Source organism: Magnolia sinica, chromosome 16 (genome assembly GCF_029962835.1).
Source record: "Magnolia sinica isolate HGM2019 chromosome 16, MsV1, whole genome shotgun sequence".
NCBI classification, from domain to species: Eukaryota; Viridiplantae; Streptophyta; class Magnoliopsida; order Magnoliales; family Magnoliaceae; genus Magnolia; species Magnolia sinica.
In genome coordinates, this window is record NC_080588.1 from 19,048,695 (window position 1) to 19,119,275 (window position 70,581).

The window sequence follows — 70,581 nt, forward strand, 5'->3', positions numbered from 1 at the left end:
TTTCAAGAAAACAAGTGGCAGAACCACCATCAGGCGAGCGCGGCGGCACTACCCGCGGTCCAGTGGACCGCGACGCACTGCGGTGGACCGAAAATCGGTGGACCCTTGCTGCAAAATTTTACAGTTTTTGACCGAATTCAAAAAGTCATATCTCCCTCATTATAACTCCGATTTAGGTGATTCAAAAGCCAGATTAAATCTTGATAAGTCTAGTTTCATATAAAAATAAGTAAAAAAATATAATAAAAATTTTAATATAGTTAAATATAGGTCATTGTCACAACTGTCCGAAAATTATTAGTTTGGACAACTGCTGCTTCTAGAATTTTTAGAATTTTTCTACCATAAGGAACCTAATGAAATTTGGTAGAGATGAAGTAGACTTGATAACCAACTGCTAAAAGAATAATTAAAATCATATACTAACTAAAGGTGCCAAAAAGGGGTATAGAACTACCCTAGGACCTTATTCTGTCATAATTATGGCGGAATTTGGTTAAGTACTAAACTAAACAATCAATGAATTTGGCTTGGACCACTTTCTATACAAGCTACACGACCCAAAACCATTAAAATCACTAACCCAACATTACTTAAAAACCTAGGAGAAATCTGAAAACCCAGTTGCCCTCGGGAGCACATCGAAACTCCGTATCGGACCTATACCGCGCATCGAAAGTCCAATTACCGCAAAACTATATGTTTATGACTGCCTTACTAGGCTTGACAACCATCTCAGAAATTAAATCCAGATAGTATCCAGAAATGTACAACTTGAGCCCCAGGTGAAGTATGTGAGAAATGCGAATATCTTTAGAAAATGAACTTAAACTTAAGTGATTTGAGCCATTTGCTTGCAAGTAAATTTAAGGTTTCAGACCATCAGATTCTGACCCAACTAAACCCTCGGATCAAGAAAAATTTTCAACACATGTCAGTGTACTTGTGGCCCTGATCGAGTGTCGATGACCGTTGAACTGAAACAGGTCCTCCGCGGTCGATCCATTAATCCAATCGAACCGAAATCTTAACCTGACCTACATCCGATGTCAAGAAACTTTCCCTAGCCCGTATGCAAGAAATGGGCCTCCAGATGAGCCTTGTTGGACCGAAACAGCCACTCTTTGACTATAACCTAAGTATACCATGGCCCCGAGGCCATTACCATCAGTTCTGGGCCTATATAAGGGCCTAAACCCACCCCATTTCTATTTCATACGATTTTCTCCAAACCCTAGAAGAGAGAAGGGAGAAAAGGGGAGAATGGAGTGAAGATCGAAGGGAGGTCCTTAGAGTTTGCTGTCGTGATTCCTTCCTGCTACTCCACGAGTTGAATCGCCTCTACATCTAGCTACACCATCAAATCCAACCTCGATTTTGGTAAGAAATCCTAACCCTAATCTTGTTTTAGGAATCCAAATAGATGAATCGAGAAAATAGCTAACCTATTCCGTGATTCAGGTAGTCGTTATGTCGTAGACAAAGACGTAGTGTTCAAACCGAGCTCAATATGGGTTTACCGGTAAAAGGTACGGACTATAAATGTTTAGGTTATGGTTTTTAAGGCTTTCAATGTCAGTAATAGTTTATGACTGACTTGCTTGCTATCACATGTGCCTAGATACGACATTTTCAACGTCTTACACATCTATATGAATTATGTAGAATATAATGCATTCCATGTGTTTGTTGAAATGTCTAAATGAATATGGAATGATGATTTGTGCTTCTAATGCTTGTTAATTAAAAATACATGATCGTTGTATGTGTGGCAACTCCTTTGTGAAAGGATTTACCATAATATAGGTTATAACTAATATATTACATGTATGTTGTAGTGTGTAGTCTAGGTGTTTAATAAAATGCCTGAATGAGTAATTGTTCGATGAAATGTATTTATTAAAGGTGTTGGGATGAGATCCTCAATTACCTTAGTGATTCGAATAGATTTCTCCATGTAATTTACATTAGGCTTAATGATTTATGTATGAAATGTACATGTGTGATGTCATGTTCACTATGTGTTTATAAAATGCTCAAATGATTGAAATGCATGAGTTGGTTGCTAAATCCTGTTATGACTACTATATAGGAATGCTATTACTTGGAGTGTGATTGGGGCTACGATGTAGTCCAGGTAATCGGTAATGGTTTACGATCGGTGGCCGAACTGTTTTAGCCACAATGGATACGTTCGAGGAATCCGAGTCGTATGCTGAGTATTAACAGTGGCTAGGCCACAAGGAGTGCATATGCGCTCCATGTCGATTAATTCAACGTATGCTCATACCAGTCGAGCTTATCAAGTAACCCGATTGACCCAATGTATGTTCACCATGTATGGACGGTACTGCTTGAACCTAAGGTACCAAACTTACCAATGAAAAGCCCGTTTAACCTTGGTACCTTGATCCACTAAGACTTATGAGCTGGGTATGGTGGTATGGGATACCGTGGTTGAGCTGTCAGCCTATGCTGGGGCGACGAGCCTCTCCGTAGTGACCAGTGAGCAACCCAAACTTATGAGCCGAATACGGTAGTATGGGACACTGTATTCGAGCTGTCGGCTTACGCTAAGGTGACGAGCCTTTCCCGTAGTGACCTCGAGTATTCACTAGGACTACGCTAAGGTGATGAGCCTTACCGTAGTGACCTTGAGTATAAAATAGGCCAACGATCAAGTGACGAGCCTCTTGTAGTGACCTCGAGTGTGAATTAAGCTTACGCTGAGGTGACGACCCTCCCGTAGCAACCACTAGTATAAACTCGCAAACTTGCCTATCGTATGTGACTAACTAGGATTAACGACCATAGATAGATCATTTTTTGGGTAGTAATATAAAAGGAGGTGCCGTAGCTTCCTGAACCTGTTGTATGAATAGACCTAATTAAGAACTTGGCTAACACGACCATGCATCGCATTACACAATGCTTTGGCGAGGAAGTGCACGTGTCCGGAGTGGTGCATGCCATGATCGTGAGATGATGCCGCTGAGAGTATGCATCATTATGGCATGTCATTCCTACATTAACAAGAATACTTAGGACTTGATTGTTGTACTGCTTTATCATTAATGCTTGATTGAATTGATAACATGTTAACATTTGCTTTATAGTTCCACTGAATTAGATACTCATTCCCACCTGGGACGGTGTTTTAAAACACCACCCAAACTCTGTTGTAAATATAGGTAATGGCAGAGTCTACGTAGTAGAAATGGACTTCATAGACGAGGAGGAAGAATTCTCCTATGTTTAGCTATCAGGTGGGTCCTCGTTGACCTTGTTCTGATTCGACGGGATAACAGGGATTATATCAATTAGTTGGATATTTATAATTTTTGTATTTTGTATATTGTGAATCAACACATGTATATATATTTAGCCCGGTTTCATACGCATACTCCGAACTTTGTGAAACGTTTTCATAATTAAATGAATATATTTCGGTCCTCCGCTTGCCAAATTACATTAACTCTGGAGTATGATATACTGTTTTAGTATAATCTCACTCATGTTCGAATGTACTCATAATAATCATCATAATCTATGTTGCATAAGTGATGCGTTGGAACTCGGGAGTTGAGCTTTGCTCGACCCCCGATTTTCAGGGCGTTATAAGATGGTATCAGAGCATGATTTAAATTAAATTAGACCTTGGTTATGGTAACACGACACACTCTGACGCACTCTGACTTAGGAAGGGGGCGATGGAAGTTAGAGACGACATTAGGATCCTAAGGTTTCGCCGACAGGCTAGACCGAATATTGTAACTTAGTCTACAACGTGTCTTCGATCACGTGAATCGACCTAGGTCGCCTCTAGGCCGTCAGTCGATGGGTTTGGGTCATTAGTTGATGAATTCCAAACCTGAAACGGGTCCAAATGGCGCAAGTACGGGCGCGTTGGACCACAAAAATGGACCCAAACCAAGAATTTCAGAGTAAAGTAATGAGATAACTAGGATCTTGGGAACGAGGATTATATAAAATCTGACAGCATAGGAAACCCAATAAATTAATAACGTGAAGCCTAGGACCTCCTTAGCTAGTATAGGCATATGTGAAGTGCTTGAGCGAAGTTAAATTCAAGTCCGGGCAACTAAATTCTAATCAGACAACTTTTGACCCTAAGCGATAAAATAATTTTTTGTATTAGAAATGGTACGAAATCATCTAGCTTATGAGCATAGACTTTGGATTACAACTTTTGGATTACCGCTACTCCTAAATTAAGACTAGGCTACTGGTTATAGTAAGGAATGTAAAAGACTAATTATGCTAAGATAATTAAGTGATAGACTTAGTGAGTCAGCTTGATTAGGTTGGAGTGAGACCTCATTCTTTCGTTGGATTCCCTTGATACTTATAGGCTTCTTTAACAACTCTTAGGAAAGTTGTTTTGACTTAGAAATTGGTCACGTTCAAAGAAAACTTATATATCCCTTGGATTGAACGTTAGGTCAAGTTAACACACCCCCTTAGAATTGCCTTCCCAAGGACTTATTACAATCGGGAACACGGAGTAGAGAAACTATATATAAGCGAAGTATTCGCGGTTTGAATCGAATTCTCAATCCTGGTAGTTACCAATGAACTCAATGCTCTGATCAAGCAAAAAATTGAGATCAACTAGGATTAAAAACTGATATGACAAATTTTTTGTCCTAGCTAGGCAGAAGGTCTATGTATCTAACTTAGACCTACTACACAACTTTCCTTCCGTGTTGGCCCGACCACTTACAACCAAAAGTTAATTACTTTGCCTTTGAGAAGTGTTAAGAACATATAGCCAATAGGGATATTTTTTTCTATAGGCCCCACAAATTCCTCAAATGGGCAACAAACAGTTAGGAATTAGGTCCCGAATCATAGACCATTCTGGCATACATATTGTGCATATGAACTTAGAATGATAGTCTGCCCCTTAACCTGTTTTGTCCAACTTTCTAATGTACTAATAATGTATAGATTATCTTACAGTGTTAAACTAGACATGATTAAAGAGGGTAAGTCGGGACCATGGTAAAACTCCTTCTTTGGTAGAATTAGGCATCTTCTCACAAACTCACACCTGTCCCTGGAATTAACCACAACACCCATCATTGTAGCTCCTTTCTATAACTATAGGTACCAATGCCATAGCACATATCATTGATGGAAGGAAAACCAATGTATTGGGAGATCGTATCCCATTTCATGTCAAGGATAGGTCCTAAATTACACCTTATTCCGACATACGGGTCGGGACAGATTCTTGAGTCTTAAGAGTAGAAATAATTTTTAAAGGGGGTAGAACATTATGAGCCCAATCTAGTTAGGTCGGTTTATACATCTACTTGATCAAAGTAGTGCAATGGAAGTGTGGTTGGCCCCATGCCCTACTGGCCCAGGATCGAAGGAAATTGATCCAAGATACACGTAAGGTTAGGTCACTAAATAGGATCTGAATCTTCATTAGAATGTCAATAATGAAGTCATTAAGGGAAAGAAATTAGGGTTTAAGTGTTAAACCAATTCATATTAAATCATAGGCCTAACAATGGGAACGAGCAGAGGTCAGTATATCCCTAAATGTGCTCATTAAATACGAACGTAATAGGAGCCTTAGCCAATTTCAGGGCGAAACAGTTTTAAGGAGGGTAGACTAAAGTGAGCCAGACTAGCATAATATACACCTTACCATGCATATAAACTTGAAATCAATAAAACTTAAGCAAATGAAATAATAAAATCTTTACTTATTACCCTTAGCCAATTTCGAGGACGAAATTATTTTTAAGGGGGGTAGATTGTAACATTCCGAATTTTTGCCAACTTGGAGTTAGACATCCTTAAGCAATGGGTCGATCCTAACACCTTATTAACTTCTCAGAACTCAATTCCAAAGTCTAAAATCCCTTTTTAACCCATTTCCTTCAAAATTTCACATTTCACCACCTTATTCTTCTATTTTTCTACATACTTTCACATTAGACACTAATCCTGAAGTTTAAATGATGAAGAATATTACTTAAACTAAAATTTATCATAAATAGTAAATTTATAAATAAAATAGATTTTTTACCATTAAAATTATGGAATATTACAAAATAAATAGGTTATTTGGATAGATCAGCTTCTCCTACCCTAAATTCATATATGGCACGTCGCATAACTCATTCCAGAGTGAAAGATACGACCGTTTCAAGAAAATGAGTGGCAGAACCACCACCAAGCGAGCGCGGCGGCATCACCCAGACCAGAACCGCCCGCGGTCCAGCGGACCGCAGCGCACAATGGTGTACCGAAAATTGGTGGACCCTCGCTACAAAATTTTATAGTTTTCAACTAACTTCAAAGAGTCATATCTCCCTCGTTATAACACTGATTTATGTGATTTAAAAGCTAGATTGAAGCTTGATAAGTCTAGTTTCATATAAAAAAAACTAAAACATATAATAAAAATTTTAATATAATTAAATATATGTCATTGTCACAACTATCCAAAAATTATTAGTTTGGACAGCTACTGCTTCTAGAATTTTTAGAATTTTTCTACCTCGCGGAATCTAATGAAATTTGGTAGAGATAAAGTAGACTTGATGAAGAACTAGTAAAAAAATAATTAAAATAATATACTAACTAAATGTGCCAAAAGGGGGCATAGAACTACCCTAGGACCTTATTCTGTCGTAATTAGGGCGGAATTTGGTTAAGTACTAAACTAAACAATTGATGGATTTGGCTTGGACCACTTTCTATATAAGCTACAAGACCCAAAACTATTAAAATTACTAACCCAACTTTACTTAAAAACCTAGGAGCAATCTCAAAACTCAGTTGCCCTTGGGAGCACTTTGAAACTTCGTATTGGACCTGGACCGCACGTCAAAAGTCCGATTACCACAAAACTATACGGTTATGACCGCCTTACTGGGCTTGACAACCATATCAAACATCAAATCTAGATAGTGCCTAGAAACGCACAACTTGAGCCCCAAGTGAAGTGTTTGAGAAACACGAATATCTTTAGAAAATAAACTTAAACTTAAGTGATTTTAGCCATTCACTTGTAGGGACTACGTTAAGGTAGTGAGCCTTTCTTTAGTGACCTCGAGTACAAACCAGGCCTGCGCTGAGGTGACGAGCTTCTCCGTAGCGACCTGGAACTATCTATCGTATATGACTAAGTAGGATTGACGACCCTAGATGGATCATTGTTTGGGTAAGTGATAAAAAAAAGGAAGTACGTTAGCTTCCTGAACCTGCTGTATGAGTAGACCTAATTAAGAACTTAACTAACACGACTACGCATCGCATTGCACAGTGCTTTGGCGAGGAAGTGCACGTGTTCGGAGTAGTGCATGCCGCTCTCGTGAGATGATGTCGCTGAGGGAGTGTAGGCGAGGGCATGCATCATTATATCATATCATTCTTACATTAACAAGAATACTTAGGACTTGATTGTTGTACTACTTTATCATTAATGCTTGACTGAATTGATAACATGTTAACCTTTTTTCTTTATAGTTTCACTGAATTAGCTACTCATTCCCACCTGGGACGGTGTTTTAAAATACCACCCAGACTCTGGTTTAGATGCAGATGATGGTGAGGTCTATATAGCCGTATTGGACTTCATAGGCGAGGAGGAAGAATTCTCCTATGTTCAGCTATCAGGCGGGTCCTCGTTGACCTTGTTCTGATTCGACGGGATTACTAGGATTATATCAATTAGTTAGACATTTACAATTTTTGTATTTTATATATTGTGGATCAACACATGTATATATATTTAGCCCGGTTTCATACTCATACTCCGAACTTTGTGAAATGCTTTCATAATTAAATGCATATATTTCAGTCTTCCAATAACTTTGGAGTATGATATATTGTTTTAGTATAATTCCACTCATGTTTGAATGCACTCATAATAATCATCATAATCTATGTTGCATAAGTGATGTGTTGGAACTCGGGAGTTGAGCTTTGCTCCCGATTTTCAGGGCGTTACACGAGGTGTTTAAGCTGTTACCTACTGGTAATGGGGTCCTGATTCTAGCTCCCGAACTTGGAAGGATGAACGGCTGCAAAAGGCCCAGTAGTGTTGCGCCAAGGATTCCACGGTCGATCTTTAGTTGATCCGGTCTGGCCAGCTGAGTACGTCAACGAACATCCAGCCATTGATTACACCGTCTCTGCTCGACGTGGGACTAAGCTTTAGTGAGATCGAGTCAGGCCCCTCAACAAGAATCAGCTCTCGAGTTTCAAAACATCACTTATGCAACATATTGAATGATGGATGTATGTTGTCTGTATGAGTGCATAAAATATGGAATAGATTAAGCTAAACTGCAAACATAATTTACGGATAAGTGAAGAACGCAAGCGGAAGACTTAAAAAAATATAAGTGTACATGTGCAAATCCTTGAAATACATATACATACCAGGTCGTATTACAAGTGTTGCTATCAAAATTACAAGTATCAAATTACATCATTTAATCCCAAAAGAAATCTCAAAATCCCGCGCATCAGAACAAGGCTCACTAGAACCCGCCTGAAAACTGCATGAAAGAAAATGCAGCCTCATCATCCTCGATCTCCTGCTCTGCCTCAGAGGTCTCATCAACATCTGCAACTAAGACAGAGTCTGGTGGGTGTTTAACACCGCCCCAGAACGTGGGAGTGAGTGATCAACTCAGTGGAACAATAAAGCAAAGGTTAACATGTTATCAATTCAATCAAGCAGTAATGATAAAGTAGAACAATCAAACATGTCCTAAGTACTCTTGTTAATGCAAGGATGCATGTAGAATGATGCGTGCCCTCACGCGTACACCCTCAGCGTCTTCATCTTACGTTACGCATGACATCGCCTCAAAGTGCGCCACCTCTTCCAGGCACATGCAAATGCGGTGCATGAACATGATTACCAAGTTGTTATTAGTCCTTTTCATACAGCAGGATTGGGAAGCTAAGGTACCTTCCTCATATCACCATCCAAACAGTGATCCATTCTAGGGTCGTCAGTCCTAGACATCTCATACGATCATATGGTTTTAGGTCGTTGCAAAGGGCTCATCACCAATCAATGCACGCCTATCATACCTTCGTTACTACAATAAGGCTCGTCACCTCAATGCGGTATCCAGGCATGCTCGAGGTCACTACAAAGGGCTCGTCACCAATCAATGTAGGCCGACAGCACGAATATAGTGTCCCATACCACCATAATCGGCTCACGAGTTTGGTTGCTCACTGGTCACTACGGGGAGGCTCGTCACCCCAGCGTAGGCCGACAGCTTGACCACGGTGTCCTATACCACCATGTCCGGCTCATGGGTCTTAGCGGATCAAGGTATAATGGTTAACAGGATTTGCACTGGTAAGTTTGGTACCCCAGATTCAAGCAATAGTGTCCATACATGGTGAACATACATAGGACAATCGGGTTACTTGACGAACTCGACTAGCACGAGCGCACGTTGGGTTGAACGACATAGAGTGCGCAAACACTCTGTGTGGCCAAACCACTGCCGACAACTCTAATACGACTCGGGTTCGTCTAATCACGTCCTATGTGGTGAAAGCAACCTCAGCCACGATCTCAAGGCCGATTACCGATTTCCTGGACTGTTCATAGTCCCAACCACAATCCACTACAATAGGTATGCATATACAACTTAGAATAGTAATGGAACAACAATTTCAACCATGTAACATATGAGCATTTGAAGAATATCAACTTAACATGGATTTTCACATAAGTAATACTTGAACTTAAACAATAAGGAATATGACTAGCATGTGGTAAAACATACACATCAATTAGGAGTGTTGAGAATCACTTCTCAACGCCCGCATTTAGGTTAATATACCACCCTTTAGATCATTTAGTCATTTCTACAAACACTTAGAATACATAATACAACATACATGACGTATGTTGAAATACACTCATTTGGACAATTCCTTTTGCCAAGGAGTTAACACACATACATCTACCATAAATACATGACAGTTAATCATGGCAATCACATGTTCATATTTTATACGCATACGGTACTTCCTACATATGCATAGATACACAAATCTCAATGTAACACATGCATATCATGAACGCAAAATAAACATAACATTTGGCATGTGAAATCTCATCCATAACAAGAATAAACCATTCACTAGCATTGAAAGCCTTGAAAACCATAACCTATACGATTAAAGTCCGCACCTTAAACTAGAAATAGAGCACCGAACTGATTCAGACGATATGTCTTCGTCAACAGCGACAGGACAACTTAAGACAAGAGTAGAAATGAGCTACAACAATACAAAAACTATTCTAAGCTCTAAAACAGATTAGGGTTAGGTTAACTTACCCAAAGATGAACTCAGAATCGCCGGAATAACGATTCAAAAGTGAAGGTTTAAGGATGAAGAAGAATAGGAAAGAATCTAAGATGATTCACCAACTTCTCTCTCTCTCTTTTCCCCTCTCTTTCTTAGCTAGGGTTAGGAAATTCATATGGAAATGAGAGTTAGGGTTTTAAGGTCTATATATAGGCCTAACATGGATGAAAATAACCCCAAGGCCAAGGTATACTTAGGTTATAACCAAAACAGGCCTCTCTCAATTCAACGGAGCACTTCCGGTGGGCCTATTTCCACGAGAGGTCGAACTTAAGCTCACTGTCCATGGATCTATGTCAAGCTGAGTTTTCGTACCAATCGGATCTTCATATCAGCCGTGGCGGACCACACTTAAAACAACGGTCACCAAATCTCGATCAGGTCCACAAGTACAAGGACATGCCTGGGCCACCTTCCTAATTAGAGGGTGAAATTGGGTCGAAATCCAACGGTCCGATTGCTTAAAATCGTCGCACAAGCAACATGACTCGATTTCATAAAATCTTATTTAATTTCTCACCGTTCTCACACTCTTCACTCCAGGACTCAATCAAATCGACCCGGAAGTTCATCCTGGACTTGATTTTTGAGGTGATGGACAAGTCTAACATGGTGACCAATACAGTCATGCAGATCCAATTTAAAGTGATTGATACAAATTTCACACGCAATCGAGTTTAGCGCTAATTACCCCAATAAGCATCTAAGGAAAATAGAGGTAGTACTCGGGTCTTGGCACAAAATTTTTCGGGTCATTACAATCTACCCCCCTTAAAGAAAATTTCGTCCTCGAAATTCATACCTTCTCATATTCCTCAAGGATCTGAGGGTAGCTCTTTCTGACCTCAGCTTTAGACTCCCAAGTAGCCTCTTCTTCACTATGATGCGTCCATAGTACCTTCACAAGAGGGATGACCTTGCAACACAATACCTGTTCCTTCCTATCTAGGATACGTGTCGGTCGCAGTACATATGCGGCATCCTCGCTGAACTGCACCTGCTCCCAACCAATAATATGCGAAGGATCAGGAACGTACTTCTTCAGCATAGAAACATGAAATACGTTATGCACGCCCGCAAGAGGTGTGGGCAAAGCAAGGCGGTATGCTACCGCTCCCACTCGATCTAGAATTTGAAATGGACCAATAAATCTCGGCGTAAGCTTTCCCTTCTTACCGAACCGCAGAACTCCCTTCATAGGAGAGACCTTAAGAAATACATGGTCTCCAACCTCAAACTCAAGCGGTCGCCGCCTCGTATCAGCGTAACTCTTCTGCCTACTCTGAGCTGTCAGAAGTCGACGTCGAATAATGTCAACTTTCTCTGAAGTCGCCTGCACCAACTCCGGGCCAATCAAACTACGCTCGCCTACTTCTGCCCAACAATACGGTGCTTTGCACGGGCGACCATACAACGCCTTATAGGGAGCCATGTCGATACTCACCTAGAAATTGTTATTATACGCGAACTCTGCATACTGGAGACAATCATCCCAACCATCTTTGAAATCTAAAACACAAGCTCGCAACATGTCTTCCAGGATCTGATTCACACGTTCCGTCTGCCCATCAGTCTGCGGATGAAACACGGTGCTGAACTTTAATTTCACACCCATCACTTCCTGGATACGAGTCCAGAAGATAGATGTGAAACGTGTGTCTCTGTCAGACACAATCTCCAAGGGAACTCCAAGCAGACATACAATCTCCTTGATATACAACCTAGCCAACTCGTCTGCAGAGTTTGTGACTCTGATAGGTAAGAAGTGAGCCGACTTCGTCAATCGGTCGATGATCACCCAAATAGAGTCATATCCCTTCCTCGTTCTCGGCAACCCAGAAATAAAGTCCATAGAGATGAAGTCCCACTTCCATTCTGCTATGGGCATGGGCTGCAGCAACCCAGGAGGTCGGCGATGCTCTGCCTTGACCTGCTGGCACGTGAGACAACGAGAGACAAACTCAGCAATATGGACCTTCATGTTGTCCCACCAATAAGATCTTCTCATATCCTGATACATCTTCGTGCTACCTGGATGCATCGCAAGCTTAGAACTATGGGCTAACTCGAGAACCTCCCGTCTCAAGTCAGGGATGTCAGGAACACATAACCGGCCACGAAATCGTAGGCCCCCATCAGAACTAACACTCCAGTCGGAGTTCTCATCTGTACCAACCCGCTTCCTCATCTTCACCAAAAGCTCATCATCTGCCTGAGCTGCAACGATCTTCTCGTCGATAAGGGGCTGTACACGAATGTGTGCGATAACCTCATACGGCTCTTCCACCGTAAGTTTCTGCTCAAAGTCTCGCACAAACTCCAACATATCCCATTCTGCTATCATTAGCGGAGCCACAAACTCTATAGCCTTCTTGTGGCTCAACGCGTCTGCCACAAGGTTCGCCTTGCCCGGATGGTAAGAAACATCGAACTTAAAGTCTTTTAATGTTTCCATCCATCGGCGCTGCCTCATATTCAAGTCACGCTGCGTGAAAATATACTTAAGGCTCTTGTGGTCGCAAAAGAGCTCGAACTCCTCTCCATAGAGGTAATGTCTCCAGAGCTTTAATGCGAAAATGACGGCCACTAACTCTAGGTCATGTGTAGGATAGTTTTCCTCGTGTTTCCTCAACTGTCACGATGCATGGGCAATAACCTTGTCCTTCTGCATCTGAACACAACTCAAACGCACACGAGAGGCGTCAGTATATATAATATACTTAACCCCTTGCTCTGACAATACTAGTATAGGGGCGGATGTCAACTTGTCCTTCAGCTCCTGAAAAGCTTCCTCCGCCCTCTCATTCCATGTAAACTTCAAATCTTTCCGTGTCAACTGCAACAACGGTCTGGCAATCTTCGAGAAGTCTTGAATGAAGCATCGATAATAGCCTACAAGACCCAGAAAACTCCTTACCTCAGTAACTGAACCAGGCTGCTTCCAATCCTGCACTCCAGCTACCTTATCAAGATCGATGACTATCCCTTCCTTAGACACCACATGTTTCAGGAACTTGACTTCTTCTTTTCAAAAATCACACTTCTTGAACTGCGCAAAGAGTTGATTCTTCCTAAGAGTATCTAAAACCGCTCTTAAGTGCTCCTCGTGCTCTTCTCGACTCACAGAATATATCAAGATGTCATCGATAAAGACAATGACGAATCGGAACAAGAATGGCCGAAACACCCTGTTCATCAGATCCATGAACACGGCCGGTGCGTTCGTAAGACCGAACGACATCACAAGGAACTCATAGTGACCGAAGCTAGTCCTGAAAGCGGTCTTCTGCACGTCCTCACTCTTGACGCGCAACTGATGATACCCTGACTACAGATCAACCTTTGAAAAGTACCGTGCCCCCTTCAATTGATCAAACAGATCATCAATCCTAGGCAAAGGGTACTTATTCTTCACAGTTACCAGATTCAACCTGCGATAATCAATACATAATCGCAAGGAACCATCTTTCTTCTTCACAAACAAGACAGGTGCTCCCCAAGGAGACACACTAGGCCGAATAAAGCCCAAATTCAACAAACCATCTATCTGCTTCCTCAATTCCTCCATTTCACTCGGAGGCATACGATAGGTGGGCAAAGAAATGGGCGCCACACCAGGCATGAGATCGATAGTAAAATCAATCTCGCGCTGAGGAGGTAATCCAGGAATCGACTCAAACACATCTTCAAACTCCTGAACCACAGGTGTTCTTTCAAACGCCGATTCAGCCATACTCTCCAATAGAGAAGTATAATAATCAAGACGAAAAGGGTAACTGACCTTAACTGGGAAAGTAACTGTCTCGCTCTCAGCTCCATAAATTGTCACCGACCTTGCTTCACAATCAATCTCTGCTCGCATCCTCGTGAGCCAATCCATACCCATAATAATATCGTAATGAAAAAAGGTGCAACAAAAAAATCAACACGAATCGATCCACTTTCTAGATCAATCAAACAATCCAAATAACGCTTGTTCATAGCAGAGGAGATTCCAGTAGCGGTAGTGAGCGTTACTCCCTTTATAGAAACAGTGCTCAAACTCAGACACCTAACTGCCGCATACGATATAAGAGAGGTAGTAGACCCTGTATCCATTAACATAGAAACAGGACTACCTTCAATATGCGCTGTAACCTCGAAGGATCTCGGCACCAAGTCAGACATAGGCGCTTCAGCTGGGAGCGCATGAACTCGAGCCTGCTGCTGACGATTCGGCGGAGGAGCCATGGGCCGCTGAGGTGGCCTGAAGTTAAGTACAGTAGGTCAGAAGGATCGATGAGCTGGCGCTGAACGAAGAGGTGGAGGTGAAATAACCTGAGGCATTGGACGAATGATCCTCTGTGGTGGAGTAAAACCACTGGCCCGCATATACGAAAAGTAAAAACGATACAAATGCCCCATCTTCTCACAGTACGAACAGAGATCGCACTGCTGAGCGGGCGGCGCTAAATGCCTAGGAGGAGAATCGCCGCGGCCCTTGCCGAGGAACAGCCTGCTCGGTAACTCGAGTCATGGCCTAGGAACCATAGGTGCTTGCATACGGGACGACTTGTCCCCTCCTACTTCGCTCGCAAGGACATGCTCACCAACTCCGTATAGGAAGAAATGCTAGCACAACAGAAATCTTCGATCGGATCTCGGGCCTCAATCCCTCAGAAAAGCGTCGCATCCTCATCGGTGATCGCCTGAATCAAAGGAACATACCGACCTAGCTCGGTGAACCGGTTCTCATACTGTCACCGACAACCCTCCCTAGCAAAGGTGAAGGAACTCACTCTCCTTCTCATGTCGATACATGAGAGAAAAATACTTCTCGTGGAAGCGTACCTCAAACGCCCGCCACGACCACTCATATCCTTCCTCGACAGTGAGAAGAACACTATCCCACCATAGACTGGCCTCCTTCTCAAACATGAAGGAGGCAAGCTTGACCTGCTCAACCTCAGAGCAGTGCAGCGGTCTCAGCATCTTAGAGATACGATCGATCCAATACTCGGCCTCCTCGGGTCTATGAGAACCCCGCAAATGTAGGAGGTCGTAAGAGTTGGAATCGCTCAAAAGTGCTGCTCGCACTAGCGCTCCCAGATGGGGGCATAGGTGAAGCAGGAGGAGTCGCCCCTACTGACTGAGCAAAGATGCTAGCCATGGAAGATAGAAACTGCTGCTGCTGCTGCCGAATCTACTGCTGCTGCATCAATAGCATCATCTGCTCAAACCTATCAGAAGGCGGAGTAGACGAAGATGCACGACTCAGCTCAGGAACCGAAGGCGTGACTGGAGGAGCCATAGGTGTTGGCCTAACACCAGCATGAGACGGGCCCGACTGTGAATCCGTCTGGCTATCGCTCAGGGGAGGAACCCCAACAAGCGACTCAACCAAAAAGAGACGAGCCGAAGTCTTCGAACCCTTAGGAGGCAAACCCTACATTCAACAAAGGATGCATCCTGTCAGATTCTACGTCCACATAAGCCATCCACACAGCATTCACAGCACAACTTTAGAAATAAACAACATGCATTCCATTTAACAAAATTTATCGCAATACAAGTAGTGCAGCATCACATGAATCACAACAGGGAAAGCATGTAGACAACCACATCTAAAACTTCAAACAACAACAAACAACTCCAAGCAACTCCAACTACAAATCCAACAATGGCTACACACAAAAAGAAACAACAACGCAAAGCAAAGGACGACAACAACGACTACTACTCGTCGGAATCAGGAGATGGAGGCGGGGCACCCTTATCCTGCAAGCAACACAGGATAGACTTCAGAGTTCGAGTCACCTTCTTGAACTTATGCCTCACAAGGCCTCGAAGATTCATGATATCCTGGCATAGAACAGCCTGCCCTTCCTCAAGCCGAGTGATACGGGCATCCCTGGCAGCCTGATCTGCGCTCTGCTCTGGTGCCACAGGAGGAGAGCTCTCACTCGTATCCTGTGCCTCTACCTCTTCCTCGTCTTACTCTGTTTCTTCTTCAATCTCAGCTCCACCTTCAGCATAACTCTCATCCTCATCACTCTCTAAGGCCTGTCGACGAGGACCAATTTCCATCTGCTTAAGGGTCGTCAGATTAATGTGATGAACAGGAACCGGCTTCTCTGCCCCAAGCCTGTAGCCAAATTCATGAGCAAGCTTACAGATAAGTCGGCCAAATGGGAGCGATTCGGTCCTCCTAGTCGAACGAGAGATGAGAATAATCGGACGCAAGATGTACGTCGGCACACATAACTTTCCTCCTTGCCCCACCTGATACAGAAAATCTATCATCAGGCACGTACACTCGCTGCGGTTGCTCTACCTTGGATACACATTGAACGTACACATGTGGTGAAGCAAGCAAAAGTCGTCCGTCATGTTGGTAGCTAGAAGACTTCTATTAGGCTGCCACTTGACCAGACGACCACATAGGAATTGGGTGCGACGATCCCTCTCGTGCATACTATTCAAATTCTTCTCACCGGCATGCACCTCACCAAGTGGCACATTGAGGAGTCGGGATATCAAAGCGATGCTGACCGTGGCCTCCCGACTACTACCACAAGGAATCTTGAACTGCAGAGGCTCCAGCGATGGATCACGAATATTGGCATAAAAAGCTTGAACAGTACTTGTATTCGCGCGATACTCGCCCTCAAACAAGGGACACCAACCAACCCCTTCCAGGTGCTCCAACAACAAAAACTCGTCATACAGCCACGGATCAACATGAGCCTCAAAAAGGACCCTACGGCCTTCATAGACTCCATGCGATAGCTCCGCCAACAAGGTTCTTCCAATGGGAGCTCGAGGATCAAGGTCCCGCTTGGTCTGAAACTCACGGGCGGCGGTCGTGCTCGCGGCGGCACCTCTCGGCCTCCGTGCACGGGTTGGGCAGCTAGGCCCGGCTTCATCCACGGGCGCTCTCTTCTTCCCCATCAAAGAAAGAAGGGTGGAGATGGAAAAGATGGCCGTGATAAACTCAAAGAGGGCCATGAGAAATGAGAGAAAGAGAGAAATAGGAAGAATGGTGAAGCTTCCACACACTTGAGATCCCAAAGGAGGATTTGAGAGCCCAAATGAGAAGAAAAGGAGATGTAAACAACAATGGGGGTGAGGTTTTGAGATGGGTTGATTGGGTGTGCACGAAAATGGCAGAAGAAGAAGATTTGGAAGAGATTTGGTGGAGTTTTGAGAGGAACTTGAAGGAAAGGAGAGCTTGGGAGGGTGTTTTGTGAAGGAGATAGGGCTTAGAAAGGGTTTTAATCAGCAAACCGTGGAGGGGTGGGCCACACTAAGCCACAAACTCGTCGGCCCGAGCTGGCCTGCTGATCGGCGAGGGCTCGCCGAACCGACGAGGACATCACCGGTCTCTGGACCGTCCGGCGATGGCTCGCCGTTTGGGCGAGGTCCTCCTGGCCCCTAAGCTCTAAATGAGGTGGGTCCCCCTGGGTCCCCCTGGAAATGCCCTGATCGGCCCCTTTGCTTGATTCGACGCCTATCGGGCCATTCGGGCAGAAATCTGATACAAACAGAGATTTCTAGACAATTGAAGGGTTGATATGGGAAGATAAACCATCTAGATTCATTAATAGATGGTCTATAAAAGATTTCGGGTCACTGTGTGTGATCAGGAGAGAGCACAGACTCGATCTCGGCGATCGTTTTCAGTAAACTTTCACCAATAGAAGCAACATAATACAAACACACAATTTACGATAAACTCGCACCCCAATACACTAAAGTGGCTACAGCGTGCGGTGTGTGACCATAACCCAGGTCTAATTTAATCCAATTCATGCTTTGATACTAACTTTTAACGCCGTGAAATTCGGGGGTCGAGCATAACTCAGCTCCCGAGTTTCAAAACATCACTTATGCAACATATTGAATGATGGATGTATGTTGTCTGTATGAGTGCATAAAACATGGAATAGATTAAGCCAAACTGCAAACATAATTCAGGGATAAGTGAAGAACGCAAGCGGAAGACTTAAAGAAATAAATGTGAACATGTGCAAATCCCTGAAATACATACACATACCAGGTCGTAATACAAGTGTTGCTATCAAAATTATAAGTATCAAATTACATCATTTAATCCCAAAAGTAATCCCAGAATCCCGCGCATCAGAACAAGGCTCACTAGAACCCGCCTGAAAACTGCATGAAAGAAAATGCAGCCTCATCATCCTCGATCTCCTGCTCTGCCTCAGAGGTCTCATCAACATCTGCAACTAAGACAGAGTCTGGTGGGTGTTTAACACCGCCCCAGAACGTGGGAGTGAGTGATCAACTCAGTGGAACAATAAAGCAAAGGTTAACATGTTATCAGTTCAATCAAGCAGTAATGATAAAGCAGAACAATCAAACATGTCCTAAGTACTCTTGTTAATGCAAGGATGTATGAAGAATGATGCGTGCCCTCACGCGTACACCCTCAGCGTCTTCATCTTACGTTACGCATGACATCGCCTCAAAGTGTGTCACATCTTCTAGGCACATGCAAATGCGGTGCATGAACATGATTACCAAGTTGTTATTAGTCCTTTTCATACAGCAGGATTGGGAAGCTAAGGTACCTTCCTCATATCACCATCCAAACAGTGATCCATTCTAGGGTCGTCAGTCCTAGACATCTCATACGATCATATGGTTTTAGGTCGTTGCAAAGGGCTCGTCACCAATCAATGCACGCCTATCATACCTTCATTACCACAATAAGGCTCGTCACCTCAATGCGGTATCCAGGCATGCTCGAGGTCACTACAAAGGGCTCGTCACCAATCAATGTAGGCCGACAGCACGAATATAGTGTCCCATACCACCATAATAGGCATCTCATACGATCATATGGTTTTAGGTCGTTGCATAGGGCTCGTCACCAATCAATACATGCCTAAAACTACCATATTCGGCTCATGAGTCTTAGCGGATCAAGGTACAATGGTTAATAGGATTTCATCGGTAAGTTTGGTACCCTAGATTCAAACAATAGCGTCCATACATGGTGAACATACATCGGACAATCGGGTTACTTGACGAACTCGACTAGCACGAGCGCACGTTGGGTTGAACGACATAGAGTGCGCAAACACTCCGCGTGGCCAAACCACTGCCGACAACTCTAATACGACTCGGGTTCGTCTAATCACGTCCTTCGTGGCGAAAGCAACCTCAGCCACGAACTTAAGGCCGATTACCGATTTCCTAGACTATTCATAGTCCCAAACACATTCCACTAAAACAGGCATGCATATACAACTTAGAATAGTAATGGAACAACAACTCAAACCATGTAGTACGTAAGCATTTGAAGCATATCAACTTAACATGGATTTTCACATAAGTAAGACTTGAAATTAAACAACAAGGAATATGACTAGCATGTGGTAAAACATACACATCAATTAGGAGTGTTGAGAATCGTTTCTCAACGCCCGCAATTAGGTTAATATATCACCCTATAGATCATTCAGACATTTCTACAAACACTTAGAATACATAAAACAATATACATGACGTATGTTGAAATACATGCATTTGGACAATTCCTTTTGCCAAGGAGTTGACACACATACATCTAGCATAAATACACGACAATTAATCATGGCAATCACATGTTCATATTTTATACGCATATGGTACTTTATACATACACATAGAATACACAAATCTCAATGTAACACATGCATATCAGGAATGCATAATAAACATAACATTAGGCATGTGAAATCTCATACATTACAAGAACAAACCATTAGCTGGCATCGAAAGCCTTGAAAACCATAACCTATACAATCAAAGTCCACACCTTAACCAAAAATAGAGCACCGAACTGATTCAGACGATATGTCTTCGTCAACGGCGACTAGATAACCTAAAGCAAGAATAGAAATGAGCTACAACAACACAAAGACTCTTCGAAGCTCTAAAACAGATTAGGGTTAGGTTAACTTACCCAAAGAAGGAACTTAGAATCACCGGAATAACGATTCAAAAGTGAAGGTTTAAGGATGAAGAAGAATAGGAAAGAATCTAAGATGATTCACCAACTTCTCTCTCACTTTCTCTCTCTTTTCCTCTCTCTTTCTTAGCTAGGGTTAGGAAATTCGTATGGAAAAGAGAGCTAGGGTTTTAAGGTCTATATATAGGCCTAACATTGATGAAAACAACCCCAGGGCCAAGGTATACTTAGGTTATAACCAAAACCGGCTTCTCTCGATCCAACGGAACACTTTCGGTGGCCCTTTTACCACAAAAGGTTAGACTTAAGCTCACTGACCATGGATCTAGGTCGAGCAGAGTTTTTATACCAACCGGATCTTCAGATCAGCCGTGGCGGACCACACTCAATTCAACGGTCACCGAAACTCGATCAGGTCCACAGGCACAAGGACATGCCCGGGCCATCTTTCCTGATCAGAGGATGAAATTGGGTTAGAATCCAACGGTCAGATTGCTTAAAATCGTTGCGCAAGCGACACGACTCAGATTTCATAAAGTCTCATTAATTTCTCACCGTTCTCACACTCTTCACTCCGGACTCAATCAAATCGACCCAGAACATCATCTGGACTTGATTTTTGAGGTGATGGCCAAGTCCAACATGGTGACCAATACAGCCTAAGATCATCGCTATCGGACTTACGACGCGCGGTCCAGGTCCGATCCAAAGCTTCCAAAAATTCCCAAGAGCAACTGGATTTAGCGATGAATCCCAGATTTCAGAGTAACCTAGCGCTAACTATTCTACAGATTTTGAGTCATGCAGATCCAATTTAAAGTGATTGATGCAAATTTCACAAGCAATCGAGTTTAGCGCTAATTACCCCAATAAGCTTCTAAGGAAAATAGAGGTAGTACTCGGGTCTTGGCACAAAATTTTTCGGGTCATTACATTTGTAGACCGAATCAGCTTGGCATCTGAGTCACCACCGTGACTCGGCAAAGCCCACAGCACTCGAGCTTACACTCCCTTCTTTCTCTTTTTCACTCGTTCTCCCTCCTTTCTTTCCTTTTCTTCCTCTTTTTTGGGTGCAAATCCCAAGATGAACGCCCTCTCTTTATAGCCGAGGGAGTTGCTTGCATGGCCCATCCAATGAATGAGATAAATGGCAGAATTCTCGCACATATCTCCATTTCCCATATGCATAGGGTCCATCCATCACGTGGGATGTGATCTAGTTGTCACAGCCTTCCAAAAAAGCACTTTTTTACTCGTCGTGGTGGGTCAGACGAGTTATCGGGGAAGATGAGATGGTTGTTAATGGCCAATCCTCATCTACGGTATTTTAACAAGATCTGGTCTGTTTGAACAGACCAGATGGGTCTGTTGATCACCATGGGGCTCACTTTTTGGGCCATTCATCCGCGTTTCAGAATTTCTCATGAGATGAGATGGCCTTCTGCTTTCCGATCGTGTTGACCTAGAAGGGACGGTCGTTACTCGTCCACCTGGCCCAGGGAGGGCTCGGATCGAGCCAGCTGCGCTTACTATAAGTGGTAATGTCTCCTTTCTCTTTTCTTAGTGCAAGCGGCTGCCTACCCAGTTTTAGCAACCAAGAGAGCACGATTTGAATGGATGAACAGACGGCTGGGATGCACGATCAGGACGATCGTGGATTGACCACGTGGCAATGGGTTGGCCCCCCATCTTCGAACTTAGCCAAACACTTAGCCTTGATCGATGCCATCCCGAATCCGAATGGCATTGCATGGGTCCGGATAGACCACTAGGGTGTGGTCGTCCAGGCCCATACGTCCGATGGACGGTTTGGATTGGTCAGATAGTGGCCAAGGTGGGCCACCATGGGATCGGACAATCCTCTGTTTGAAAGGGCGTTTTGGGGGGAGGTTTTTCGCTTTTTCAAGTGAGGCTCGGGTCAGCGCTGGTCAAACAAGCTTGTATACACTGTGTGGGGTCCATTGTGATGCTTGTGATAAATCTACTTTGTCCTTTCTACTTCTGGGTTCCTAATTAGGGCCCTTGATTGACAGATCTAAGGCCTAGGTGGGGCCATACTCGGTCAATTCGAGTCATTTTATCGATCCGAGTTGATTCGACGTTTAGATTGACCTCGAATTTGATTATGAATGGTTCCTAGCCCAGTTTAGATGATCCTCGATGGCACCTCTATTGATCAGGCGATCTAAGTGTAGTAGTCAAGTGTTAGATCGCTTAATATAATCGTAGATTAGATGGGTGGTGAATCCATCAATCCAGGGTCTAGTATCGATGATTTCAGCTAATCTATTCCTTCCATATGTTTTGTCAACACTAATTGGGACCAACCCAAAAGATGAGGTAGATCCAAGGCCTAAGTGGGCCACACTTAGTGAAACTTGGGTTATATTGTGTATTTTTGTCGATTGGATGGTCAGATCATTCCCAGATCTGATATTTAGGCTTCCCATAGATTCCTAGTCCATCTTAGATGGAACTTAACGGCCAATTAGGTGATGATTAGTTAGCTTACGTGTTTTAGGTGTGGTTTGATTCGCATATTAGAGTGATTGATGCTAATAAACAATGGATCTCATGGTCACGGCCCCTAGTCTAAGGTGTGGAGTTAGATCCTATCTATTCAAGGAGAATGAACTCTTAAAGATATGCTAGTTAATTGATGTGAATGTCTGTTTTGAAAATAGATGGTTGGATGGCTTGATCTATCGTTAAAGGTTACTTCCAACAGTCTTAAAGGTCATAAGGTTTGTCTAGATGAAGATCTATAGTTGGATTGGTGGTCCGATGATTTGATTGTGATGACCATGTCGCAGACCTTTAAGTCAGACGTTGTGGATCCAACGAATGGTGCATTTGACGACCTAAGGCCTATGATTGGTAATATATGGCTTGATCTGTCTAATAAGGTACGGTTAGACTTCTGTCGTCATTGGGATCTTAGCAACACAGTGGGTTCCTAAAGATCAATGTCTCTTTTGGGATGGGATGATTGTTTGTTCTCGAGAATCAACGGTTAGATGACTCGATATATGACTGAAGATTGTAGTAAATGGCCTAGATTGATGAATTGAGGACAACTGGGTGATGATGTGTAAGGTGAGTCACACGTATGATTAATTTAGATCTTCAAGGTAACACCCGAGTACTGAAAAGTACGGGGTGTTATAATAACCCTTGGTTTCCATCGGCAATGTTGAGAAGGTGCAGATCATCCTATTAATTATAGTGATGCAGTTGATAATCTGATTATTTTGGGATATCATCAGTGGGCCAAGTGCCCAATAGATTAGTAGTCTAGTGGCATACATACTATCCAGGTGGCCATCTATTCGGGTATTGGGATCACACCTTCGTGTGTGTATTTTATCTATGCCTTACATCTAGTTGTTAGACCCTTTTAATGTACAAATTACACGAGGAGTTAATGTTAGTCTAACATGGGCCATGCCACATAGACCTTTATATTTCTAATGGGGCCTGCTGTTCAAGTGTGTGTGTATATATATATATATCTTTAAGAAAAAAGAGGAAAGAGAGTTATATATATATATATATATATATATATATATATATATATATATATATATATATATATATAGTGTGTGTGTCAATTAAGGCCGATTGTCACATTATATGCTGATAACATGCTAGTGTGCTTAACCTATGACACACTGATAACATGCTTAGTGTAATAAATATCATGCCCATACACATCATTTGTATGCTTGTTGTGGATGAAGATTGTTCATATCATATGACATTCGGTTTAAGATACTTAAGGGACCCCATACGAGATAGGGTCGCCCCACATGATCATGCAGTATATGCAAGTTTGGTGTATAAGTTGTATAGTGTAACTCATGCATTTCTCATTCTGTATGTCATGATCAACTTCATACCCTAGCGACATCAATGTTAGGGCCACCACAAACATATTGTGGCTGACAATATTGGATACCAGAAATATGTTCAACACTTGGGCGTTATAGATGTCCATGGGTGAAAGTCTTTAAACTTTGTAGTACTAATAAGATACTCTAATGTCGAGACTGAGTAGATAACATTAATACTCGAGTGTCAAATACTAATAGGCCGCGTCTCCAACTATGTCGAAGTTGGTTGGAAATAGGTGTGACCTTATCCACCCTGGTGTATGAGACTACAAGATGGGTTGAGTCTGACCAACTCGTGAAATGGGTTTGCTATCGACGAGTCGAGTGGGCATTGGCATATCACTGATGAGGTAGATAATGAAGTATTTTCCACGCACTTGGTCATGTGCACGATAGGCGGAAGCCATTGTCGAAGTGTACTAGACCTTGATGATTCAGTTATGAATTGTTCTAATACGTGAATTGGTTGAGGATTGGCATGTTTGCATTGCATATATATCATATGACACTCAGCCATGTAGGCCTTGCATTGCATAACCTTGGTATGGATAACAACATTTATGGACTTGGCATCTTGGCCCTCTATCATTTTTCACATACTCTGATATTTTTATTTTTATCATACACATTGCTCACGCACACAGACACTCTACTAAGCTTCGTAGGATACTTATGTGTGTTTGTTTACACTACAGGTGATGATAGGGTATATCAGCAGCATTGAGCCCCAGATCATGAATTTGATCTTTTGGATTTTTGGTTACATCTTATATTTCCCTTTTCAGCACTGTACTCAAAGATTATATAGTGGATATGTGATGATGATGTTTTTGTGACTTTATTATACTCATGTTATGCTCCTTTACAATAATCATAATAATAAAATCACCATCAAAATAATCCTTATATGATCCCAGGATTGGAACCTGTCGTATAGGAAGTATGAATCGAAAATGGGGTATCAGGGGGTTGTCGGCACTGAATTTGGTGGTCGAGAATTTAAGGAGCCCAATTCCCAAGTTTGGAGTGTGACACCTTTAATGACTCATATGAAGTTAGGAGAGAATTCAGCAGTATACATGTTTGATCTTCATCTTTCATCATTTCTTCCACATCCAACAATTTGCAAATCAACCTATTAAAGTTATTAATACGGGCCTCGACGTCAGCTTCATCCATTATCTTTGGATTGAACAACTGTAGCTTCAAGTGTAAATGATTCTCAAGAGATTTCTTCGTATAGATATTCTCTAATTTCGTCAATGTACTTGCTGCAGTTCTCTCTCATAAAATTATAGAAGACCTCATTCGTTAAGCATAATTGGATAAAGGTTCTAGTTCTTTTATCCATCTTGTTTCATTCTTATTCTGTCATTGATTCTTGTCGCTTTTCAAGGAGAGCTTCGTTTAATCCATGCTAAAGTAGGATACCATTCATCTTAACTTTACATATTTCAAAATTATTTTTATCGGAGTATTTTTCTACATCGAACTTTGTGTTAGATGTCATTGATACCTTGCTTTCAAATTTGTTCTGCTTTCCAACGTTATCTCCAATACCACTTGTTAGAAACTGCGAAAATACTCAGAGAAGTACACGCAATCGCACAGCCATGCCTAAACAAAAACAATTCAAATTTTATATGGAAAAACCCTTGTGGGAAAAATCATAGCACTAAACGACGAGTAATGTAATATAAAAGCAGAAATTATAAGAGATAATATCTTATCGATTCTAATAAGCCTCAAATCTCTTTTCACAAGCCCTATTTATGCCCTTGAACAATTAGAAACAAATTAAAAAGCCTCTAATACATTTCTCTCCATCTCTCAAAACCCGATTACACTTATTATGTATAGTGTTATAACCAAAATAGGAAACAACTTACGCACTTGTGTAATTTTGTGCACATCTTCGATGGAACTTTCGATAGCATTGACACCCCATCGAGTATCTGTCACTGGCATTGAACTCTTTCAATGTCATCGAACAACCATGTTAAAATATTTTAGCAACTAAGATGAATGTTTCAAATTTTCTCGATGACATTGAATATCTTTTGATAATATCACCGTCTACTTGATGGCATCAAATGGTGTATTGATGGCATCAAGAGACCCTATTATCCAAACATTTAAGACACTAATAACAATAATCACAAAAGTAAAGCATGTCCGGGTCCTAAGTGGACCACACCACAAGAAAAGGTGTGAATTGAATTCCACTTAGCGGCCACTGGCGTTTTCGATAAAGCTGATTGACGTGACCTTCCAAACAAATTGAATGACAAATAAATATGAGGGTACTAATATAATAATATTTCAAACCCCTGCTTTGAAATGTTTGCCAACTTGGCTTCCACGAATATCGGGGCAATTCTCCGCGGATACGGAACTGCGTAAAAGATCCTCCACCTGCCTTAGATTCTAAAAATGCCAGGAATATTACTATACTCTCCGGGAGTACAGGCAACGGTACGCATGCATATATCCGCCTCACACGTAACCGGCCGGGACCTGATCCGCACCATCAAAGTCATGGGACCCTCAAATTCACGGTCATAACCACCCAATCAATGGCCCTTCTCCCCAAATCTTCAGTGGTTTCTATCCTATTAGAGCATTTGATGGATACCAATCAAACGGTCATTCTGTTCTATCACATTGGCCAAACCCCCCAGTTTGGTCTACAAAATGGAACGGTTGGAATTGGGTCCAGATATTCCCGTAGATATGTGGGGGTATGTACAGGTAAGATTCTAACGCTTCATAAAGAGAACGACACGCCCGAATATCTTTTCGTGAGAATCTCTTTCATTTTAAAAAAAATGGAGTTGAAAATCCAATCTTGTGAAAAAATAAAAACATATTTTTCTAGTATCTTGACATTGGAATTGCAAATGGTTTTCTAGTTTGACTCGCTCTCTCTGTGTGTTTTCTTGAGGATTTTAGTATTGGGTTCGTGAATTTTTTTTAGATTTTCATCAAAAACTCAACACTGATTTTCTTGATGGGGAAAAGTAAGTGCCAAACTTTCCTAAGATTCCTATCGAAAAGTACTTTTCTTGATGGGTGAATTACGAAAGATCCCTATCTCCACTGTAATTTTCTAGGTGGGTGACAAGAGGGAGTGAATAACTTTCTAAAGATTCGTATCTGTTGGAGGATTCTGCTGTTTCTGACAGTGGTATGGCACTGATGCCAGATGGGTTTTTTTCCCTTTTCTAAATAAAGAAGAGTAAAGTCAATGGTTCGACTTAATAATGGGCTATTGGTTGGCAGATTCATGGGTGGTGTATAATTCCTTTACAATTTCTGAATGTAGTCAAAGAATGCCACTGTTATGATTTCTGATCGTTGCAAGGTTGTCTCATTTTAAGTTTGTTTCTTCCTTGGATTTTTTAATTAAAACTTTTTAAATTTTAATTTTTTAATAGATTTTTCCTTTCCTTCTCTTCCATAGTCAAGCGGGGTTTTCTCAATTTAGCAGGATTTTTATTATTTGCAGATGTTTTTGTAATTTATTTCCTTAAAATTTTCTTATTTTGTTCTCTTTCTTTTGATTGATGATAGTGTTTGAAGCTTTCTTCCAAGATTCTTCTTCTTCTTCTCTGTTGTAATTAGTATTTATAAGTAAGTAGGTCTGCGAAATTTTGCAGAGAAATGGTAAGAAACTATGTGCTAATGCCTTCTTTTCTGCATACTTTTGTGTCTCAGGTTTTCTTGCCATATCTCATTGCAGTTTAAAGTATTTGAATACATTGGGTTGAAGATGTATGTGGTGGAGGATAAGGGAGGTGCCATCGCTTTGATGCTGGCTGCCCTCTTATTCTTGGGTACTTGGCCTGCCGTTCTGACTCTCTTAGAGAGGCGGGGTCGGCTTCCGCAACATACTTACCTTGATTATAGCATAACAAATCTGTTGGCAGCTGTAATTATTGCTCTAACCTTTGGTCAGATTGGAAGCAGCAAGCCTGATATGCCAAATTTCATCACTCAGCTTTCTCAGGTGAATCTTTTCCTCTTATATTGTCTACATAACATGCATCACGGACATCACCAGAATCATGAAAACAATTCTGCAATTGCACCTAACAGGCTTTTGGACATGTTTGGTGGTCCTAGATTTGAGTAGGATCAGCATAGTTCCTCTGTTTTTCAGTATGGAAACTATTTCCAGCCAAACTGGAGAACTGCGCTAGCCTGACTACACCTAGTCAGGCCGGCACATGACTACAACTAACTGAGCACCGTGTGGGGGGAGGATGTGCATGAGATCCATGCTGTCCATCAGGTGTGCAGTGTGCTGCCTCATCTTCACCTTGGAAACCAAATATTGGGTCAGTCCAAAACTCCAGTAGGCCACACCATAAGGAAGAGTTGAGATGGAATGCGTAGCGTTAGTTGTGCATGGGCCCACCCAATCTATTCATATGATTCTTCTCACCAAGATGAAGGTACTCTCCAAAAATCACAATATTCTGAAAATCAGGTGGACCCCATCACATGAATTTACAGGTTTTAGGCAGATTTTACACTCTTGCAATGGTGAGGCTCACCTGAGTTCTGCTGACTTCTGGTGAAAAGTTGTGAAATGATCAGCATAATTCTGTTTATTTGGTTTTGGAATGGATGGAACCGTGAAATTAGGATTTCCTTGGTTGTAGGTTATAGCGATGCTTTCGAGTTATTATCATGGTTTTAAGTCTAATTAGATTGCATTGAATCAGACTTTGTGGGTACATCTAGATGAATTGAATTTCCACGATTAATCTAGAAATGGAAATGGCTTAGTTGTAATTCCTTAGCATTCATATTGCTGGTTTGGGATTCAAATTGCGATTGAAGTGAGTGATATTTGGAAGATACTTCCTCTCCCAAGAATTCACTTGTACATCCAAATGCAGCATAAACCATGGTTTCAATGGATGCAATCCGTTTTCTAGTTCCTTTCAAAATTTCAATGGCTGTGGGTTTCTATAGAAGTTGGGTTAGCTTGAATCATGGTTTCTCCGCGCACCGTATGGAAATGTGAGATTAGGATTTGAAATTTCAGATCAAGGTATGTTTTTCATTGCTGATCAAGGTATAATTTGATGCAGAACAATTAATCACTTGCTCTAAAAGCTCGAACTGTTAGAGCATGGCGAATCAATCCCTTTATCTCATAGCCCAGGCCCCACATCTCATGGGTTAGGACCTCGGCTGAGCCCCCCTCGTGGGCCCCAATTCACGAGCCACCCGTCTCACATGGGTGGGGCCCGCCTCACACAGGCCTCCCACCCTGTGTGCCCCTGTATCCCATAGGCAACCCCACTCGAGCCCCGTGTGAAAATGCCCATGCATTAAATTTTTTGTAAAGAAAGCTTTGGTGGGTTCAGGTAGAAGTTGGAGAACAAATCAGTAGAAATGGAAATATTCAGTCAAAAAAGATGGGGTGATGGAATTATGATCTGATTAAATTGCGAGATTGGGGTTTTTTTTTTTTTTTTTTTTTTTTTTTTGTATTTGTCATGTGAAACAAATTCAATACACTCTTGAAACATGACTGCAGATCTATGCAACTAAATCAATGTTGGACAAAGAAACTAGGTGTTCATACTCCAGAGAGGCAAATATATTCATCGCACATGCTGAAACATCTATGTACATCTGTTTAGTAAGATTTCACACACACACACACTTCGGTGTTTGTTAGTTAATCCGTACATGTGGGCCCCATGGTTGGTTTATCCGATCCATTGATCTTATGGACCCCATTATGGATGAACTGTGACCAAAAAATTTCTTCATATAGTCATCTCTAACCTTTCCACTAAGAATGTAAACATAAGGTTAAGAAAATTTGCAGCAACAGTCCAATTCAATGGAGAAAAGACAAGATTCGATGGTTGGGATCTTTCAATTTGGGAGATTTTTGGGTCATGGTTCATCCATCGTGGGGGAATTCAGATCATTGTATCGGGCAAACCAATTATGGGGCCCTGCGTACAACTTAGATACCAAACAGGAAAGTTCCCTGCTTGTAACAAACAGGAAACTCGGCCTCTGGTACATAGATCTTAACACTGAAATGTTTTAGATGTAGAAAAACTCATCTAAGTAGAAATACATTAGAAGTTCTAAATAGTATGTAAATGAAGGTATTTTCCTGCTGATTATGTCCAACATGAAACCATTCAAAATTTGGATGTCATCTTTTCGTAATATGGAAGGTAATATTTATTTGTTTATTTTGGAACACATCAATTCATAGCGAATACTGTATTTTGGATTTCAAATATGGTACGATTTTGTAGGGGTGTCCTTGGATGCACGACTCAATTGAATGGTGAATCCTTCAGTTATTCGAGATGAAATAAGGATATTATGATGATATTTCCAAGTATTCATGTCGTGCTTACTTTATTGAAATTCAAAATGCAATCTAGGTTTTAAACAGTACGAATCTCATTGTCGAGGACTAATTATTTGACGTGTAACCCTCAATCTTCACAGGAGTGAAAGAAATTCTTACATCTGGCTCTGCAAAGGTCAGCCCAAGTCTGACCCATTAACTAAATGGGCCCAAAATCGAGGCCCGAGCCTAAACCTGTGACCTGCAATGAGATGACCATGCCCAGCCAATGAGCAGATTCCTAAGCATGGGATCAGCCCCAACCCGACCTACATGTAAAAAAAGTTGCATTGGATGGGCTTGAGGTTTGAGCCCCAAACATTATGCAAGATTCCATGTATTTCTACCAATAAAGCAAGCATACAATTGTTGAACACTGCTTATTTATTATGTCTACATTATTTATGGATAGGTGGGGTCCTACCAGGCCATGGTCAACCCAGGCCTGGCCTGTTGACTAAAATGTGCCATGTTTCTGACCCAAGTCTGACAAAAAAAAAAAAAAAGAAAGAAGAAGAAGAAGAAGAAGAAGAAGAGGAAGAAGAAAACCCTAATAAAATCAACCCGACCCATCTTTTAAGCTGGTTTAGTTGGTTGGCTGGCCCATCTACCCAACCCCTTCCAGCGCTATTAGTACTACCCTATTTCCCTATATTAATGTAATGTCATTGTGATGATGGGACGTTCTCAATGTGGCAAGGTTATGGTTTGTGCACATGAAATTGAAGCGCTGTTTGTGCATATGGCACTAACTCTGAAGTATTCAAGTAACAAAGCTTAATTTTGAGTGAAGAACATGGTGAATAGTTTTAAAGGTTAATGTACCAGACAGAATTTAATACAAACATTGTATATAAATTTTGATAAACTGGGTCCATTCTGTATAGGAAGGTTTTGTAAGTTATAGTGCTTTGAATTGCATTGGACATGTTTTTTGGTCCAATCAAATGATCTGGACTGGAAATTTGGTTAAGAACACACTTCATGTTCCAGCATGCAAAATCGCGCAGCTCGGGTGCTCTTATCCATCAGGACATGCACATCCTTTTATATCCGTCCATTTTCCAAGCTGAGGGAGAATGGATGGTTATGATCGTCAAATTTAAGTGATTCTTATGAACCATTACAAATTCAAGTTGGGGCCCACCAAAATGATTGCTCAGATTGATGATTGAACCTATTTTCAATAGACTATATTGACCATTCAATTCGTAGGCTGTTTATCAAATGGCAAGGAACTTAGGACATCCTACCGGTGTGATTTTTACATGGTGGCACTGTGTAGGGAGTTCTACAATGAATGGACGGTCTAGATTGGCATTGGACCATCCAAGTGTCCACATGTGGCTAGTAAATTAGTAAGTTTGTACAGCTATAGGTGCCATGGAACACATATATATCCTTATATCAATCAGACCATCTTTCCGCACTCTGTGCACAGCAGAGGGTAACTGTCTATTGACGAATGATCTGTTAATAGATATTGGACTACAATATTCTCTAGCTTTATGTCATCTAAGAGAAGGATATGAATGTTTTTCTTCTATTTATTGGTAATGAACTATTGCAAAATCAATGATGCTTTCATTCATGGTTATACGAATGGTTGTGTTAGATGGCATAAATATACAAGCATCTGCCACATTCATGTTAACTGTATCTGGTGATGAAAAAAGGCTCATATTTTATTATTGGATGCAATACAAAACCCATAGCCTTAACATATCTCTGAATGCAAATATATACTATCAGTGAAAGATGTAAATATCTCATTAGCTATGGCCTTAACAGAATTCCAAAACATGTTTTGAACATAAGCATGATGCATGATGCATGATCCTCAGCTCCTGAAATTGGATGGTCTCTATGAGAAATACCCTTCAGTAGAACAATGAATGCTCTTTTTCCAGTCGATTGTCACCAGCTGCCATGGCCAATTTTCTGTTGAATTTGTATATCCATTTCTTTTATAGTCCTCAAATTACATCAATTGAGATGCATTTTGTTCATGGTATGAAAAGGTTTTCGACAAATGTGAAGAAGAGAGTGAAGACGATCTTCGCAGCACATCTATTCAATACCCTGACCATTCGTTGGGCGGGCTCACCACATACATTCACTGGCCCAAAAATCAGGCTGGACCACTTATCTATAAGGCAACAGTACGAGAAAACATTCAATTGTGCAACATAAACATGCTTCCCACCAGACGAGTCATGAGTGGAGCAGCCTAATTTCTGCAACATAAACATGCTGCCCATCTGATGAATGGACAGGATCTTGTACACATGGAATGTGTACGACAAAGATCCTCTTTATTACTCTTCCACCGATCTCCTTACTTCTTACTTACCCACTGTGGTCCATCTGATAAATGGAGCCACAAAGATCCTCTTTATTACTTTTCCACTTATCTCCTTAGATCTTACTTTCCCATTACTCTTATGTTAAACATGAATAGGGACAGAACCTGTCATTTTACCCTCTAAAGTACAAATTTGGTGGCTGATGCAGGACAATTGGCCCCCTGTTTTGTTTGCAATGGCTGGCGGGATAGTTCTTAGCCTTGGGAACCTATCTACTCAGTATGCTTGGGCTTTCGTTGGTCTATCAGTGACCGAGGTCATCACTTCAAGCATAACAGTTGTTATAGGTATCTATGACTCAAACTGCTATATAGTTTCGTCATAACACTTCCATGGCTGAAAAGATATAACTTGATTCCATTTCGTGCTAAATTTTCATGCTATGGATTTCATATTTTGTAAATATGAAGTCATAAATCTAGAGAATTGGTGAAATCTTGCAAAACTAGACTAGTTCTTCCATTTTGATATATATCTCCAAATATGGTTATCCTGTAATGGTCTGAGCTCTCTCTTTTTTTTCTTTTCTTTTTAAAATTTTTTTTTTAATTCAGCCCACATATCAGTAATTAAACTGATAAGATAGTACTGAGCTCTAGGTAGTACGGATAACATGGAAAAACTGATTTAACATGGACATTGTGTCTATGTCAATTGAAGAATCAAACTCATCTTTAATCTAGAAATGCTAGTTTCATGGGTAGACTATTTATTGAGTGGTTTTGTGCCAGTCAGTTTCATTTTTGCATATCCCCTCTTCATAAAGATGTTATTTTAATGCTCTCATTGTGAGAGTGCAGTCAAAATGTAGCTCTTGTGAATTTGGTTTCCTCTTGTCATTTGGGATTTTGAGGCTTCCTCTCTTATAGTGTCCCTTTGAATTTCGTATGTGTAGTTTGATTATTCTCATTTTTATTCGTGGACCATTTTTTTTTATTAACTCATGTATGTTACTGCTATAGGATCATTGAAATCTGCTCACCATCCCAAAAGTGTCACATGTAGACTATATCAAGTAAAAGTTCCTCATAGAGCCAAGATGTTGTGGGAAAATGTATATAGATGATTATACATACCAGTCACAAAACTTGTTGTAGAACTCAAGCGTTTGACCAAATTTCTTCTAAAAGAGTGTCTTTCTTGGATATGCCAAAACTCAAAGAGGATATAACTGCTATTGTCCTCTTTTTTTCTTTTTTTCTTTTTTAAAGTTTGTTACCAAAGATGTCACATTTCTTGTACCTTATTGTTCTTCACAAGAGAATCTCTCTTACAACGAGTCTCCAGATGAGTTGTTTCCTCTTCCAATGATCCCCCCCAAATAAGTCCCACTCAAAATATCTCACTGGAGAAAATCTAAGCATGCGATATTGGGGGCCATCGATTGTTGTCAATGTTCTCCTCCTTGTCCAGATGCACTTGATTACTCCATATCTCCCTATTGCATTGAGAAAATTAATAAGGAAAAAAAAAAAAAAAAAAAGGTCAAGCACTTCTCATACGATTAGTATCTTTGTTTCATGTCGATCAAAGCTCTCTCTTCCCTTGTTCTGGTTATTTCTTCTTTCCCATTCTAATAACATGAAAAATCCATAGAGAGGAATGATGAAAAAGTATGAAACTATATGGGAGTTTATTACCTTTAGAACTTGAGGATGGCTTTACTCAAGAGAGAAGATTCACTCCTAAAAATTTCCGCTGAAAGGAATAATTTGATCACATTGTTACTTTAAATGTTTGCATACATTAAAAAAATGCTAGAATATGGTTACAGTTCACCACTGGTTTTAAGTTGTAATGTCCCCTCCACCATACACATGGTATAAATATATTCCAGTTAAAATTGTCCAAATCATTTCCATTGTGGATGTAAAATATACCAAAAATCGCACTAACCTAGAAATATTAACAATCTTATTTCTCCCAATGGATTTCGACAACTGATCATTTTTATGATCAATTTGAAAGCCGCCATTTGGATGGTTAGGAACAGTGTTTTGAAAATGGAGTGAGGTGAGATGTCTAGGCCTTTTGAGAGCCGAGCATAAGCCTCAAGGCATGAGCGCACCTCACTAAAACCCCTTCCATTTTTAACAAAACAAAATACCTTCCTAGCTTCCTTCCTTTAATTTGAAAAAAAAAATACAAAGAAAAGGAATTAGAGAAAATTAAGAATATGTAAATTTATATAAAAATTGCTCATAATATGTGTTAATATTTCATATGAATTATCTATCATATATAATCTATTCAATTAGTTTACATTCAAATATTAAACTAGTTGTAACATTGACTATTTAATATAAATGCATAACTAGAATATGAATAAACCACAAAAGAAAATGTTACAGAAACATTAAATGGTTAAGAAAAAGAATAAATTATACTGGGCTCATTCCTTTATTATATAGGAAAAGGGGATAGTAGAAATTTAGAGAAGTTATAGTGGGGTCAAAAGCCTCTCTAGAATATGTTTTATTCAACTACTTACTCAGCTATTGTTTTCATGGTAGTGGAGAGAAAAAGATAAAAATAAATCTAAAAAAAATCAACTTCTTCTACAATTTTCGCACTCGGGAAAAATAAAAGAACTGAGAGATGTTAGCCTCTTAATAGAAGGTGAAGCACCCTTCCATATGCTTATCCGATGCATAAGTCTTGAGAACTTTAACCTCAAGGTTTATTCCTCAAGGCATTTTGAGAGAGCCTCACCTTAAGATGAACCTTAAGATGTAATCCTCACAGGCCTTTTAAAACATTGGTTAGGACCCTTCAATCATGGTCGATTTATAGGCTATGATCGATCGGTAAGCTCTACAAATTGCTTGGTCTAGATTGAAGTGCATGTATGCTGTGTATCTAGTGGATGTGAAATCAGAACTTAAAGGGGTGGCAAACTTTCACCCTAGTCTTTTCAATAAACGATTGAAAGCCCCCCAATTGGGTGACTGTGTCCATTTCTCTTCCTCTTTCCCTATTCAAACTCAACAACTTTATTCTCCTCACTCAAAAGTCTGCAAGCTTTCTTGGAACCTTTTTAAAACTAATTAAGAACCAAAAGAAACTAATCTTTGACCAGTAATACTCCTCATTGCTAATTAGACAAACTTAACAGCCAACCTGGATTCGACTGGTACAGAGAATTGGGAAACCTATTTATATTTAAATCCTATTCCAACAAGAGTTGGAAGTTTCTAGAATGCTAGAAACTTCTATATGAAATATGCCTTGAAGCTCCCATAGGGACCACAGATCCAAACCAGCGCACATGATGATGTCAGATCATTAATCCTTCGAATTCAGCAGTGTATCGGGCTGTGATTAGCCCCTTGCTTACATCATCCTAACACATTTCTTCTTGTATGTTATGATACAATAAGCTGTAGATTTCATCATCATCATCTTAACCTTTTCCCAACATGTTAGGATTGGCTTTTAAATGGTACTAGAAGAAATTTTTACGATCGGTTGCCCACCAGGCACTTTCCTCTTTAGGCTTTTGGAACTGGTGGTTGCAGATAATAGATAGTAAATTTATGTAGCAAAAAATACAAAAACAATTAGAACCTGTAAGCTATACCTAGCAGTATATTAGTGTATAAAATGAAGTTGAATCCTCTATCAAGAACAGAGGAACTCTGTATATCGTTCTTGAATTGGACGTGTGGACACTCCCATCAATTGATCTTGACTGTGCATTATAGGTAGGCCACTCCTAGGACAATATGGAAGAGATCACACCGATCGGATGATAATAACGAAAGAAGATTTGTGGTTTCTCTTTCCTCTCCCTTTTTCTAATTGGAGTTAGGGTCTTCCTTGGATGGTCACTGTAGCTGCTTCACAATGCCTGGGCATCCATCCAATGCATTCTTTTCAATACAGTATGGTACAATGAACACCAACCCAATCTAGTCTTCTAAAGAACCGGATTTGTTATAGTTGCTCCTATCCACCCGATTAATCATTTTTTTATCGAACAAGCCATGAAGGGTATAACGAACATGCCTTGTCTCAACATTGTATCAAGAATGGGTCAGATGGATCACATAACTGTTATTTCACTAGAAAAATGCGGGACGGTTAGTGTCACTTTTTCATAGTGATTCTTGAGAAACATAGGCAAGGTGGGGCGTACTGAATATGGGTAGGAATGGATATTGAATATTTTTGTTAAATGATTCTTACCACCCTATTTTCACATTATTGGTTGGATGAATATGATCATCTGATCAGTGTTTTTGCATGGTATCATGTATTTTGATGTAATGAAGCTTCTTCAATTTTTATTTTTATTTTTCCATTTGAAGGGTAAAAAGAATTGCCTCGTTGGATACATGCTTGGACACGGTAATCACAAAAAGAAGCATTTTATTTGTGTTTCCCATATAGTAGTTTACCCTGAAATACATGCAACTTGCACATACAAATGTGTAATGAATTGTCACTAAATGCACATCTTCATCATCATCCTGCATGGAACAGGCACGACAATGAACTACTTCTTGGATGATCGCATCAATAGAGCTGAGATTCTTTTCCCTGGAGTTGGATGCTTCCTGATTGCAGTCTGTCTTGGATCTGCCGTTCACTCTTCGAATGCAGCTGATAATGAAGCAAAGATTAGTGGTTCATCAAGTAATTACCAGGGCAAGGCTTGGTATGGCACTTTTTGTGTTTTCTTGTTAAAGAATAAAATTATGAGAACGGTCTAGTGGGATTAGTGTATGAAAATCTCTTCATGCACCTATTTATATTTGGACTTTGCATCCACAGCTTATCTCGACCATTTAATAGCTCCAGTTCGCTCTTCACGGGATGCATTATAAAAATCATACTGAGTAGATTATCAAAATCATCTAGTCGGTCTCATGCAAAAATAGATGGACAAAATTGTTGGTGGAGATAGGTTCAGTCACAAAAGTTTACGACCACCCAATAGCTGCGATCTTTTGCACTGTAGAAGAAAAGGAGTGGACTAGGCACTATGCATGGTCCAGATAGGCAATGTGGATGCCAAAATGTCCATATGCAAGTAGGTGCATGGAAAGGTTTCCATGCGCCCATTAGATCATTTCTCTAAAATCATTAGTCTTTTGCCTTTTGCCTTTTGGTTTACTGAATCAAGGGATATTTCAAGTTTGCAATTCTCATATGATATTAAGAAGATTGCTACCTAAATCGCCGGCCTATCTATGTTTTCCATTCCAAATCACATTAATTATGGGTCATTTGCATTCTGTGTCGCTATTTTTACTGACCTCAAATTATGGTTCTATACTTTGCATTGATTAAGTTGTAATAAAAACTTCTAGTTTTGAGTATGGAGATTTATACTTTGGTTTATGCGATAGTATGTGTGTAATTTCATACTATGTATATGGGTCTATATAATGAGAAATGCTCAAGTGCTCTCAGAGCACTATAAATTATAGCTCTCCTAGTCGCATTGGACACTTAGACGGTCCAATATATTGATCTAGACTGTTCATTAGGTCCAACAGACATTTTATGGGCTGCCACACAAACACAACACTGATCTGACAAATACTAACCATTTATCAATGTCCTTTTTACATGGACGGTCAAGATCATTTACACAAAATAGGTCCAATCAACAATTCGATCCATCTATTTGTTAGGAGCTATCATAGATTGCTTATGATTATGAAGAATCACTTTTATTTGGCAATTGTTCCATTCCACCCATGGCATGAGAAAAGGATGGCTATAGAAAATATGGCAAATCAAGGATAGATTGGACCGCCCTATCAGTGCCATTTTTACATCATAGCCCATGAAATGTGTTCTGGACTTGATGAAAACTACAATTTATCGATTGGACTGTCCAAGTGAACTAATGCAATTAGGAGAACTGTAACTTATAGTGCTTTTCATACTTGGATTTTCAGGTTGTACATGTGGGTCCATCACCCAGTAATCCAAACTGCTGATCCGATGGCCCCCACGGATGGGATGCGCCGAAAAGTCCTATCAAAGGAAGATTCTGGCCATCCAATCTCTGCCATTTTTTAGTTGAATGTAACAGTTCCTATGTTTTATTGATGTGGCAATTGCCCACAACGGATGGGTTAGGATTGTATATTTTGCATGATGGTCCATCCATTTTTGCCAACATGTAGCTTTTAAAGAAAAATCAAATCTGTTAATTCCGTCTTTTGTATCTTTCAAGTGTAAACATTGACTGACATGCTACACATCTAAATTTTGTCAGGACGACAGAAAATTCAGGGATTAGCAAAGATCTTCAAAAGCAAGGTATTTCTTTAGAGATTCAAAGTTGCAATTTGAATCCTCTAGCATTAAAATGCATCAGGTTGGAAATGGGCCAGGCAAGCCCGTCGAGCCCCCAGGCCTGATCTGCTAACTTATGGGCTTGGGCCTGAGCTTTAAGTGTAGTTCAGGCCCAATTAATAGAATGGACCATGCCTGAGCCCAAGTTTGTCAAAAATTCTAATGAGGCTTGGACTTGAATTTCAGGCCTGATTAACGAAACAATCCAAGGTGTGGAGTAGAAAATATCTTGGTTAAAGAAATCCCAACCGAAATTATTATAATTTTGCCATGTTTCGATTGTGAGGAATCTAAGGTGTGGATATGAGAATTGAAATGATTATGCACTATTATTTCATTTTTACTGTAGAAAGTAGGATTCCAAATTTAAGGGTTCTGTTTTGATAGCAAGAGGAAATCCCAGATTTATTAGATAACAGTAACCATGTTTCTTTTGCAAAAGAATCCTAACTATGGATAAACCAAATGATTACTTTTAGGAGTCCATCTGTCCAAACATCCACTGTTGTCTCATCAAGGGAATCCTGGTAAATGGATTCCAAGAGATTTCCAACTTGGAGAAGTGTTATGTAATAATTGCAGAATTGATTTCTTTTACCATAGAAGTCTCTTATACAAACTTAATAGTTCTTATATTTTTGGTATTTATCAACGTAGATGTGACAAACGATTTGGAGAATGGAAGCTCAACAACCAAGGTGGAAAATGCAAAGGCTGGAACTGCTGAGTTTCTCATACAAGTTGAAAATAGGAGGGCAATCAAGGTCGGTAATCGATATGCATGCCTATTTACTTGTATACATTCATGTACGCAGGGTAGTATCTGTATTTCTAGAAGTATATAACTCACATTAACATAAATACAGTCTATAAAGATACTCGAATGCAGAGCTTTGCTAAGTCCACGCGCGTGCAATAAAGCTTATGTTAGGTCTGAGATCCAATCATCCATCAGAACTTCACCACAAAAACCACCAATATATTGATGCCCTAGCCCAATAATCAGGTTGATCCACAGTCAGGTGGACCACACTTGGCAAAACAAATATACGACTATGAAAAACTTAGCTGAAGTTTTCTATCCCATCCACCTGTTTCCCATATTGGGGCCCACTTGCAGATTGGATCGGATTTTATTTTATTTTTTTTTTTTGAACATGTACAAGGTCGGACCAATATTTTAAATAGCGACATCGTGTTATGTAGCGTTCAACCCTCTATAGTGTGTAGTGTTCACAACCCCAAGTGCGAGGTCGCGATGTAGTAATAACTCAGTAAGACCGAGGTCGAATCCACAGGGACTTAACTTGTACGTATTCTGAAAATAAACTAGAACTAGAACTAGAATAAGATTTAAACTAAAATCTGGAATAGTTGAGAATAATTGTGAATAAGCTATCAATCAAAAGAGGAACTAGAGCACCAAGGATCAACTTGTAGTTATTAAGATGCTACCTTACTGGATCCAACAAACACAACTAGAAACGAAGTCCTATCCTATCCAGTTGGATGATAGAATAGTTAAAATAATCTTGAACTTTTCATTGAATTAGTTCTCACATAAAAAACCATTGTGATGATCAGAAGGGAATTCAACCATCCACCATGCGCAGGAGACAATGGTGAATCATGAATTTTACAGATCCCACAACTTAAAACAAGTAAGAAAATATTCAAAGCTCTCCAGCATCTACTGTAATTGGAGTCACAATAAACTATAGAAAACTGAAAATATTCCTTTAATCAAATTAGAAATCAATAGAGTTCAATATAAACTTGAATCAAAGTAAGATAAATATCCAAACAAACTACAAGCTTCACCTCTTAGCTCTAGCTAAGAAGTTTAGTTAACCATAGACATGATTAAGACTAAAACTCTCAAACAAAACATTAAAAATAAGCTAAGGAATAAGAAAAACTCTTTGGGAGGCTGCTCCACCCTTTTGCTCTACTCCTTAAACCCTAATTTTTCATTAGAACTCCTTGAAGAACCCAAATATATAGGCTTTGTTCGGCTGCTTTCGAAACCGCCTCAAATTTACTCACTCTGCGTAACGCCTTCGATGGCATCGAACAGCTTTCGATGTCATCGAACATTGAATCCCAGTTTAAATCGAATTCAGAAATCGCGCCCTTTTCGCACTGTGTAAGTGATCGTTGTCATCGATCGACCTTCGATGCCATCGAACAGATCTTCGATGTCATCTAAGGTGTCTTCGATGTAATCGAAAAATGTCCAGAATGTTCCAGTAAGTTTCTTCAAAAAATCTCAATGTCATTAAACTAACTTCGATGTCATCAAGTAAGTCTTCGATCAATCGAACATGGCTTCGATGTAATCAAAAAATGCACTCAATAGTCCAGCAACCAAACTTGATTTTCATGTAATTCTCGATGCAATCGAACCGTCTTCGATGTCATAGAATGGTGTTCAATGGCATCGATAGTGAAGTTCAATTTTTTTGAATTCCTGCACTTTGCACTTTTGACTTCTTTCCTTCTCCACTTGGTTTTCTTGAATCTTAGGCCCTTGAAATCTTCAATCTTGGTCTCTGAAGATCCATCCCTTGCCTTGGTGATTCTTGAGCATCAAATCCATGCTTTTAACATTATTTACATTCCAAGCTCTTAGATTCACCTCGCAACACAAACATGCATAAAATATACCAATTAAGCATTATCATGTTCATAAAATCAAGATGTAAATTGGGAGAAATGTGCAATATTTGACACTCAACAACGTCATGACTTCTTCTTCCTTTTTCTCCCAATTCTTACAAATTCTAGAGGAAATTTTTGAATAAAGGATCGATTCCTTTCCCCGTTCATATCTCCTCCACGATCCATACCCTTTCCTCAAGGATGCAATTAAAGCATCCGAGACTGATGGACCCCTCCAAGAGGTCCTTAAGATCATCTCAGAACTCCAACAGCTTGGAGAAGCATACTCCAGGGCCAATTCTGAGCTCGATCGATGCACTGCCCCATTTATGGAGCTACCGGCCCTCCGTGCCAAGTCTGCAGTCCTTTAAGCTCACTATGATACTATTCACAACCCCAAATGTAGGGTCGTGATGTAGTAATAATCTTAGTGAGATCGAGGTCGAATCCACAGGGACTTACCTTGTACATATTCTGAATTAATTAGAATTAAAACTAGAATCTAAGATCTGGAAATTTGGAGAGAAATTGTTGTGAATTAAATCTATCAAAGTAATGAAAACTAGAGCGCCAAGGATCCACTTGTAGTTATTACGATGTTACTTTACTTGATTCAACAATAACACAACTGGAATCAAAGTCCTATTCTATCCAGTTAGATGATGGAGAAAGTAAAAGATAATGTGGTGCTGAACTTTATTGGATTAATTCAACAAAGAACTCATGCATCAACCATGCCCATAGGTATTGAAAACCTTTTAATATCGGAATGTAATTTCCAATTAAGTAGGTAGTTTTTTGTAAAATTCCCTAAATAAGTGATTTGTGGGAATCAAGAAAGCATTTCAAATGAAATTTTGTTAATGCTCATTTTAAAATTCTCAATAGGAATCCCACCCACCATTATTTGCTAATTTGATATATTTGCACACTAGCTCTTAGTGCACGCTGTGCTTACATAAGCTTTTCCATAGATGTTCCTAAACTTGCGTGTAGCATCATATATCCATCTAATGTAATTTGGGACTGCTCGAATTGGATTCCTAAAGATTTTTGATTTGCAAGGAGAAAGGAAGAAGAGAGAAGGAAAACATGGGAAAATTAGATTGGGTTGCAATTTGGTTATCTAAACGCCTCACACACTCACACATGGGAGAAAATCCTCTCAATTTCTTTCAAATTTCTCTTATAATTGCAAAACTGAAAGATTCAGCACAACAAAAAGAAAAACATGATAAAATGTATTATCAAACTTCTCCTATTTCATTCCTTAAGGATATAGAGAACTCAAAAAAGTCTCTCAACTGAATCTATTCCCGTCATGTCCATTCTGTGTATGCATAGTAACAATAAGCAATAAACAAAGCATTAATGAAGAAAATATATATATAATTCATTGGAATAAATGGGCATACATTCTAATAAAAAAACCCTTCTACAAGGCTTATTGCAATTTATAGACCACTTACAGACTAACTACAACTTTTCCTACTACTCATATAACTAATCATGATGATTAGTCGCTAATCACAACTAACCCTAGCAAACAAACTCTAACAACCCTTGTAACTTCCTAACTAACAACCAAACCAACAAGAAAAAAATTACGAAAATACCCCCAAACCCAAAATTACAAAAATGCCCAACACAGGACTGTTTCACTCCAACCCGGCCTGGTTACTTGGGGTGCAATCCAGGCCCTCCAAGTAGTTGATGGCCAAGATGTCCACATCAGAATGTGATAAATCAAAGGGAAAATTTTCACCTCTAGCTCTCATCCATTTCCTGTTTGATTTATTCATCATGCCTTGTCAGTCTAAATGTTTTGAGTTTCACCAATGAATGTGGACCATTTCTCTTTCTTCTTTTAGGTTGACCATCCCTTTTTGGGCTCAGGTTTCCAGGGCATGGGCCATCCACATTGTGGCCCATTATACCCTACTTAAGTTCCACCTGTACCATGTAGATGTTTTTTTTTTTTTTGAAAGATATGTACTATGTAGATGTTACGCCGTGCTATCATAGTTGCATTCCTATTATATTTCACAACATTCACGATTGGCGATCTTTTATTACGCAGGTTCTGGGATCAAGCACGTTGATAGGTCTTGCCATGGTGTTCTTTGCTGGCATTTGCTTCTCTCTCTTCTCGCCAGCATTCAACCTGGCGACAAATGATCAGTGGCACACTTTAAAAGATGGGGTGCCCCACTTGGTTGTCTACACTGCATTTTTCTATTTCTCATGCTCTTGTTTCGTCCTTGCGATCATTCTCAATGTCTACTTCCTGTACCATCCAATACTTGGCCTGCCAAGATCGTCTTTCAAGGCTTATCTGAATGATTGGAATGGCCGACAGTGGGCACTCCTGGCTGGGTTCTTATGCGGGTTTGGGAATGGATTTCAGTTCATGGGCGGTCAAGCAGCTGGATATGCAGCAGCGGATGCTGTTCAGGTGAGCATTTTTCAACTGTATGCCATCCATATATTGCAAAATGGATACATTCAAAGGTGTGGATTGAAGAGGAGATTTCCATAGATTTTCAATAAGTGGAAGATCCAATCCAGGTGTGGCCCACCGTGAGCATGCCCATAATCAGTCCAGTCAACTCATGAGATGGGCCACACAAGTATGCTGAAAATGAATTGTTAGATTAAAAGGACCAATATTCTTATGTGTGAGCCACCTGATGAGTTAATGAGCGTGATTCCCTTTCAAGGGCATGATCATGATGGCCCCACATAGTGAATGGCTTGGATCTTACCCACACTTTACCAAGTCTGCTAAATCTACCACGAGTCTACTCTTCATCCAGATGGGAATCAACTACAGCACCTGTTTTACACAGCATGTAAACAACCCAGTTTTGTGGGGTCCACCATGTTATGTGAAATCCACCGTCTCGATCAGGTGAGTACTATTATTTGAACTGTGCATACAGGAGATCAGCCTGATTAAAAACTCATAAGGGCCACACCGATAGGAACAATGTAAAATTGTTCCCAAAACTGCTTAGTTCACACATCGTAGCCTGCCTGAGTTTCTTGATCAGGCTGATTTTTGTATCCTCTCTTTAACCCAGTGTGTTATACCTGATTAACAGGCTTGATGAAAGATATACACCATGGTGGCCTCACACACAAACCTATGATTGGCATCCCATCCCCCATTGTTCCATGTGGTGTGGCCCATTTGCATTGTGGATCTAGCTGATTTATTGGCCTAGTAGCTCAACGAGGAAGATGAACCAGATGGACAGAGTGGATTTTACATTTACAACATGGTTGGCCCCACAGACTGATGTTTTACACACTGCGTACAAAAGTTGTAGAGGATTTGGGTCCTCTTCATCCTGCCTTTGCAGTGAATCTCCTCTGCAATTTTCACACTTTCATTAAGTCTGAATAAAGTCCAGAGTCTGCAGGCACTACTACATAAGTTTTTTGAAGCATAAAAATGGCATTGAAATTTAAAAATGTACAATGAGTGGACCAAATTCCCAGCATTTTTTGTTGGAGCCAGCATTCCATACTGGTGCGGCCCACCTTTCAGTGACTCAAACTATTTGACTGGTGGGTCCCATAGTGGATGGGGGATTCTGAGAAAAAAATAAAAATCTCACCTAGAATCCTAGAAAGTGAACCGATCATTTGACTAGGATTGTGATGTAGGACAATCAACTACTTGCTCTAAAAGCTCGAACTGTTAGAGTATGGTGAATTAATCCAAAATGCCCCTTCATTAATCACCCTCGGTGAGGAGTCTCGAACACGAGACCTCCCGCTCTGATACCAATTTGATGCAAGACAATCAACCACTTGCTCTAAAAGCTCGAATTGTTAGAGTATGGCGAATTAATCCATTTATCTCATAGCCCAGGCCCCATATCTCATGGGTTTAAGACCTCGGCCGAACTCCCTTCGTGGGCCCCAAATCACATGGGCCGCCCACCCGGGGTGTGTCCTCACATCCCATGGGCTACCCCACTCGAGCCTAGTGTGAAATGCGCATTAATCACCTCTGGTGAGGAGTCTTAAACATGAGACCTCCCCCGTGGGCCCCAAATCACATGTGTCACCCACCTCGAGTGTGCCCCTGCATCCCACAGGCGACCACACTCGAGCCCAGTGTGAAAATGCCCTTGCATTAGATTGTTTGATGGGTCCCACCGGATGAACAATTTGTATCTCTCTGAAAGTGAAGCTTTTTGGCACAAAATTTGTCTTGAATAGAAACTCCAGTAATTGAAGCTGTGGTTTGACGAAATGTCTCATTGTCGTTATGTAGTATTGAGACTAACCATGCACTATGCATGGATCATTAAATTCAAAATTCATGAAGGGAAAGATCACATAGTTCACATAGTTTGAGACCTCCGTGATGTGTGCCAGGAATTCAACCCATCCATTGTGTGCTCCCCATTAAACCGGCCTGATCCATATCTCAGGTGGACCACACCATGAAACACTGGAGAGCAATGCCCACCATAGGTTTCCGTGTGGGGCCCACCCCGTTGTTTATATGCCATCCAACTTGATCATGGTGTGAGCCCCATGTGGACGAGGGACAATCCAAAACTTAGGCCGTTCCAAAACTCACGTGGCCACACCATGTTTAGAGGTTTTATGCATGACTTAACAGTCCCTAGTGATGTGGTCCACCAGCTGGTCTTGTGGTGTTGCATCTGATGCATGATTTGAATGCCTAAGACACATTATATATTTGTATACATGGTTTTAAGACTCGGACGAGTCTGATGTAACTTGTACGAGTTGACTCAATGAGGTAGAACCGGATCCAATTCGACCCCTGACTCAACTCGGGACCAAATGAGTCTGTCCCAGTCAATCTTATAACACCGGGACCTCGTGTTTTTGTATTCGATCTAATACCATACTTATTTATTCTATATCTAAATTGTGGGTGATGGAATACACTTATTTATTCTATATCTAAATTGTGGGTGATGGAATACAGGCACTGCCGCTGGTGAGCACCTTCTGGGGTGTATGTCTATTTGGAGAGTACCGGAAGTCGTCAAAGAGGACGTACGTGTTGCTGTTCAGCATGTTATTCATGTTCATTGTTGCTGTAGCTGTGCTCATGGCCTCATCTGGACATAGGAAGACATGATGAGGCCCATCTCAAGGCATTAGATCCAAACCATTCATTTAAAGCTGGTATATGTGCCATTTCTTCTCGTCAATGGTGTTGTTATATATGGTCCATGTGCCCCATTTTCATGAAAATATTTGTAATGCTGGCTGAACAGTTGCTTCCATAGAAAGAGGAGGAATTGTATAATACTGATGTGGGGCCCAGACGATCCAGGCCACTGACTGGGCCTTCTCTATCCATGATCGGGTAGAGTAAGATCATTGCATAATTCACTTTTGAGATGGCCCAACATGAATCTTCCATATTAGTGATTGTACAATCAATATGGACAAAAGACTTTTATACCATTGATTGGATGTTAAGATCATCAGTTCAAAGTGATGTTTGGGAGGCATTTTAGTCAAAGGTCGGGCTACCCATTACAGATGGTTTAGGTAATTGATTGAAGTTTTTCTGTATAATAGATATAGATATTAATAATCCATTTTCCTAGCCATTGATTGGTTGGCTAGGATCACCATATTAAACCAACTTGGAAGAGAGTATTAGCAATCAAAGGTGAGCCCCACATGATGGACAATTCAGTTAATGCCCACATGTTTTATAATCAATAGGAACCATTCATTTTTCTAGACATTTTTATATCAAATGGGATCACTCAGTTTTTCTAGATATTGTTTGGATTATTAGGATCATCCAATCAAAGTCATTTCTAGGAAGGATTGCAATCAAGGTATGCCCCTCGTGATGGACCATGGGTGGGCCATATGGCTTGTTAGTTGTGATGTATCATAAATTTAGTACAGTGCCTTCGATTGCCTTACATTTTTTTATGGTTCTAAACAGAGGAGTGGGATGGGATGATACCTAAAACCCTAATTTACCAAAAGTCCATGTTAACAGAACTAGGTTTTTTCTAACCTCTCTCTCCCTCCCTCCCATCAGCATAGCCAGAGTCAATTAATTCCATAGCAGTGACAGCATTGCTAATCCTCCACAACCACACAGCCATGCTATTACATAGCAATGGCATCACCATGAATCCTCCACAACTGCACACCAATGACTGTAACCCAATAATGGCATTGCCACTATGATGTAGTTGCATCACATCCCATACATAAATGCTTCAAATGTGTGCATAAGAAAAGGCTCCCTTTTTTTTTGTTTTTTTGTTTTACTTATTTTCATATTTCTATGTTAGGAAAATATCTATATTGTGGGGAATAAATATCATTGGATTTTTAGAAATCTTGAGTAGTAAGTAATTATATTTTTAGATTTTTTATTTTATGTATAGAGATTTTCTAAGGAGAAGACCTTGTAAACAATTTTTATAAATATGTCTTATGGAATAAGACATAGTTGAATGATATTTTTCTTTGAGCGAGTTTTCTTACTTCCATGTGGTAGTGTCAAAGGGGAGGGAGGTGGTGATCTTTAGTACAAGACTATAAGACTATTGAGCTTACTCATAGTCATTGAACTTTTTCTCTTTTTTCTCTTCTGTGATTCGAACTTCCGTTCTAGCATATTGAACTTCATTACAATTATTTTATTTCCTTAAATATAATTGCATTTTTTTTTGTATCAAAGAAAGTTCTACTCTTGAAAGATTCTTTTCTCTTTTACTTTTCTCTTTTCTTCTCTATCTTCTTTCCACAAATTATATCCCCAACATTCATCCCAAACGTACCCTCAATTCCTTAAACCAGCCTATTATATCAACTCTTCCACTGCATATTATATATAGCCTCTATCTCACTTAAGCCATCAATCCCCAGTAGTACTAAAACCTTGCCCGATGTTTAACCAATAAACAACACATGATCCACACAAAACCTTCTTGCGTAGTTTGCATATTCCACTGTCGTAGTTTGCATATGTGTAGTTTGTGTAGTTTGCATGTACCATTATAGTCAAACCTTCTTAAAACCTTTCCATTCCCCATATATTTTAAGAAAAAAAAAAAAATCCACACAAAACCATTCTTGCGTAGTTTGCATATTCCACTGTCGTATGAGCACCAATAGAGGTACAACTTACAATCATTGGATGACTACTAAATCTTAGGAGGGAATTATATCAACCTTGTAGCAAGTAGTTGATTTGATCACAAATTTGTTGGAAAAAATAGAGGCTCCTTTCACAACCAAAGTAGATACTTTGGAAGGGTGTACTAGTGTTCCTAAAGAAGCAAGAAAGGAAATCAATTTGAAAACTATCATACATCTATGGATAGCCTTGAGGAAGACTTGAAATCCGAGACGTTGACCCAAGGCATCCTATCTGAAATGGTGATTTTCACATGGAGTTTGAGTGAAATTATGGGATACAACAACATCATTACACGTAGCCAGGAACAAGAGGAATGAACAACCTTTGACATGACTATTCGAATATCCTGAAGGAGGGTGGAATGTTCACACTATGGACCGAGGACATCTTGGATTATTAAAAATGTAACAAAATTTAACATGTTTTCAAAAGTTTATATTTTAAGATTAACCCTAAGGGTCCCTGTCCCCTGGTCAGGGCAAGGTTGACACAAAGCCATCCATAGGATGGACCCCATATGCACCTAGTGTGCACATAGGTGAAAGTGGGGGATCCTCTCTCTCTCTCTCTCTCTCTCTCTCTCCCTCCCTCTCTCTCACTCTCTCTCTATCCAGTGAGCCCAAGGGGGCTTAGGCATCCAAGGCTCTCTTCATTAGATCTACTCTCCCCTCTAGGATAGGATATATTTATAAAGACGAAGTTAAGATTTTTGGGGAGACACCACTTATGGTACTCCACCAACATACAAATTTTGGTGTAGCATACTATAAAAATAAAATAAAAAATAAAAAAAGTCCTTTTGCTTACATTTTTCATGTACCCTAACTGACCAAAATTTTCGTGGTCACTATCCTTAACCAATTCCTGTGTTGTTCTAAGGGATGGATCAACAAAACTTAACCTTTGGATTCCATCGGGTGTTATTTAAAATAAATCAATAGTTAAAACTAAAAGTTAACATTGAAAACCTACAATTAACTAATTGAAAACTTTCAATGAGTTGGCCAACCTTTAAACACAATTGATGAATGGTCCATACTATAAGATCAACCCACTAAGGATGTCCCAAGTAAACAAAGTGGATCCCTTGCTCAATCGCATAGACTATGTGACCCTAATATATGAGCCCAGCCACACCCACTTTTACTGGTCACACGGTGTCCGAGCTAGTGCATCTGCAAGTCTTTTTAGTCTAGGTATGATGGGTCTTCAATCTAAATACATGAAATTGATTATGCTAATGTAAGTGACCAAAGGTCCAATCTAAGATCATGTATCCATGGTACACTCACACTTTCATGTGGAGTAGGGCCAAGGCACGTTGACTCCAAGTTATGTTTGATGGTGGAGACATTTCATCCTAATCACCTAGTTAGTCCCCTCACACAAGATGACCAACATCATAATACCACAGGTTTTTCCTTGAACCTGCTAAGTGGTCATGGCCAAACAAAGTATTGAGATCTATGGTCCACAACTTGCCCTTGGCCAGTTGTCATTGTATCCAATCTCAAGTGCCCAAGGACAACCAGAGGAATCCCTCTAATAATCATATGAATATCCATGTTCTATATGTTAGTAAGACTAATGAATGAATACATCATGTATTAACCAAGGTAAAGAGTAAGACAACATTGGTTTTCGAGGGCAACACCCTAATAAGAGATGGCATATCTTGAGAAGCAAGTTGCTTGGGAGTTCATGGACCTTCTTGAAGGCCATCACATGATTGGTTGCAAGTGGGTCTACACTCAAGCATAACTTAGATGATTCTATCACTTGGTACAAGGTCCAGCTTGTTACTAAAGGGTTTACTTAGGAACTTGGAGTTAGCTATCACAATGCCTACTCACCACACTAAGCTTAATTCTATTTTCATCCTTCTCTCTGTGGCTGCTCATTGGCATTGGTTGTTTCATCAGTTAGATATTAAAAATGCCTTTGTACATGGCGAACTTTAGGAATGTGTCATCCTCTTGGATTCCATCCTAAAGGCCTATCTAATAAGGTTGGTTGAAGGTGTTCTATGGATTGAAGCAATCTCTTCATGCATGATTCGAATGGTTTGGCACTACAATATTCTAGATTGGCTTTTGGTGGTGTGCATTTGATCATTCCATCTTTGTTGACATGGCTCCTACATGATTTAACTATCTATGTTGATGACATCATTGTTAACAGTGATAATATTGATGGCATCTCTTTGGTGAATCTTCTTGAGAGAGATTTGAGATTAAAGATTTGGGCCCCCGGTCTACTTCCTTGGATTGAAGTATCTTGCTCTTCATCTCAATGGAAGTATGCTCTAGATCCTCTTACTCTCACAAGTATGCTTGATTCTCGCCATACTAAGTCGCCAATTGAAATTAATTATCATATGTTTACCAAGTAGTTTGATCCCCCAATGATCTTGGATTGTACTAGCACTTAGTTGGGAAACCGATACATCTCTCTATCACCCCTTTCGTTATTTGCCTACACCATCCATCAGAGTATGCAAGTTCTGCATTCCCACCATCTTAAGGCTCTCTTCCTCATTCTCCATTAAATTATGTCAGCCCTGGCAAGGGTCTCCTTTATGTTTACCAAGCTGTTAATCATCATATTTTCATGTCTACTGTAACAATGATTTTGGGTTGGCTCTGCAGATGATCATCATTTGACTGTAAGGTTTTATAACTTTGTCGGTGGCAATCTTGTTTTGTAGGAAGTAAGAAACAAACAATTGTTGCCTGGTCCTCTTTTGAGGCCAAGTATTAGTCTATGGGAAATGGGACCAATGAAATTCTCTAGCTGCACTCATCTCTTATTGATCTTGGTATTGTGAGCTCCTCTCCTGCCTATACCCTTTTTATGTGATGACTAAGCCATCATCTCCCTGTTTTCATAATCAGATAAAATACATCGAAGCTTATTGTCACTTTGTTCATGAGAAGCAATTGTCATGTGTTATTTTGACTCCTCATTTATCTTCCAAGGACTCTTTAGACTATTTATTTCTTGCTTATATAATATTATGTTTAAGTTGGAGATGATTGATATCTATACTCAATCTTAAGGGGAGTGTTAGCAATGGTATATTGCATATTTAGTTTAGTCTCTTAGATTAGCATAAATTTTTTATAGTCCTAAATATAGGAGAGGGAGAGGGGAAACCCAAAACCCTAATTTACCAAAATTCCATGGCTGATTAGACCTTTGCTAGAAAAAGAAGCATTAACTCCATTTTTAAACAATGACTTGTTTATTTTTCTAACCATTGATCAAATTGTATGTATCATCATATCAAAGTGACATTTTGGAAGAATTGCCAATCAAAAGAGGCCCCACATGATGAATGACCCATATCAATGATCTTCTCTCTTCTAGAAATAATAAATATGGCCGATCTATTCTCCTAGCTATTGATTGGGTAGTTAGAATATTGGGAGCGGATTAGGTGAGACCACTGATGCACCGAGGTGAGTGGGACCCCTGATTTTGGGGCTGACAGTGATGTATGTTCCTTAAATCCACACAGCTCAACCATTTTGAAAGCCCATTTTAGGCTATGATCCCAAAAATGAAGCAGATCCAAATCTAATGTGAATCATACCACAGGAAACAATACTGATTTAATCCTCACCATTAAAAACCTCATGGGGGCCACCAGAATGTTTATTTGTCATCCAACCTATTGATAAGGTCACAAAGATCTGGATGAAGAGATCACAAAAATATCAACTTGATCCAAAGTTTTTGTTGCCCACAGGAAATTTTTAATGGTTGATTACCACTATTTCTTTTATTATGGTCCACCTGAGATTTGGATCTGCTTCATTTTTTTGGATCATGCCCTAAAATGAACTTTCAATACGGATAGGACCGTGTGGATGTAGTCACATACATCATAGTGGGCCCCACAATCAGGGGTCCCACCCACCTTGGTGGATCCAGGGTCTCACCTAATCCACTCCCAGAATATTGGCATCAAAGTGACTTTTAAAAAATATTAACGGATGTGTAATCATTGTGGAGATCGATCCATTTTCTTAGACATTAATTGGATGATTAGTATCATATCAACAACATGATTTTTAAGAGGGGTCAAAATTGAAGGTGAGCCACGTAACGGACAATTTTATATCATTGTTCGATGATCTTAACCATCCAATGGATAGGAAATATTGGTTCATATTCTTAAGGAGGTCCGATGAGTGATTTCAATGTGCTGCCCACTTTTGATTTTTGTCTACCTCTACAAAATCACATTGATCGAATAATCCTAGCTATCTGATTCGGAAAATGAATGGTTCTTATTTTTATACTACAAGTGATCCAATCATTCGAACCATCCATCAGGTGGAGCCATTGTCGATACCTTCCCGAGTTCACTTTGATGGGATGATCCTATCCATATGATCAATAGCCAGAAAATGCATGGTCAATATTTTTATATTAGGAAAGTTCCAATCAATTTTATAGGCGGTCTAACAAGTATTGTCCACTTTTGATTGTTGACCCCTTTGCAAAATTATTTTGATCTGATGATCCTAACCATCCGATCAATATTTAGGGAAGTGGACAGTTCATATTCATTATTGTAGAGGTTACTCATTGCGCTGGACTATCATCATTTGGGTCGACCATAGATTGTCAAGCTTTCTCAGAAGCCACTTTGATCCAATCATCCAAACCATTCAATTAATTGTTATGAAAATAGATAGTCAATATTTATTATACTTGAAAATAGATGGTCCATATTAATTATACTTCAAAAGGTTGATTTAGTGATCTAGAGTCCCATATGCGAGTTTATACCCAAAGATCAACAGTACATTCATACGTGGTTGTCACCCACCTGATGAGTGGGCTAACTTTATTTTGGCAGGGCATCCTCGCATGCCTACTGTTGTCCTTTTCTTCGATTTCGATTTGGGTAACGTGATTTGTGCGGGCATGCAGATTTGACTATGTGGCTCAATTCAAACCGAACAATTATGACCCTAAGTGCCAAGATAGGGCCCAAGATAGGCAGATATGTTGGAAATTGACCGTATATGATTGAGATTTGGCCACTTATTCCATTATCCGCACAATATTGATTAAGATGATTATGCGATTATCAAACAGTGGGTTCGTATTACGAAAATGGGTTACACCTCTACCTTTCGTAGAAAATGACTCTTTAAATATAGATAAAACAAAAATGAAATTTCTACAGTCGATCGCGAATAACAATTGCAGAGCACCTTTCTAAATAGAGAACTTTGCTTGATACTAGAATTAAATCCAACGTATGGGCATAGACTCGAATTACAGCTAAAGTTAATAGCTTCTTAGTTACTGTTACAAATTACACTAAGGAATGTAAATTACTGATAATGATGATTAGACTAAGGAATGAAAATGACTAATAATGTTAAGGAGCATAAGAAAATTGAAAGATAGATTTGATTTAGTTTTATTGGTATGAGACGTCTTCTTCTGTTGATTTCTTTTGCTATTTATAGACTTAAACTGACCATTTGGATGCTTCCCACGTTTTGACGATTGCTATAATCATTTCATCATTACTGAACTTTTGGAGCCCTCTTATACCTGACATCTATCCAATAATTACTCCAAACTTTCTTATCAACTTGACCACACTCTGCTCAGCCACCCTTACTTTGTGAATGATGTGGCATCGCTCGATAAATGCCAATTGCATTATCACAAAATCTCCTTCATATATCTTTGTAGATCTCAAATTCATCACGCAACTCTCGTAAAATTACATGTGTTCCTCTTTGATTGACTCTCATAGAAACAGATAGAAATAGAGTACAACATTGCCCCCCCAAAGCCGCTTAACCTTTGGTAAAAGGTGAAAGCTACGTGTGACCCCTCATAAATATGACCATTCTTTAGGTAACGTGGTGACACTTCATTTACTATGTATGACCGATACAATTTCGAATGATGATCATATTTTCCTTTTTTGAATAAAAAGTTATTCCCATGGCAACACATGTATAAGGGTCATACTATACAATATCATAATTACACTCTAATTAATGCACCTGATTTTAGTCGATATAAACCCAATTTTTTCAAGCTTTCTTCCCTATTTCTTTGTTTTCGAACCCTAAATCTCTTATTTCAGCAATGGTTGCATCCTCATCCTGTCTCTCCAAACTTCCAGTAAGATGATCTAATACATACATTAGGTCTTTCTGAAAAAATTCGCTAACGAGATCATCTTCAAATCGCCGCTTGATGATTATTACTGCCTTGGCCTAGCCATCTTTATCAAAATCAAGGTTGATAAGGTCCGCCCAATGGACCGTTTCTCTCCAAACTGCTCTAGCGAGAACTTGCTAATTCAATCTCAATCAATTGTCAATCCTTCCAATGCCCTGAAGACTTCACGATCCTAGATGAAACCCTTACTAGGAGACACAAGTTGTTCGAACGTATCGTTGCACAATATGAGACTTTTTAAAAAGAGATCGGCATCTATGAATGCATCAAATTGTCATTGTACGATTACGCACTAGATCCCTCTCTTCACTACAACATCAACATTTTAGAATTCATCCACAAATACTTTCTTTTTGGGATGCAGCCCCATGAGTCCAACAATTTTGGATGTCTGTGCTCTTACCCAACTTCTTCCTTCTTGCAAACCGATTTTTCCAAGCTTCACTCATGATGAAAAGAGACACTTTAGCAACAAAGCTCGATAAGGCCTATTCCCATTTCATACTTGCTTACTGTAAACATGAAGGCTTGATCGAGTATGAAGAATACATAGTCTTCTTACTACTATGGATCTGTCGCCACCTATTTTATGTGAATGCTCTCCAAATCACCAACGAATACATTTAGCTGGCCGAGGTACTTTCACATGGTAGAAAACTAGCGCATGCACCCTTTGTGCTTGGCCACCTGTACAGAGGCATGTACGAGCAAACCACTAAAGGTCAATTTCATAGCGGATGACCGTTATGGCTTCTCCAAATGTTGTTGTATGAATATTTTCATTCTTTCCTTATACATTCTCCTCCTCCCTCTGATATCATCTATACCTCTTATGGTCACCACAACATTCATTTTCCCTAAGAAGTCTATATGTTTTCTATATACATGGACTATCTTTTCTTTTCTCCTTATAAGGGCAAGTGTAAACGCACTTTTACCCTTTTTTATTTGAAAGAGTTTGGTTCAGCCTAGTTTACAGGCAATTTTGAAGAAAATGACGAACAATTGACCTCACTAATGCATTAAGCTTGGAAAAGTTACTTCATCTATAGGAACCTCCCTTATGGCAGCACAGTAGAGACTGGCAAGAACGCCAAGGCTAGAATTGAAAAATATTATCCGAATTTACTTGCCTAACTATTTGACCTCATCCAATGTCTTCCATGTCCCTGTACCCAAAAGACTTGCAATCAACTTCATTACTCTCGGCTAATCGTCGATAAGGTTGAACTTTACTGTTCTCTTCATTCCACTTTTCAGTCAGCCAATATGTCTTTTGAGCTTCCCGAATTTTTGAACTGTCCTCAGATTATGGACACCTTTTCTAAATGGTGGAGGAACCATTACGAACGATTGGTCACCACATCTACTGGGCATATTACTGCTCACATCAATTCCTCGATGGACTTGCAAGGAAAGAAGAAAACGACACCTCAATCGGTCGCAACTTCCGGCCGAAGGACAACCAGGTCTAGGGATACATTGGCCAAAACTACAACAACAACAACAGCTAAAGTAGTCAAGACCGCTCCTAAACTGAAATGTTAAAATGTTGTGGTGAATGGGGCTATTCTTCAAAAGACTCCAGTCCAATCTCCTTCATCTGCTCCCATGAGGATTGCTAATTTGGGACCTCCTCTTAGTCCAGCTTCCGAAGCTCCTACTTTGGTCATTATTTGAGTTGATCCAACTACACAACTGACGTCAACAAGTCAGCCATCACTAGCCATGATGTGCGAGGACTGACATTACAAAAATCCGGTACTTCTTCGGCTGACGTTGTATCTTCGTTTAAAAAATATTTCAAAACTAAGTACTAACCAGGGCTCTCCATTGAAGAATATGCCATAAAAATTAAGGATGGCCTTAATGTCATAAAGACACTTATTATAATCGGTGTTGGACTATATGGTGGCAACATAGGGAGAGATTGAACAATCTGACTCTTCCTTTCGTTGACAAATATCTCACCCCCTAGAAATTCAATCTGCCACCATTCTCAACTTATGCTCGACTGATAGTAATAATCATTAAAAATCCTCAATTAGTAAACAACCGATTCACTACCATCACTGTCTATTTCAACTTAGGTGGATGTTACTTTCATACCTACCTTTCCACATTTTCCTTCTTTTTTTACCATTTTCTTTCTAACTTTGCTCTTTACTCGTAGTGACTTGGGAGTTGTCGGCCGCGGAAAGGTAAGTTGTTTCTAAACCAACACTTCAACAAATCGAACAAGCTGTCGAGGCCGCCAAAGCAATAGAGCCACAAGCTACTAATTTTGAAGGAACATTGAGCAACAAACCTCTTCATCTTCCTCAAATCTAAGAAACAACAGCCAACAAGACAGAACTCGTGCATACGGTCGATTAACCTCAAACACCCACGATTGTCATTGACCAAGGGGACGGAGAAAACAAGGCTGAAGTGAACATCCGTCCTTTATCGGCCGCTCCTCAAAGCTCACGATCCACTCCAGCATCCACTTGCCAACCATCTCCAGTCTTAGGATCTTCTCATGATGAAGAAGAACCACTTCAGTCGTGTATAGCACGCGAAGTTATCGTCTCTGACACAATAATGGTAGGAGTTCAAGCGATTGACATTTCTGTTTCTCATTCAAAACTGGTACCTTATCCAAATATTTGAAGACATTCTTCCAATTGAAGACATCCTCTCTTCCTTCTAACAAGCTCTTAATAGTGATGTTTTTATGATCGAGTTCCACATGCCTTATACTGAGCTACAACAACTCAAAGAGGAAATCCAGACACTTGTACATTTGAGGATACAAGAGGTTACATCAATCGAGTTGATTAAGAAGCTTACCGAACTCATCGATCACTTCCAAGTTTTCTCTTGCTCAGACGATAGCCTTGCTGTCAAACTACCAGCACTTAAAGAATTTCTAGATGTGATAAAAGAGTATCACGAGCTCCATACCATGATTGAACATTTTGAATTTGAGACAGCGAATGTAACTTCTCAAGTGGCTACGACCAATGATGCTGCAACAAAGCTCTTGGCAAAATATAATGAGTTGAAGAAATCTAATGCCAAGTTGGAGGGTATGAGCATGCAGATTCTCACTCTGGAAGCATAACTGGAGGTGTGGAAGAGGTGTTTCAAAGAGAAGAAAGCAAAGCGTGATTAAAGGAAGATGGCGATTAAGGACCTAGCCGAATTTGCCAAAGCACAAACAAAAGTGATCGACAAGGTTAGACGAATGGTTTTGAGGCATAAAGCTGTGTTGACCCGGAAGAAAGATAGACATGAGAAAGTGAAGGATGCGATTGCTCCACTTTCTTCTTTTAAATTCTAACTTTCCTCCTATACATTCAACAGTTAATGAAATTGGTCTCTGAGCCTCCTTTCTTTTGTTTCCTCGACCACTTTTTACTTAGCATTCTCTTTTACTTTTACCATCCATAACTGACTTGATGGTGTGGCATGCGAAAAATGAGCAGTCGTGCGTTACTTTAGCCGAAGTAACTGCCATGACTGCCACACGTTCTGACTTTCCAGGAATACAAGGCGTCACTGCATGTCATAACTGCTTTTAATGCATCGAACGTGGGGAGGGTGTAATCCCCTATAGAAACAACACATGACCCCATATTGCAACTTACTGAACACCCACATACTTCCCAAGAATATCCTATCTTTGATTTGCGAATGTGACTTCCAGCCAACCCTCTTCTTCTTTCCTTAGTTAGGCTAAGGCCTACCTTAAAGAGAATCTCTATCCGGGCCTTATTGATTATGGCCAGTGTTTCCTTTTATTTGACACTACTCTTTTCATTAGGGATGCCTCTGACGTTACCGATACTAACGCACCTCTTGAAGAAATTCTACAGGTACTGAGGATATCACACCCCAAACTCGAAAACTGGGCTCACAAAATTTTCGATTGCCGAATCCGGCGCCGACAGCCTCCATAGTACCCCATTCTCGGCTCCCGGCACCCATATACCAAGTTTCGATCCTGGGATCCTACAAGGAGCATTTTTAACATGAATTGGATTCGTACTAAGCATAACCATAAACATAACCCACGAACAACAACCAAGACACCATCACAAAATCCACTATGATAAAAAAACTTTAAGGTATAATGTGCATAAAAGAAAATACAATGATAATAGTAATGAAAATTCCTGAAGCTCGACTGTACGCTCCTGCTCCTACTAAGCTACACCTGCGTCCTAGCGTCACCTGCATGCATCAATCATGCATAAGCTTATAGAAAGCTTAAAGGGTGGTGAGAGTGTGTACGCAATATAAGCGTGCTCAGAATACAATATCAGAGTAATGCGGAATATGCTAATGAATCCATGAATACTATCAGCCGTACCAAGACTATGCGATGTAAGGCATGAATGCTATCGGCCATATCAAGGTCATGCAATGCAAGGCGTGAATGCTATCGGCCACACCAAGGCCATGCGATGTGAGATGCAACTCAAGCATGTCAATCCTCATCCGAATCCACATATCAATGCAGCTCATTACTAGAGCATCAAATATCAGTAAAGATCTCACTCTGGATAATCGCTGGGGTTTAGTACACTCCAAATGGCACTGCCCCTTCCTCAGCCGTGCAGTCCAAGTGAGCGTAAGAAACCTCACTATCCGCCTGACCAATAGCCTGCCAATACCATCTGGCACGTCGATAGCGGGCCCATTTACGAGCTGGTTATACTCAGCCTAGCAATTGCCCCCTACCCTCGGGTGAGTAAGGCCACACCTCCTTCCAACCGACCACGACACAGTGGGAGACGCGGCCTCCTAGTATTCAGCTCTCGTGCGCTCATGTATCCACTCAGTCTCGACGTTGGAGTCATCCTCTGGTACCATCAGGTTTACGAATTTTCACCCATGGACATTTATGGCGCCCCGATGCTACTAACAGTATTTTCGGTATCAAATCCTTTCATCCACGATATGCTTGTGAGGCTATGGCCCTGATGTCACTAGGGCATATAGGGATCATGTAACACCCCGTACTTTCTAGTACTCGGGTGTTACCGTATATCCAAATTTAAAAATAAATGCAAGTCTAGCCTAAGCAAATGGCCACGTGCATTTCAGTCTAAATCCAACCATTGAAAGCAATCCCTACCCACATATTAAACTATCCATTTGAATGATTCTCAAAATGGTCCATCAAAACCTCAAGGGCACCTAATCTGATGCTTCAATCATTCAAATAGACCAATCAAACCATCCATCATGCCCATAACGTCCCATAGAGTGATCCGCCACTTGATCGACCATCTAAGTGGTAAATCAAGCGTCAAATCCCCTTTTGCCTAGCTCATAGGACTACCAGGACCGATTAGTAGTTTTAAATCAATCCACTCGTTGGATTATAGAGCGAACACCGCAGAAGATACGTGTTTGTTTAAAATAGCCTAATTGAATGGTTTGATTAGACAATTGTGAACTGAGCGACTTAAGAATCATGTGGGGTCGTTCAGATTAACACCTGAACTAGTTTAAGACCTTTTGGATAAGGGTGGACCCACAAATTATAGAGGAATGAAAGAAATGACACAAATTAATAATAATAATAATAATGATAAATGATAATAAGGTTAGTAACGTATACTAGGACATCCAATTCCTAAATAACCGAAAATCTCTCCTAGGATCAACTAAGGACCCCTAGGAACCATGAAGGTCAGATCCGAAGATGATCTGACCATCAGATCTTCGCAGATCATAAAATAACCAATGTACTTAAAAGGTATGGCTCACTTACAAATTTAAAATAATCTAATTAAGCCCTACAGGCGATTGATTGAGTAAATGAATGGCATGGATTGATATACAAACCACGATAAACAACTTAGAAAAATAATAATAATAATAATAACGATAATAATATTAATGATATTAAAAGCATTTAGCTCATACTATAAATGTGTATTAGGCCATATGATTCACAGTCCAGCCACTAAATTCTAGCATAAATGGTCCCTTGGACTCTTTTAGCCATTGACGTCCAATTTCGAAATGATCCGACCATCGGAACAATGTAATCAGCACCTAGAAGGCCTTAATAAACTCATATGGCCCACCTAAGCTTCAGATCAGCCTGGTCTTCGGTCAAGGACAGCAAACGGGCCCTCCAAAGTAAATGGACAGAATAGATTTCTCAGAAACGTCATGGTGGGCCCCACCTCGCAGCGTGTGGGCACCACAGAGTCGTGCACGTGCTATGCACTGGTTGACCCAGCACGGTCAAAGCGGGTCGACCCGCATTTTACTTAAAAGGGAAATTGACCGTACTCGCCTCGAAGTTTGGGTCAATTACCTCGAACGCTACGACACTCCATATATTCCCTAAAGGGCCTTCTAACAGCTTTTGGAGATTGTTTCGGATGAAAATGCCCTTGACCTTGGTTCAGTAGTTACACGGTTTTCTAGGGACTAAGAAGTTACCTCGTATTTAATGCCAATAAAGTGATGTGTACGGAACCATTTTTGCATGTGGGCAAGGACTATACTCGTCGGGCCCATATTGATGTATGTGTATAATCCATGCCGTCCATCCTTTTTACCGTGACATTTTAGGGCTAGGGCCCAAATATCACCCTAATTTAGAGCTCGTGTAGGTCACATAATAGAAAATAATGGTGACAATGGAACCCGCTGTTGAAACTTTCCAGGCTCACCGTGATATTTGTTCAAAGTAGACATTGCCCAAGTCAGGACTTTTTGGGCCCATGCCAAGCTAGCCTACAAAATGGACAGAATGGATCTCCTCATTGTTGGCCTTAGGCTATTGTACCAATGGCTATCCTTTCATTTGGTAGTAAAGGAAGTAAACATGTAACAACTGTGACCCAAATCACATGAGAACCACGACCCATATAACATGATAACTACAATTCACGACAACCACGACTCATAACAACTACGACCCTTACCACATTATAACCACGACCCATATAATATGACAACTACGACCCATATAATATGACAACCACGACCCATATAACATGATAACTACGATCCATGACAACCACGATCCATGACAACCACGACCCATATAACATGACAACCGCGACCCCATGAAAACTCCGACCCTTACCACCTTACAACCACGACCCGTACTGCATTACAACCACGACTAAAAAATTTGACCATACATCGAGACCCACATTGATATATGTGTATAATCCATCCCGCCCATCCTTTTTGCCGTGTCATTTTAGGGCTATGTTCCAAATATCAGCCTGATCCAATGCTTATGTGGGCCACATAATAGAAATAATGGTGACAGTGGCATCCACTCTTGAAACTTTCCAGGCTCACTGTGATGTTTGTTAGAAGTGGATATTGCCCAAGTCAGGACTTTTTAGGCTCATGACGAGTTGATCGACAAGCTGGATGAATCAGATCACTCCATTGTGAGCCTTAGGCTATAGTACTAATAACTATCCTTTCATTTGGTAGTGAAGGAAGTGAACATATAACAACCGCGACCCATATCACATGAGAACCATGACTCATGTAACATGATAACTACGACGCATGACAACCACGACCCATTTAATATGACAACCACGACCCATATAACATGACAACCACGACCCATGACAACTACGACCCTTACCACATTACAACCACGACCCATATAATATGACAATCACGACAACCACGACGCATGATAATTACGACCCATATAACATAACAACCATGACCCATATAACATGACAACTACGACCCATGACAACCATGATCCATTTTTGGTAGTGTAAATGGATCAAATCTATTCATAAGGTATAACACATCCCTCATGATGGGACCCATAGAACTTATTGACGCAAGTACCACCGCTATATAGCTTCCGTGTCCCGGATGGACGCAGAAGCTGATTGGCTGGTGTACCACCAAATCCGATTGAGTACTGAGTTACTCAGTATGCTCTTATCGTACTAAGTAAACTCAATTGGGCCCACCGTGAATGTATTTGTCTTATCCACTCTGTCCATCCATGTTTTGAGATCATTTTAGTGGTTGAGCCCAAAATTGAGGTATATCTAAAGCTCAAGTGGACCATACCATAGGAAACCGTGGGAATGATGATTTTCATCGTTGAAACCTTTTTATGGCCCACTGTGATGTTTATTTGTCATCCAACATGTTCATAATATTACAAAGACATGGATGAAGTGAAAACACAAATATAAGATTGATCTAAAACTTCCGTGGCCCCCACGAAATTTTCAATGGTAGATTGTCAATTCACACTGTTTCCGGTGGTGTGGTCCATTTGAGCCTTGTATATGCTTAATTTTTGGGCTAAAGACTTAAAATTATTTTCTAAAATGCATGGACGAAGCGGATAAAATGCATGAATGATAGTGGGACCTACAGAGTTTACTCAGTAAGCTTAGCGTACTGAGTTACTCGGTGCGCAATCCGTTTCCGTGTAACACAGGCCAGCTGGAAGCAAGTAGCTAGTGAGTAATTCACTACGCTTAGCGTATTGAGTAAATTCTGTAAGGTCCACTATGATTTATTTATTTTATCCGCTTTGTTCATTTATTTTCTCAGATAATTTTAACCCTTGAGTCCAAAATTGAATAATATAAAATATTCAAATGGACCACAATACAGGAACAATTGATTTAACGTTTGCCGCTAAAAATTTCTTAGGTGCCATAGAAGTTTTAGATCAAACTTATATTTGTGTTTATAGTTCATCCATATCTTAATGATCTCATGAACAGGTTGGATGACAAATAAACATCACTGTGGGGCCTAGTAAGGTTTCAACAGTGGAAATCATTATACCCACTGTTTCCTGTGTTATGATCCACTTGATCTTTGGATTTGCTTCAATTTTAGTATCAACCCCTTAAATTAGAGGGAAAAAAGGATGGACGGCGTGGATAGTCCATATGCATTCAAGGTGGGCCCAACTGAGTTTACTGGGTACGATAAGAGCCTACTGAGTAACTCGGTACGCAATTCGATTTCACGCCAGCTATATCTGTAGGTACGTGTCGTGCGAGGAAACGTTGCGCAACTGACTTTCCACACGAAAGCCGTTTTCAACGTGAACGTTGTCTGATGGTGTGGCCCACTTAGCCTAGGACCTGCTTCATATCTTGGCTTTTGGGGAAACACATCGTGGAGAACTTGATCAAGGGACTTGATCCCTTAGATATTCATGGTAATGGACCCCACCTAATCACCAAAGTTTGGATTGGAAACGGACATGCCGCTCGCTATAACAGCGGACGAATCAACCGGAGTTGCGGAAGTGATGGAGGTCTCCACCTCATACCGTCCTCCAATCCAAACCATCCACTCTCCTGGGAGGGAATTCCGACCACTTCCATGTCAGCAGGATAAGAAGGAAAGAAGGAGAGGGATTAGCGTCCGCAATTTCGCCGGTTTTCACGGCTGTTTCCGCCGGTTTTCACGCAGGTGTGCGGAAAGAGCACTCGCAACAGCTTAAAAGCCTTACGCCCACCGTCGATCCGATGGGCCAGGAAGCATCGGACGGCCAATCTGACCTACCTGTAGACGTCAGAAAGAAGGAAAAACGGGTTGGGACAAATCCACCATGAAAACGGTATTAGATCAGATCCAGCAGAACCATCCACTTGATAGTTAGATCCGTCTTATTTTTCGTCTGAAGCCTTAAGACGAGCGGGAAAAATGAATGGACAGTTTGGATATAACACATACCTTATGATCATACCCACGGAACTTGCTGACGTTAGTGTGAGGTATACTAGCCAATCCGCTTCCGATGGACGCGGATGGACGCGGATTAGATACAGGTTGAGTACGAGTCGGCTTCTGAAGTGACGTCACCAAGTTATGTGGCCCCACTATGATGTATGCGTTATATCTACACCATTCATCCATTTTAAGATATCATTTTAGGGCATGAGCGAAAGAATGAGGCAGATAAAAAACTGTAGAGGACTCTACCACATAAAACGGTAGGGAGAGTGATTCCCACCGTCGAAACTATCCTAAGGCCCAAATAATGTTTATTTGAAATCCAAACTGTTCAAAAGTTAAAAAAGATACCAAATAAGGGAAAACAGAAATATCAGCTTGATCTAAAACTTCCGTGACCTTTAAAAGTTTTTAATGGTGGGCATCACTGTCCCCACTGTTTTATGTGCTGGGGTCCAATGGAGCTTTGGATGTAACTCATTCTTTGGATATTGCCTCAAAATGATCTATCCAATTGGATGGAAGGTGTGGATATAAAACGTACATCATGGTGGGGCCCCCGGAACTTGGTAATGTATGCTACTCAACCTGTCCGTTGCGTGTCTCTCTACTTAACCTGTAAATAGCTAATCCACGCCCCCACGCAGATTGCATCCTACCCCCGCCCGTCTCTAGCTCTGAATGGGCAATTCTGTGGGCTGGCCACGGTGATGCATCTATTTATCCAAGCTGTACATCCTTTTTCCTGGAACATTTTAAGGTAAGAGTCAAAAAAATGAGGTAGATCTAACGCTCGAGTAGACCACACCAAATAATAAGCTCATAGGTCGTAGTTGTCATGTTATATGAGTCGTGCTTGTCATGTTATATAGATCGTAATTATCATCGGTCGTGGTTGATATGGGTCATGACTGTCATGGCCGTGGTTGTTATGTTATTATATGGGTCGTGGTTATAATGTGGTAATCGTCGTAGTTATCATGGGTCATGATTGTCATGTAATATGGGTTGTGGCTATCATGAGTTGTAGTTATCATGTTTCATAGTTCTCATGTGATATGGGTCGTGATTGTTACATGTTCGCTTCCTTTACTACCAAATGAAAGGATAGTCATTGGTACCATAACCTAAGGCCCATAATGGGCTGATCTGATCCATCCACCTTGTCGGCCAACTCGCCGTGGGCTAAAAAAGTCCTGACTTGGGGAATGTCCACTTCTAACAAACATCACAGTGAGCCTGAAAAGTTTCAAGAGTGGGTGCCACTGTCACCTTTATTTCCTATTATGTGGCCGACACGAGCACTGGATCGAGCTGATATTTGAGCCCTAGCCCTAAAATGATACGACAAAAAGGATGGGCGGCATGGATTATACACATATATCAATGTGGGCCTCGATGTATGGTCAAATTCCCATGTCGTGGTTGTAATACAGTACGGGTCGTGGTTGTAATGCGGTAAGGGTCTTAGTTTTCATGGGTAGTGTTTGTCATGTTATATCGGTCGTGATTTTCAGGGTCGTAGTTGTCATGTGTCATAGTTATCATGTTATATGGGTAGTGGTTGTCATGGTATATGGGTCACGGTTGTTACATGTTCACTTCCTTTATTACCAAATGAAAGGATAACTATTGGTACAATAGCCTAAGGCCAGCAATAGGGAGATCCGTTCCGTCCACCTTGTCGGCCAGCTCGCCGTGGGCCCAAAAAGTCCTGACTTGGGAAATGTCCACTTCTAACAAACATCACAGTGAGCTTGGAAAGTTTCAGCAGTCCAAAAAATAAGACAGATCTAAAGATAAAATGGACCACACTACAGAAGTGTTGGATCAAGCTTATATTTTTTTTTTTCCTTTCATCTATGTCCTTGTGATCATATAAAAAGGTTTCAACGGTGGAAATCATTATTCCAATTGTTTCTTATGGTAAGGTCCACTTGATCTTTGGGTATGATTAAATTTTGGATCCAACTGCTAAAATAAGATGGAAAAACGGATGGACAGCGTGGATAGACCTCATACATGCACGGTGGTACACCAGCCAATCCGCTTCAGCTTCCGACGCGGATTAAGAGTTACTCGACTTACGCATCCCAATACATGTAGAGATGAATGGTCTTATTAGGCTCATTGTGATGTATATATTTTATCCATGTCATGCATTCATTTTAAAAGATCATTTTAAGAAATGAGCCAAAAAATAAGGCATATCAAAGGCTCATATGGACCACACCATAGAAAGCAGTGAAATTGAAAACCTATTATTGAAAACCTTTTGGGGCATGACAACCATGACCCATATGACATGATAACTACGACCTGGATGACAACCACGACCCATAAAACATGATAACCACGACCCATATAACATGACAACTACGACCCACAACCATGACCCATATAACTTGACAACTACGACCCATATAACTTCACAACCACGACCCATATAATATGACAACCTCGAGCCTTACTACATGACAACCACAATCCATTCGAAGGGTCGTGGTCCACATGCACAATGGATCGTAGTTTTCATCCACAAAGGGTCGTGGTTGATATTTGACCCTACCCCTAAAATGACACAACAAAAAGGATGGACGGCATGGATTATTCACATACATCAATGTGGGCCTATTTGGGTCGTGGTTTGCATGGATCGTAGTTTCCATGTTATATTGGCCGTGGTTGTCATGTTGCATGGTTCGTGGTTTGCAACGTGTTCACTTCATTTTCTACCAAACCATTGGTACCATGGCTTAAGGCCCATAATGGGGTGATCCGATTCATCCACTTTGTCGACTAGCTCGCTGTGGACCCAAAAAGTCCTGACTTGAGCATTATCCACTTCTAACAGGCATCACATGAGAACCATGACCCAATAACATGATAACTACGACCCATGACAACCACGACCCATATAACATGACAACCACGACCCATAACAACTACGACCCTTACCACATTACAACCACAACCCATACAACATAACAACCACGACCCTTATCACATTACAATCACGACCCTTGCCACATTACAACCACGACCCATATAACATGAAAACTATGACTCGTGACAACCACAACCTGGATGACAACCACGACCCTTATAATATGACAACTACGACCCATATAACATGACAACCATGACCTATATAACATGACAACCACGACCCATATAACATAATAACTATGACCCATGACAACCACGACCCATATAATATAACAACCACGACCCTTGCTACATGACAACCACGATCCATTTGAAGGGTCATAGTTCACATGCACAATAGATCGTGGTTTTCATCCACAAAGGGTTGTGGTTGATATTTGACTCTACCCCTAAAATGACACAACAAAAAGGATGGGCGGCATGGATTATTCACATACAACAATGTGGGCCCATTTGGGTCGTGGTTTGCATGGGTCGTAGTTACCATGTTATATGGGTCGTGGTTGTCATGTTACATGGTTCGTGGTTTGCAACGTGTTCACTTCATTTTCTACCAAACCATTGGTACCATAACTTAACGCTCACAATGGGGCGATCTGATCCATCCACCTTGTCAGCTAGCTCACTGTGGACCCAAGAAGTCATGACTTGAGCATTATCCCCTTCTAACAGGCATCACATGAGAACCACGAGCCATATAATATGATAATTACGACCCACGACAACCACGACCCATATAACATGACAACCACAACCCATAACAACTACGACCCTTACCACATTACAACCACAACCCATATAACATAACAACCATGACCCTTACCACATTACAACTACAACCCTTGCCGCATTACAACCACGATCCATATAACATGAAAACTACGACTCATGACAACCACGACCCCTATAATATGACAACTACGACCCATATAACATGACAACCACGACCTATATAACATGACAACCACGACCCATATAACATGATAACTACGACCCATGACAACCACGACCTATATAACATGACAACCACGACCCATATAACATGATCACTACGACCGATGACAACCACGACCCCGATGACAACCACGACCCTTGTACATAACAACCACGATCCATTTGAAGGGTCATGGTTCATATGCACAATAGATCGCGATTTTCATCCACAAAGGGTCGTGATTGATATTTGACTCTACCCCTAAAATGATACAACAAAAAGGATGGGCAGCATGGATTATTCACATACATCAATGTGAGCCCATTTGAGTCGTGGTTTACATGGGTCGTAGTTGTCATGTTATATTGGTCGTGGTTGTCATGTTGCATAGTTCGCAGTTTGCAGCAACGTGTTCACTTCCTATACAGGTCAAATTCTTCATTTTGATAGGTCTTGGCAAGGACCATCTAGTGGGGCCTACATTGATGTATGTGAATAATCCATGCCGCCTGAGGCCAACAATGGGGAGATCCGTTCCGTCCACCTTGTCGGCCAGCTCGGCATGGGCCCAAAAAGTTCTAACTTGGGCAATGTCCACTTCTAACAAACATCACGGTGAGCTTAGAAAGTTTCAACAATGAGTTCCATTGTCAGGATTATTTTCTATTATGTGACCCACACGAGATCTGGATCAGGGTGATATTTAGGCCCTAGCCCTAAAATGTCATGGTAAAGAGGATGGACGGAATGGATTATACACATACATCAATATTGGCTCCATGAGTTTAGTCCTTGCCCACGCGCAAAAATTGTCCTATACACATTACTTTATTGACATTAAATACGAGGTAACTTCTTAGTCCCTAAAAAACCATGCAACTATGAACCAAAGTCAGGGGCATTTTCATCCTAAACAAACTTAAAAAGCTGTCAGAAGGCGCTTTAGGGAATATATGGAGTGTCGTAGCGTGCTAGGTAATTTGCCCAAACTTCGAGGTAAGTACAGTCAATTTCCCTACTTAAAAAGGAGAGTCAATTTCCCTACTTAAAAAGGAGAGACAATCTCTCTCTCTCTCTCTCTCTCTCTCTCTCTCTCTCTCTCTCTCTCTCTTCAGTTTCACCAGCAGACGGACAAGCGTCCGTCTGTTTTGATCGTGGCCCGCCAATAAAGTCTCATTTACATGATCCAAACCGTCCATATGGTGTGGACGCTCCGGTTGACCAAAACCAAGGAAGTTTCACACGGATCAACACGTGTGCATGTGAACAATCCTTTCTGCAAGCGAGTCCTACAAACACAACCTTTCCAGAAATGGAAAACTGCTACTGCCAGCTTGGCAATCCGCGTACGCTGCTCACCCTCGATCTCGTCCATTCAATCCCGAGCAATCTCAGCCGTTGATACCCTGTCATTAAGGCTTTGAAAGCAAAAGATTGAAAGAGCTAGCCGTTTCTTCCTCCCTCCGAACCCACCACCTGAACTCCTTTAAGCTTCAAAACCTCCATTCCACAAGCTCCCTAGCAAGCGTACGGACCTTCCCCGGCCGTTGGATTAGAGACAGAGGCAACGCGTGACGATCCGCCATTATCAGCATCA

General features: G+C 40.6%; 1 protein-coding gene across 3 annotated transcripts; it reads left to right on the forward strand.

The window, feature by feature from the left end:
* Window positions 1-27,478: 27,478 nt before the first annotated feature.
* LOC131229190 (ureide permease 2-like) lies at window positions 27,479-47,288 on the forward strand. 3 transcript variants are annotated; one of them, XM_058225078.1, is made up of 8 exons: window positions 27,479-27,496; window positions 27,964-28,255; window positions 33,158-33,296; window positions 37,495-37,669; window positions 39,245-39,288; window positions 39,982-40,088; window positions 44,066-44,440; window positions 46,964-47,288. In XM_058225078.1, the coding sequence occupies exons 2-8, from the start codon at window positions 28,019-28,021 to the stop codon at window positions 47,117-47,119; spliced, it is 1,233 nt and encodes a 410-aa protein (XP_058081061.1). In that variant the 5' UTR covers window positions 27,479-27,496; window positions 27,964-28,018; the 3' UTR covers window positions 47,120-47,288. The 3 variants fall into 3 exon arrangements, with proteins under 3 accessions (XP_058081061.1, XP_058081062.1, XP_058081060.1); XM_058225079.1 differs by lacking the exon at window positions 27,479-27,496 and adding an exon at window positions 27,590-27,610; XM_058225077.1 differs by lacking the exon at window positions 27,479-27,496 and having other exon boundaries at window positions 27,796-28,255.
* Window positions 47,289-70,581: the final 23,293 nt, after the last annotated feature.

Excerpts from the sequence above, each read along its gene's own strand:
- LOC131229190 (XM_058225078.1), top strand. The coding sequence starts at position 28,019 with ATGTATGTGGTGGAGGATAAGGGAGGTGCCATCGCTTTGATGCTGGCT. Across the intron at positions 28,256-33,157 it reads TCATCACTCAGCTTTCTCAG|GACAATTGGCCCCCTGTTTT; the intron begins GTGAATCTTTTC and ends TGGCTGATGCAG. Across the intron at positions 33,297-37,494 it reads AAGCATAACAGTTGTTATAG|GCACGACAATGAACTACTTC; the intron begins GTATCTATGACT and ends TGCATGGAACAG.